Genomic DNA, 72,089 nt, shown 5'->3' on the forward strand with positions numbered 1-72,089 from the left:
ACTTTATTCCTTATTACGTTCCTCAAGGGGTCTAGTTTCCAAAATGGTATGCGATGTTTTCTTTTTTTGCTGTTCTGGCACCTTAGGGCGTTCCTAAATGCGACATGCCCCCCGAGCAAAATTTGCTCTCAAAAAGCCAAATATGACTCCTTCTCTTCTGAGCATTGTAGTTCGCCCGTAGTGTACTTCAGGTCAACTTATGGGGTACCTCCATACTCAGAAAAGAAGGGGTTACAAATATTGGGGGGTATTTCCTGCTATTAACCCTTGGAAAAATGTGAAATTTGGGGGGAAGCACACATTTTAGTGAAAATTTTTTTTTTTTTTTTACATATGCAAAAGTCATGAAACACCTGTGGGGTATTAAGGCTCACTTTATTCCTTGTTAAGTTCCTCAAGAGGTCTAGTTTCCAAAATGGTATGCCATGTGAGGGTTTTTTGCTGTTCTGGCACCATAGGGGCTTCTTAAATGCAACATGCCCCCCAAAAACCATTTCAGAAAAACGTACTCTCCAAAATCCCCTTGTCGCTCCTTCGTTTCTGAGCCCTCTACTGCGCCCGCCGAACACTTTACATAGACGTATGAGGTATGTGCTTACTCAAGAGAAATTGGGCTACAAATATAAGTATACATTTTCTCCTTTTACCCCTTGTAAAAATTCAAAAATTGGGTCTACAAGAACATGCGAGTGTAAAAAATGAAGATTGTGAATTTTCTCCTTCACTTTGCTTCTATTTCTGTGAAACACCTAAAGGGTTAAAATGCTGACTGAATGTCATTTTGAATACTTTGGGGGGTGCAGTTTTTATAATCGGGTGATTTGTGGGGTATTTCTAATATGAAGACCCTTCAAATCCACTTCAAACTTGAACTGATCCCTGAAAAATAGTGAGTTTGAAAATTTTGTGAAAAATTGGAAAATTGCTGCTGAACTTTGAAGCCCTCTGGTGTCTTCCAAGAATAAAAATTCGTCAATTTTATGATGCAAACATAAAGTAGACATATTGTATATGTGAATAAAAAAAATTGGAATTGTAATATACATTTTCCTTACAAGCAGAGAGCTTCAAAGTTAGAAAAATGCAAAATTTTCAAATTTTTCATCAAATGTTAGGATTTTTCACAAGGAAAGGATGCAAGTTACCACAAAATGTTACCACTATATTTAAGTAGAATATGTGAATGATAACTAAAAGCATTCCAGAGATATTAATGTTTAAAGTGACAGTGGTCAGATGTGCAAAAAACGCTCTGGTCCTTAAGACCAAAATGGGCTTGGTCCTTAAGGGGTTAAAGTCCCATACAAGTCTATGATAAATATTTGTTACTGCATAACTTCCAAATAGTTGGAGATATTTCGATAATACTTGGTCACATGTTACTTATATATCAACTATAAATATAGGATAGTTAATATAAACCTAACCTACCCCCATTTGTGAGGGTCAGGGTTTTTGTTTTAAGTCCAATGCAAATCTATGGGAAATGTATGTTCCAGCATAACTTTCCTACTGCTGAAGATATTTCAATAATACTTGGTACACATATTACTTATATGTCAAATAAAAATATAGGATAGTTAAATTAACCCTAACCTACCCCTTTATGTGAAGGATGACTTTTTTGTTTCAAGTGCCATGCAAGTACACCAGACATCTGGTACCCTACTCCACAAGCTCCACTCTGCATCTCCTGGGGAATGCTTCCGTCCGGCTTGCAAGCCACACCCTCCCCGCATGCCATGCCCCATCTTTTAGTGCCACACCCCTTCAATTTTTTACCCTTTGTGTGTGTCAGTCTGGCTTGCAAATCCCGCCCACTCCCACAAAGCCACACACCCTTCTATTTTCAGCTCACAACATCTTAGTCACAATTCAGCCCTACCTGAGGACAGGATATGAGGATTAGATATGAGGACGGGTTATAAGGATTAGATATGAGGATGGGATCTGAGGTCGGGACATTAGGTAGGAACATGAGGTCGGGATATGAGGACGGGATATGATGTCTGGATATGGGGTCGGGACATGAGGTTTGGATATGAGGACGGGATATGAGGTCAAGATATGTGGACGGCAAATGAGGACGGGATAAGAGGACAAAATATGAGTGCGGGATATGAGGACAAAATATGAGAACAGGATATGAGTTCAGGATACAAGGCCAGGATATGAGGTCGGAACATGAGGATGGGAATTTGGTGTAGGGATATGAAAAGGAGATTTGGGATCGAGATATGAGGAGGTGATTTGGGGTCAGGATATTAGGACGGGATATGAGGACCGAAGCTTCCTCCTTTGTTGCTCTTCTCCCCCACAAGGATTAGGTAGGGAAAACCGGGCAGTGCCGGGTACTCAGCTAGTATTAAATAAAGTGGAATACTGCAAGTCGGAAACAACATTTCACACTAATAAAAATCCAGCACTATCAGTAAATGAGGGCCACTGTGTCCAAGACAAGTCATCATGGCTGTCCGGACTGGATGAAAAAGGAAAGAGAATGTCTCCAATAAGCAAAGATGTCACTTGGGAGTTATTAGATTTATAGAAGAGCTGTTTCTGTCCTGTATGTCTGTTTTGCTAAAGCCTTGTTTCCTCAAAAAAGTATATGAACATATCTTAGTCCTTTTACAAGGGGAATGGCAAAACCAAGTAGTCAATTTATGAATACAAGCAGAAAAAAGGGCATTCTGGTTAACCAGAATGAAAAATGCTAAGACGGAAAGGTTGGAGCAATCTATAGACACTGCAAGGCAGGACAGTAATGGAAAAGGGGGAACGTTACATTTTGGCAATAGCCAAAGGCCTGTGGTTTACATGTTATTCACATAATAATGAAAATTATAGCTAAATTTTCTAATAGTATCTTCATCTTTACAGTTATAATTAAATAGTCCTGGTAGGTAATATTATTTTGTGCATCCAGGTTTTCATTTGCAACGAAAGCACTGGTTTGACGGCTTGTAATGTGGCTGCTTTGGGTGCAGCTGTGCCCTCTGGCACATGCATAGCGGAAGACTATTTTAAGTTAAGTGGGTTCTTATCTTTTTTCCATTACTTGGGCACATGCTGACAACATCAATTCCTGGAATTTGATTTCAAGTTCTGTGTTTGAGATAACAGACTACGGTATCCAGACAAAAAAAAGAGGCAGATTAGAAAGTACACTAAACTCTGAGAAGGTGTGAATATTAAAAATGAGGTTTAGAATGAACATGTAAATAATTTACATAATTACATAATAAGTAAGTGGCAAGTTTACTGATGTATAATGTACATAGACATAAATGATGAAACAAATGTGAAACATTATTGCATACTATGAACTCATTTAACAGTTGTTGTCCATATATAATATAGGAGGGACAAATAAGAACTAGGATATTAAAATCACTATTATTAACCTTGACAAAAAGTTTTAATAAAACAAATCTCAACCAAATCCTCCTATTCTGTGAATTGATGCTTTAATAAATGTATTATTGTTTTACTAGTATTGATTCTATTTATACTCACTACACTATATATAGTCTGAACACTGTTTATGACATCCAGCCAATAGGGAGCTCCATGATGTCTAAAATAGCCACTAGAGGATGACTTTCTATTTTTTACGCTGATGTTTATCTCACTCCTACTACATCTATATAAAGCACGCTAGAATAGATGTCAATCTCTATTGGATCTAAAAATAAGTATTAAGTGTTAAATAGCAAGGTCATACTTTGGCTGGAGTCAAGCAGTAAATGTTTAAATAGGTCAACGTTGGGTCATATGAAGGTTTCTAGCTATGAGAGAGGTTCCCGTCTAATAATAAATGGGAAAAGCATGCTGTAAAATACATTCCATAGTGGGGTGGTTCTCACTCAAAAGTACCGAGGGCAGAGACTTGCCAGAAATTTTAGAAGAGCATTTATTTGATGAGCTCATTCGGTCATGAGGGTACCAACAGACCTCTCAAAACACTGGCATTTTGCCAGCCACTTGGAGATGTGACTAAGTTATACAGAGTTTAAAACTGATATAAGCTTTAGTAAAGACACCAGCCATCTGCCTACATTCACGGTACTTCACACAAAATAATGTCCATTTTCTCTGGTAATTATGTACATTTTTTCTAGTAATGTTGTAATTATCTTTCTTCTGTATATTTTATTGAAACTATACCTATTTTTGTATCCATTTGTACTTATTGCACAATGGCTGGAAACTTAAATGTGTGGAAAAACATGAATTGATGGAGCACTACATAATACAAAATAGCGTATAAACACACAAAAGTTTATTTGAAATTAGAAATGTTTTACTTTTTTTTTTTTTTACTTATTTATACTTATCTTAGTGTGCAAATGCAAAAATGCAATTCTTAAACTTGAAATGTGGCCTTTTTAGCAATTCCAATTCTCCAAATTAAAAATTTTTCATCAATGTTTTTAGAATCACAAATGCATTAATCCTAATTTTCAGATTGTAAATGTATATTCACATGGTACTGATTTACCACAATATCCACAATATTTAGCATTCAACTTTAAAGTTTACGAATATACAGTGGTCCCTCAACATACGATGGTAATTCCTTCCAAACGAGCCATCGTTTGTCGAATCCATCGTATGTTGAGGGATTTGTGCAATGTAAAGTATAGGAAGCTGTACTCACCTGTCCCCGCCGCTCCCGATGGTGTCCCCGCCGCTCCCGATGGTGACCCCGGGCCTCCACTGGGCTCTCCTGGTCTTCTCCGGTCCTCCGCTGTCTTCTCCGGTCCTCTGCTGTCCTCTCTGGTCCTCTGCTGTCTTCCGCAAGGCCTTACTGGGCCTGCGTAGCGACGTCATTATGCTGCTGCTTACGCCATTTCTATTGGATGACTTGCACAGCAGCGTATTGACGTCATCAGAGAGGGCTAAGAAGACACCGGAAGACCAGCGCTGGACCCGACGGGCACCCCGGAGCATCGTGGAGGGGTAAGTAATACTTACCGCACCACACGGGGAACATTAAGCTGCTATCCAGCAGCAGCTTAAGCATTTTGCGCTGCCGGATAGCACTTAATGCGATGGCCCCGACATAAAAAAGCATCGTATGTCGATGCTGACATCGACATGCGAGGGCCTCTGAAAGGCCATTGTATGTCGATTTGATCATATGTCGGGGCCATCGTAGGTCGGGGGGGGTCACTGTAGTATAAAATACTCCCCTTTATGCTAGCAGATACTGGCAGGATCTTTGTTCTTTACCTGTAAATAAAATTCTGAATTAATACTCAATCCTCAGAAAACTACCCTGTTTAAAGGGGTATTCCAGGAGTTTTTTATTTGACTATGCTAAAGGGGCTGTAAAGTTAGTGTAGTACATAATACAGTGTCTGTACCTGTGTGCGACAGTTATCTTGCAATTCTTATGTGATTTTCACCCCAATATTTATTTTTAACAGCATACAAAATTACTCAAGTCTCTGGCTTTCCCAGTTTGCAGTATGGCCGAGACCTGACATCACTAGTCAGGTGTGCAAAGGGAGCCTGTCCTGCTTCAATGGGTGGAGCGACAGCTGGGTGGGCGAGAGATCATTTTGCAACAGCTGTAGGCACCTTGGTTAGAAAACACTGGTCTTTTGAATGGAATGTAACTCATGTTTTTCAATGGGTGGGGTGGCTGATGTGTGGGAGGGAGGAAAGTGAACTCACACTTACAAACAAGGAACTATGGGATAGCCATTTAGCCCCAAGACAAGCAAAGATCCTTCCTATGCATGTTCATTACTATCTGACAGGTGTGTACTAAAATCACCTTATGGTGGATAACTCCTTTAACCCCTTAAGGACTCAGGCTTTTTCCGTTTTTGCACTTTCGTTTTTTCCTCCTTACCTTTTAAAAATCATAACCCTTTCAATTTTCCACCTAAAAATCCATATTATGGCTTATTTTTTGCATCACCAATTCTAATTTGCAGTGACATCAGTCATTTTACCCCAAAATTCACGACGAAACGTAAAAAAAAATCATTGTGCGACAAAATCAAAGAAAAAACGCTATTTTGTAAGTTTTGGGGGCTTCCGTTTCTACGCAGTGCATATTTCGGTAAAAATGACACCTTATCATTATTCCGTAGGTCCATACGGTTAAAATGATACCCTACTTATATAGGTTTGATTTTGTCGTACTTCTGGAAAAAATCATAACTACATGCAGGAAAATGTATACGTTTAAAAATGTCCTCTTCTGACCCCTATAACTTTTTTATTTTTCCACGTACAGGGCGGTCTGAGGGCTCATTTTTTGCGCCGTGATCAGAAGTTTTTATTGGTATAATTTTTGTTTCGATCGGACTTTTTGATAACTTTTTATTCATTTTTTAGTGGTATAAAAAGTGACCAAAATACGCTTTTTTGGACTTTGGAATTTTTTTGCGCGTACGCCATTGACCGTGCGGTTTAATTAATGATATATTTTTATAGTTCGGACATTTACGCATGCGTCGATACCACATATGTTTATTTTTATTTACACTGTTATTTACACTTTAACCTTTTTTTTTTGCAGTGTTATAGGTCCCATAGGGACCTATAACACTGCACACACTTATCTCTCATGCTGATCACTGGCGTGTATTAACACACCTGTGATCAGTGTTATCGGCCTGGATCTCAGGCACGGAGCAGTCATTCGACGATCGGACACCAAGGAGGCAGGTAAGGGCCCTCCCGGTGTTGTGCAAGCTGTTCGGGACACCGCGATTTCACCACGGCGGTCCCGAACAGCCCGACTGACTAACCGGGATACTTTCACTTTCGCTTTAGAAGCGGCGGACACTTCTAAAGGGTTAATACCGCACATCGCCGCGATCGGCGATGTGTGGTATTAGCCGCAGGTCCCGGCCGTTGATGAGCGCCGGGACCGACGTGATGTGATGCGGGGTCGCGGGAGCCGGCGCAGGGCGTAAATATACGTCCTGCGTCGTTAAAGGGTTAAAAAGACCAGGTCCCATTATGACCAAGACAAATATGAGAGCTTGATATTTGAAACTAAATACTAGTAAAGATATTTAGTTTTATACCTTCCGTTTCTTCTACTACAAAGAAGCCATAGTTCATAGACAATTCTTATTTTTACAATAAAACTAGCTGAGTACCTGATCTCATATCCCAACCTCATATGCCGTCATCATATCCAGAACTCCAATCCTGTCCTCATATCATGTCTTAATATCCAGTCCTCATGTCCTTTCCTCATATCCCATCTTTATATCCAATACTCAGGTGGGGCTGACGAAGAGATTATAGGCCGAAAATAGGGCAATTGGCTTTGTGGGAGGGGGAGTTGCTTATAAACAGGACCAAAACCCAACCATAATAACCAAAAATGGCTAAAAATAGAACTGCATTACTTACAGGAAGGGTTTGGCCTGCAGGAGTCGCGTGGCTTGAAAGCTGGACCGACGCACTCACCCAGAGATGCTTGTGGAGTGAGGTACTTGTATAGGACTTTTGACAAAAAATGCCACCCTCGCAAAAGGGGGTGGGATAGGGATAAGGGAGAACTCCAGCGAATATTACTTTATCGACTATCCACAGGATAGGTGATAAGTAGCTGATCATGCCCCCCTCCTCTCACTGAGGAGCGCATGTCGTTTGTTGGAGTGCCAATAATGCCCAAGTTACATAGTTACATAGTTAGTATGGTTGAAAAAAGACATACGTCCATCAAGTCCAACCAGGGAATTGAAGGGAAGGGTGTAAGGGGATAAGGGAAAGGGATGCCGTTTTATAATTCTGCATACGCATTAATGTTATTTTGTTCCAGGAATGTATCTAACCCTGTTTTAAAGCTGTTAATTGTTCCTGCTGTGACCAGTTCCTGAGGTAGACCGTTCCATAAATCCTCACGGTAAAGAAGGCGTGTCGCCCCTTTAGACTAAACCTTTTCTTCTTCAGACGGAGGGAGTGCCCCCTCGTCCTTTGGAGGGGTTTATCCTGGAACAGTTTTTCTTCATATTTTTTGTATGGGCCATTTATATACTTATATACGTTTATCATATCCCACCTTAAATGGAGTGCGTGCCGCCTACAGAACGTGCTCCTTACTGAGTTCCGAAGCCTAATCAGGAGATCACACGGGGGCCCGGCAGTTGGACCCTTCGTGATCAGCTACTTATCCCCTATCCGCAGGAATTTTCAACGGATATCTCCTTTAGGGTCTATTCACATGTACAGCATCCTGTGCAGATTTCATACGTAGGATTTGAAGCTGTGCTCACTCATTTAGTTTACAATGAAATCTGCAGCATAAAATCCAGAGCATCAAATCCTGTGCATCAACTCTGTGCAGGGTACTGTTTGTGTGAATACACCCTTAATCTAACTCTGCTATATATTTAGTTGACATATAAGTAACATATGCACCAAGTTTCATCAAAATGTCTCCAACATACACACACATACAAATACATGGTCACACCATGAAAACCATGTTCTTCTCTCTAATTACTGTGGCTCAGTATAATACCTTGCCCTACAATGTAAGCATCTCACCCTCATTGTAAATGGTTTGATGTCCCTCAACAAACTTTCTTTCGACAATCTGTAGCTGCTCATTTTGTTGGTGCGTGCCCTTCTAATCTTCAACAGTCAGTTTCCCCTCAGGGTTCACAAATCCACATTCTAGATACATGTATTCCCAATGCCATCTAGGTCAGAAGGTAGTGCACAGGACATTATTAAGTACAAGCCACTGCTGCATTGCTTGAAATTTCAAGTCCATGGAATGTACTCCCTTCTCGGTCACATCTTGTCCCATCAACTTCAAACTGTATTGCTTAAGATGGACCCACACTAAATTTAGACTTTCCAGATATTTGGAGGAAGTGGGAAAATGATAATATAAGGGCTCTAGGTCTTTCCCAAGTAATGATAGACCGGTAAGCTTAACGTGCATTGTGGGAAAATAGTTTGAAGGACTCCTACATACAGGAATACTTAGGGGATATTAGTATTATAAGTGATAGCCAAGTAATGATAGACCGGTAAGCTTAACGTGCATTGTGGGAAAATAGTTTGAAGGACTCCTACATACAGGAATACTTAGGGGATATTAGTATTATAAGTGATAGCCATGCTGGGTTTACTAAGGATAGAAGTTGCCAAACCAACCTAATTTGCTTTTATGAAGATGTGGAAGCCTTGACAGAGGAATGAGTGTGGATATAGTGATAATGGATTTTGCAAAAGTGTTTGATACACCTTATAGGCGTCTGATCATTTAAACTGGCTTAAGGATCGTACCCAGTGAGTGGTGGTCAATGATTCCTACACTGATTGGTCCCAGGTTATTAGTGGTGTACCCCAAGGTTCAGTACTGGGCCTGCTCTTGTTTAATTTATTTATTAATGATATAGAGGATGGGATTCCCAGCTCTGTTTCTATTTTTGTAGAGGACACCAAGCTTTGTGGTATGGTACAGTCAATAAAGGATGTGCATAAGTTGCATGATGACTTGGATAGACTAAGTGTCTGGGCATCCATTTGGCAAATGAGGTTCAATGTGGATAAATGTGAAGTTATGCATCTGGGTACTCAAAATCTGCATGCAACATATGTCTTGGGGGGGGGAGTCACTGGTAGAGAAGGATCTGGGTGTACTTGTAGATCATAGACTACAGAATAGCATGCAATGTCAGGCAGCTGCTTTTAAGGCCAGCAGGATATTGTCAGGTATCAGAAGAGGCGTGGACTTGAGGGACAGAGGCATATTACTACCCCTTTATAAAGCATTGGTATGGCCTGTTCAGTTTTGGTCACCAGTTCATAAAAGGGACGTTGTGGAGCTGGAAAAGGTGAAGAGAAGCACGACTAAACTAATTTGGGGCATGGAACATATTAGTTATGAGGAAAGAGTAAAATAATTACATTTGTTTAGTCTTGAGAAGAAACATTTAAGGGGGATATGATCAACGTATATAAGTATATAAATGTCCCATACATAAAATATTGGAAAAAAATGTTCCAGGTTTAACCCCCCTCAAAGAACAAGGGGGCACTACCTCCATCTGGAGAAGAAAAGGTTTGGTCTCAAGGGGCGAAACGCCTTCTTTACCTTAAGAACTGTGAATTTATGGAACAGTCTACCTCAGGAACTGGTCACAGTAGAAACAGTTGAAAGCTTTAAAACAGGTGTAGATACATTGCTAGAACAAAATAACATTAATGCTTATGGAGAAATATAATCACATCCCTTCCCCTTCATCCCACCATACCCCTTCCCTTTAATTCCTTCATTGAACTTGATGCACATATGCCTTTGTTCAACTATAATAACAATGTAACTATGTAAGTCACATTACTAGTATTCACCTGAAATTCAGGTCTACCAGGTATAGCTCCATTAACCTTTGGACCATGGCAGAAGCATTGGTTAGACCAGAAGCCATTCAGAAGAAATCATGTGTTGTAAAAAATGTAAGAAAAGTTTTGTATAAGCAAATATGGTATTAATAAAAAGTACAGATCACGACGCAAAAAATGAGCCCTCATACCACCGCTTATACGGAAAAATGAAAAAGTTATAGGTCTTCAAAATACGGGGATTTTAAACGTACTAATTTGGTTAAAAAGTTTGCGATTTTTTTTAAGCGCAACAGTAATAGAAAAGTGTATAATCATGGGTATCATTTTAATTGTATTTACCCAGAAAATAAAAAACACATGGCATTTTTACCATAAATTGTACGGCGTGAAAACAAAACCTTCCAAAATTTGCAAAATTGCGGTTTTCTTTTTAATTTCCCCACACAAATAGTATTTTTTGGTTGCGCCATACATTTTATGGTAAAGTGAGTGATGGCATTACAACGGACAACTGGTCGTGCAAAAAACAATCCCTCATACTAGTCTGTGGATGAAAATATAAAAGAGTTATGATTTTTTGAAGGGGAGGAGGAAAAAACAAAAGCGTAAGGTCTAAATGGGCTGAGTCCTTAAGGGGTTAAAAGGGAAGGAGCGACATTGGGATTTTGGAGAGCGAATTTTGCTGAAATGGTTTTTGGGGGGCATGTCTCATTTAGGAAGCCACCCGTGGTGCCAGAAAAGCCAAAAAATAAATAAATGGCATGCTATTTGGGAAACTACACCCCTCAAGGAATGTAACAAAGGGTATAGTGAGCCTTAACACCCCACAGGTGATTGACAAATTTTCCCTATTTTGGAAACTACACCCCTCACAAAATGTAACAAGGGGTGCAGTAAGCATTTACACCCCACTGGCGTTTGACAGATCTTCTGTAACAGTGGGCGGTGGAAATGAAAAATTTTATTTTTCATTTTCATGGACCACTGTTTAAAAAATCTGTGAGACACCTGTGGGGTGTAAATGCTCACTGCACCCCTTGTTACATTCCATGAGGGATGTATTTTCCAAAAATGGGGTCACATGTGGGGGTCCACTGTTCTGGCAGCATGGGGGCTTAGTGAACGCACATGGACTTCAATTCCAGCCAAATTCTCTCTCCAAAAGCGCAATGGCACTCCTTCTCTTCTGAGCCCTGTAGTGCACCCACAGACCACTTAACATCCACATATGGGGTATTTTCTAACTCTTTTCTAACTTTTCTAAGAAGAAATGGTGTTGCAATTTATGGGGGCCTTATTCTCCTGTCACCCCTTGTGAAAATGAAACATTTGGGGTAACAACAGCATTTTAGTGAAAAATATAAAATTTTTCATTTTCACGTCCAACTTTAACGAAAATTCATTAAACACCTGTGGGGTTTTAAGGCTCACTATACCCCTTGTTAAGTTCTATGAGGGGTGTAGTTTCCAAAATTGGGTCACATGTGGGTGTTTTTTTGCGTTGCATTTATGTCAGAACCGTTGTAACTATCAGTCACCCCTTTGAAAATCACCAATTTAGACCTCAAATGTACATGAAGCGCTCTCACTCCTGAGCTCTGTTGTGCACCCGCAGAGCAATTTATGTCCACATATGGGGTATTTCCGTACTCAGGAGAAATTGCGTTACAAATTTTGGTGTCTTTTTTTCCTTTTACTTCTTGTGCAACACCAGCATGTTAGTGTAAAAAATGTAATTTATTTTACACTAACATACTGGTGTAGACCCAAACTTTACCTTTTCATAAAGGGTAAATGGAGAAAAAGCCCTCCCAAATTTGTAACGCAATTTCTTCCGAGTACAGAAATACCCCATATGTTGCCCTAAACTGTTGCCTTGAAATACGACAGGGCTCAGAAGTGAGAGGGAGCGCCATGTGCATTTGAGACCTAAATTAGGGATTTGCATACTCTACGGCAGTGTTTCCCAAACAGGGTGCCTCCAGCTATTGCAAACTCCCAGCATGCCTCGACAGTCAGTGGCTGTCCGACAATACTGGGAGTTTTTATTTTTCAAAAGCTGGAAGCTCCGTTTTGGAAACAGTGCCGTACAAGATGTTTTTTTTATTTTTATTGGGGGGGGGGAGGGGATAACTGTGTAATATGTAGGGTTTTACTTTTTATTTTGTGTAAGAGTAGTGTAGTGTAGTGTTTTTAAGGTACATTGACACAGGTGGGGGTTCACAGCGAGTTTCCCGCTGGGAGTTTGAGCTGCGGCGGAATATTTGCCGCATCTCAAACTTTCAGCGGGAAACTTACTGTAAACCCGGCCGTGTGAATGTACCCTGTACATTCACATGGGGGAAAGGGGTGTAAACCTCCAGCTGTTGCAAAGCTACAACTCCCAGCATGCACTGACAGACCATACATGCTGGGAGTTGTAGTTTTGGAACAGCTGGAGGCACATTGGTTGTGAAACACTGAGAGATTGTTACTTAACATAGTGTTTTGCAACCAGTGTGCTTCCAGCTGTTGGAAAACTAAAGCTCCCAGCATGTACGGTCTCTCTGCTGCTGACAATTGTATTTTTGCAACAGCTGGAGGCACACTGGTTGCGATACACTGACTTAGGTAACAAACTCTCAGTGTTTCACAACCAGTGTGCCTTCAGCTGTTGCAAAACTGTAACTCTCAGCATGCATTGACAGCCGAAGAGCATGCTGGGAGTTGTAGTTATGCAACAGCTGGAGGCACACTACTACAACTCCCACCATTCCCTTTGGCTGTCTGTGCATGCTGGGAGTTGTAGTTATGCAACATCTGTACGCATGATTTTTCATAGAAAAAATGTGCATCCAACTGTTGCATAACTATAACCCCCAGCATGCACAGACTACCAAAGGAAAAGCTGGGAGTTGTAGTTGTGCCTCCAGCTGTTGCATAGCTACAACTCCCAGCATGCCCTTTGGCTGTGCATGCTGGAAGTTGTTTCTAAGCAACAGCAGGTGGTGAACAGGCTTCACGTTCTGCTATATCCTGCACCCGCACCACCGTCGCTGCTGCTGTAGCCGCACCTGCCGTTCCAGTCTGCCGCCGCTCCTGAGGGGACCCCCGCCAAGCTCCAGAGAGGTAAGGGCCCTGATCACCGCAAAGCAGGGTAGTGATTGGTCGGTCGTTCCACCCGTGCCACCTCACTCCTGCTGTGTATGGGTGATTGGGACTGTCTCGGAAAGCCCGAATCACACTTTTTTTCTGGGCCAGTCTGAATTGACCTCCCCCCACCCCAGGGCTTTGCACGGAATGCCTGCTGAATGATTTTAGCAGGCATCCTGTTCCGTTCACCGCCCAGTTACCGGTGGTGAATGGAAATGGTCAGCAGGGCGTACAAGTACACCCTTGGTCCTTAAGTCTCAGGACGCGAGGGCATACTTGTACGCCCTTAGTCCTGGATGGGTTAAAGAAGAAATCCGGATGTGCTCCAAGATTATCAGCCACTCTTGTTCAATTCTGTGGTGATAATGTTGCCCTCTAAATCTGTTCTTTACTTGAGAGTTCTTGCAGCATAGAACTATGTTGACACACATAAATGTTCATATCAATATGTTTTATCTGCCAATGCAAGGTTTATATAATTGGGAATACCTCTGTCAGTAACTCTCTAGGTACCAGATTAACGCTGTGGTTGTTGATTTTTACTACCCTTAGCAATAGTTGTAATGCTTGATCAATGTACAGAGTCCTGGTCACATCTATACTCATCTCTGTACTGTTGGTTTCATGAGGACAGAAGCTGCTTTTTAGCCCTTGACTGGTGCCTGCTGGTAGCAGTAGCCACACTTCATGACTTAATGGAACCTTTATTGGTCTGGATATGAATAACCCTTACACAACCTGCTCTACTAGATAAATCCAGGTGCATTCTTTAAACCTGACCTTGCTTTAACTTCTTTGTAAGACAAGTAGGGGTGGCTTCTGGCTCAGAAAGTTCTTCCAATAATTTGGTCCTAACTCACAAACTATGAGGACATCTAACATACGCAGCACATTACTTCACAGAATAAGTGTAACTTGAGAGACAATAGCATAATCCACTACTACCACTACTTGTTTAATTCTTGGCTGCACAACAAGATGTTGACTTGCATCAGCACTACATTGGAGATAGGCATCCTTGATGTGCATGATACGGAGGGAAACTGCTTCTTAAAACTGAATTAGGCTATAGCTGTCACTTGAGACCCACTGTCCACCAAACAGGACATCCATATGTCTTGAGCCAAATATCCTTCATGACCACAAACCCAGCATTTTATCTTACTAAATCAGCCCTATCCTCTGGTTGTCCTCTCTGGGTCAGGTCTCTGGGGCACTGATTCTCCTTTCTTCACCCCTAAAGTCTCTTTCAGTTCCTTCACAAATCCATCCAGATATGTCATGCATTATTGTCTCTTGTGGCCACCACTTCAGCTGGTTGTATCACAGAAATAGTTACCACTTGTTTTTCTTTCTCTAGTAGAATTGCTTCCTTCAGCACCTTCTAAAAATCATAACGCTTTCAATTTTGCACCTACAGACTCATTTGAGGGTTTATTTTTGCTCCACCAATTGTATTTGTAATGACATCAATAATTTCATCACAAATTTACAGCAAACCCAGAAAAACAATAAATGTGGGGGAATATTTTGGAGGATTCCGATTCTACGCAGTGCATTTTTTGGCAAAAATGATACCAAATTTATTCTGTAGGTCCTTATGGTTACAATGCTACCCAATTTTTATAGTTTTTATTTTTATTTTACTACTTTAAAAAAAATTATAACTACATGCATTAAAATTAGTATGTTTAAAAATGTCCTCTTCTAACCCCTATAACTTTCTTTTTCAGTATACGGGGTGGTATGGGCTCATTTTGTGCACCGTGATCTGAAGTTTTGATCGGTACCATGATTGTTTTGATCAGACTTTTTGTTCACTTTTTATAAATGTTTTAAGGGTATACAAAGTGACCAAAAATATGCAATTTTGGATTTTTTTTACGTGTATGCCATTGACCATGTGGTTTAATTAACATTATATTATAGTTCGGACATTTACGCATGCGGCGATACCACATATGTTTATTAGGGAAGGGGTTAAATCACATTTATTCACCTTTTTTAAAACTATTTTTACACTTTTTTTTAGCCCCCATAGGGGACTAGTACTTGCGATACTTTGATTGCATACACTGAACAATGTTATGTCATAGCATAGCATTGATCAGTGTAATCTGCGCATGATTGCTGAAGCCTGGATCTCAGGCTTGGAGCAATCAAACGCCAATCACACAGCGTGGAGCATGGTAAGGCACCTCCCGCTGTCCTTCCAGCAGTTTTGGACAGTCCTCTCAACTATTCGGGTCCCAAACAGCTCCGCTGAGCTAACCAGCAGTGATTTCTCCAGGTTTAGATGCCGTGATCAACTTTGATCGCGGCATCTAAAAGGGTTAATACCGGACATTAAATTCCTATAGATCATCCAAAGATGAGCTAAAAAATACCCATTCTTCCCATATACCCTAAGGACGTGAGTTAAAAGTGCAATCTTTATTGTATTGTACGCACGCAATTTATATTAAAATACTAGGAGCCACTGTGATCCACTTTCCTAATAAATGTGAAAAGACCAACTGGTTCAGTATTGGATAATGATTACACCAGATAGCGGTGCCTGCCGAACATCACTAAACTGGATACTTGGACAGATGGCTACCTAAATTAAAATCTTTCACACTGCCCCCCTCGACATGTTTCGCTTTATCAAGAGGTAAGCGGGCACTGGTTAAAAAACGCCGATTCTAGGGGTTTTAAAACCTCCCCTGTGACATCACAGGAAGGGGATTGTATACACCAAGGGTTACTGAGCCAATCCACCGACCGGATTGATGATGGATTTTAGCAAGGACCAATCGGTGTGAGATACATCATTCGCAATACTATCCAATTATATCTATCCACCATCACTTGCCAATCAGGACAGCCTAGCCATGATTGACAGAATCGCTCACCTTTTGGAGGCCGCGATCCCCTTCTGACGCGCTGCGCGAAGAAGATCTGCGCGCACTGTTAGAAAAAGATTCCGTCTCAACATGCTACTGCGCCTGCGTGGTTGCTAGGCGCTTGTTAGTAAACATCCACTCACCCGTTCTTCATGGTCTCCGCCTCCGATGACATACTACCTAGCTCTAATTCGCACGAGCCGTGCGCTTGATTCATTGTGACTGTATAGCCACTATGTGTCTCTGGCTGCGCATAACTACATGCGCGGGCTGATAAGAATCAACAATAATGACTTGTATAATCACTACTGATACTGGGCAGAGAATCAACAGTTACCGATCATATGCATCTATCATTAGGTAAGTATTACGTCTTCAATATCCATATGGACATTCAGATGATGATCAAACTTCATGTGAACATCGATCAATCTGAGCCTCTATGGAAATGAATAAAAATGAATAAATAGGAGAGATATCGGACATTAGCCCGATCGGCGATGTCTGTTATTAGCCGAGGGTCCTGATTGACGATAGTAACCGGGACCCAGCAGAAACGAAGTGCGCTCAGCTTCTGAGCGCGCTTCACATTACAGGATTACTAGTAGCACCTACCTACAGTATAGGGAAATACTGTGCTGCTTTTTTCTTATGCCAAGATTAGCTGCTATGGACACAAGGTGGGTAGCTCCATGTTGTATCTCGGGTACAACGTGTGTACTGTACAGGACCCTAAAAAGCAACTGCCCTCTATGTATAAAGTGATTTATAGGTTCTAGCAGCTATTTCTGACTCTTAAATATAAGGATTTTCTTTATCTATATTAGTTATCTTATCATTTCTCTTTAATCTTAATTTTTTCTTATTTTTGGGTGACATTTTGGAGACTTTGAAACAGATTATCAGTTTTCCATAGGGTTATGGTCTAAAGATACAATGGTTTTAACATACAATGCTTGCCCTGGAACCAATCATTATTGTAATTTGAGGGACCATTGATTAGTCTATAAATGTAATGGTAGGTTTGATTGAACACCAAGATACAGAATAACAACAACAAAAAATCCAGAAAAAAACATTTCAAATAAGTAATAATTTGATTTACATTTTTTTCAGTGAAATAAGTATTTTGACTCCTTTGAAAAATATGACTTAGTACTTGGAGGCAAAAATTGTCAAACCTTAAAGCAGATGGGTTCCAGCAGCAGAACACCACACTGGAACACCCCTACTGCTAGCTAAGAACAGGAAACTGAGGCTACAATTCCCACAGGCTCACCAAAATCGCATGCTGGAAAACTGAAAGAATATTACCAGGTCTGATGAGTTTTGATTCTAGATGTGACATACAAATGGCAGGGTCATAATCAACTTGAAAGCATGAATGTATCGTTCCTCGATTTAACGGCTCAGGTTGCAGGTGGTGGTGCAATGGTGTGAGGAACCTTTTCTTGGCCCACTTTGGGCCCTTTTAGGACCAATTGAGCATCACATAAACATAACAGCCTATCTGAGTATTGCTGCCGACCATGTCCATTCCTTTATGACCAGTGTATCCATCTTCTGAAGGCTACATCCAGCAGGATAATGCACCATGTCACAAAGCTCAAATCATCTCAAACTAGTTTCTTGAACAGGACAATGAGTCACTGTACCCCAATGGCCTCCTCAGTCACCAGATCTCATTCAAATAAAGCACTTTTGGGATGTAGAGATTCACATTGGGAATGTGCAGACGACAAATCTGCAGCAATTGTGTGATGCCTTCATGTCTATTTAGACTAAAATCTCTGAAGAATGTTTCCAGCACCTTGTAGAAATTATTCCACAAGAAGTAAAGGCAGTTCTGAAGGCAAAAGGGGATCCAATTCACTACTAGTCAGATGCTGTATGTATTTATGGAGGTATACTTCCCTGTAAGCAATGCTCTGTATAGCAAACATATGACACCTGACAGTGTTTGTACAACAATACACAAAGGAAGTATGGCTCCATAATAGCGAGCTGCATAGCCCCAGTGCTCCTTCTTACAAATGTAGAATATAGATGGAGCCAATCAGCTCACTCACCACATAGCCCAATGTAGTCCTTTCACAGAGACGCCCAAGTGTGTAAATGAATAGCGCTGGAGCTCGGAGATGCGGGCCGCCTGCCCGTGGCACAAATTGTAGGAAAATGGAGAGGTTTCCGGCTTCTCAGCAGACTGTTAAAATTTCAAGCTTTAATTAAGTTAATTAAAACATAGATAGGGGTTATAACTGGCGTGCCAGTTTTAACCCCTATCTATGTTTTAATGGACTTAATTAAAACTTGAATTTTTAACAGTCTGCTGAGAAGCCGGAAACCTCTCCATTTTCCTACAATTTGCTCCTTCTTACAGATTGCCTGCACAGGGTTCTGCTGTTTTATATAGGGCCTTAAAGTTTATTTAGTACAGAATTAGAAAATACATATCATTATTATAATAATAATATTGAGCTTGGCAATATTATAGAGTGTGGAAAAATAGACTCTACAATGGAGACCTGCACTATTACCTCAATGATTCCCATAAAGGTAGCAATTCAGATAATAGACATAGCTGATGGAATAGCACATATTACAGTTCCTTAATGTAGTGTTAAAGTGCCTTAAAGGAGACTTTCATTCAATGTCTTAATCTTGCTTTCTGGCTGTCTCGTGTGTTTCTAAATCAAGCATTATTTGTTTGCTTTTATTTATCATGAAATTGTCCAATCGTTTTCCCTGCTGAAGTTCTATCAGTAGCATGCTTTCAGGATTGCACTGATATGTGGAAGGAAATGGAAACGATCTCAGTTATTGATATGCTGTTTTTCTGTCTTCACACTTCATTTACAAGCCTCGGCTGATTTTCATAGCTGACTTCTCCTGTAAAAACCATTTTAGCACTTCTACTAGGCTCTGTTAAAATATTGATAGATATAAATGCACCGTGTAGAAGATCAAGGATTTGTCTTCATTTATTTCCGGAAAGGCTTTAAACTTCTTGTATTTATACTAATGGAAACAAAGTTTGGTTCAGCATAAGTAACACATTCAACTTCGAATTGGGAAAATACAGTATAAAGAACAACAGAATATTCATATTGGAAATAACGTAGACTCTTACAATATATCTTATTTTATGCATTTGAGGTAAAGTTCGATAGACAGATAGATAGATAAAAGAAACAGAAGATTGCAGAATGAAATTCAATGTGGTTTATTCCATCCTTGGCAAGACAGATAAGGTGCAATGTTTCAGTGGTCTCTCACCACCATCCTCAAGCACAATGAAGTGAACAAAGATAGTGCTTTTCACATAGTGCTTTACATATAATCAGTGAATACCCTATAAAGTGCATAATGTGCAGAGAAGTGTATATCACTTTTTAAGAAACTGTATATAACTGAGTATAAAAGGGGCAGACATTCCCCAATAACAATTGTGGCCATAAATATACAAAATTAGCGTGGCTAAAGAACAAATGCGCTAGCAAAATGCCTATGTCTGTCAGGAGAAAGCTGGAACTACGAAAGTACCATGTCACCACTTGCAAGGCCTGTCACAGCCAATCAGGGAAACGCATTCCCATAGCTATGGTAACCTTCACACAGACACTCTGCACAGCCGCAGTGCAGCACAACTGTACCAGAGATTTTATATTATAAAAGGGCAACAGTAGACCCCATTTACCCATAGATGGTGTAATTCATGATCAGAGAAACATATTAGTATCCGGAGCACCTCTAATCCCAAATACAGGTTATGAACCAATCCATGATCCACACTGAAGCCTGAAAGGGAACCAACAGGGTCAGGATGAGCAATGGATACCAAATCAATATCACCAATCCTCCCAGCTCAAAAGTACCCACCACATAAGTCCCCAGTATGGGGAGATAAAAGTTCACTAGTATATACTGTAACACACACATTCTCAGGGGGTGTCTGCAAAAATAATATATAACTCTTAATGACATGTATAGCTCAGCCAATATCCTGAAAACAAAGTTAACATACAAAATACAAATAATTGCTGCAAGTTGGTGATGTGTCTGATTCCACTCATTTTTCCAGATCTGTAAATAAAAAAAATAAAAAAATATACAGTGTTTACCAATCCATAAGCATAAAAAGTATCAAACAGGCATGGGCTGTAGAAAGGACATTACCTTGTAAACAATTTATTATACGTTTATTATACGTGACATCGCGCTCCGCCCCCTCAATGTAGGCCTATGGGAGGGGGCGTGACAGCTGCCACGCCCCCTCCCACAGGGTTGCATTGAGGGGGCGGAGCGTGATGTCACACAGGGGCAGAGCCATGATGTCACAACGCTCCGTCCCCGTGATCACCAGTAATCAGACCCGGAGCGAACACACTCCAGGGACTGATTCTAACGGGGTGCTGCGTGCAAGATCACGGGGGTCCACAGCAGCGGGACCCCCGCGATCAGACATCTTATCCCCTATCCTTTGGATAGGGGATAAGATGTCTTAGCGCCAGAGTACCCTTTAAGAGAACCTAGCATATGTATCCGTTTCAATTGACATATTTTCAGCAACAGCACCATGTCACCTCCCCTTTTCAATGGTCATCACATGCAGATCCCTCTCAGTGTGGTTATATTCAGCAAAATGTTTAGATACCGGTAAATGGCATCTTTTCTTCCATATACTATATCTATGCTGATTGAGCCTGGTTTTCCAATAATTTGTGGCTTCTCCCACATAAATTAGATGACAAGGACACCATAAGATATAAATCATACATCAGAGTTAGGGTGCATTCACACCCCATTTTTGAGATTTGGCTCTTGTACCCGGCTGGGAAATTTCAAAACTGGGCGCTCCAGTATCCCAGCCGGACTGGCACAAAAATTCATTTAAATGAGCTGACCAGAGTCAGATAGTGACTCCAGTCGGCTAATTTTTGCCCCGTATCTGTTTTTGTGGCCAGACTAAAAACCGTAGCATACTTCAATATGCGAGTATCCATCACTAATAAGGTGTCAATGTTTATTGAGTATCTGCAAGATTCTCCAGAGCTATTGTTTAAAGTATTATCTGTCTTTTATCATCAGTCACTACAGTATTTCCAGTACTCTAATGTTTAATCCTCTCTCTATATCTAGTTACCAATTTTTCTGGATATCCTCGCTGTCTAAATGATTTAGTCATCTTATTTAAAGCCCTATTAAGTTTTTCTTCATTGTCTGTGATACATTTTGCAGAAAGCATTTGACTGTATGGTAGTGGGTGAAAACTCTAAAAGGGCAGTAAAGTATTGCAGTCAGTAGTCTTCGTATACAAATCTGTTGTCAAACACCCTCCGGTGATAGAGACTGAGACATCAAGAAATTGAACCATATCTTGTGAGTAAACCAGTGTGTATTGTACATCAGAATTAAAAGAATAAAAAAAAATCATGAAAAGAATGCAACTCTCCCTCCCCTGACCAAATGTGGAAGATGTCATCTATGTATCTCCACCACCCCAGAACATGTCTGAAGTGGTGGGATACATAGATGACAGTCTCCTCGAGGTGGCACTTGAAGATATTAGCATAAGTTGGGGCCACATTGCTCCCCATGGCAACACTGCAAAAAAATTAATCATAAGAAACAAAGTAATTAATTTCCAACACATTCTACAAAAGAGAAATCAATACAATCAGAATTTCTCCTATCACTGATCATACCTTGTTTAACTGCCTCTACACCACATTAATGTGATATTGACGTGTATAGGCTTATCACGTCGAACGAGGCAATGAAGGCTCCTTCTGGTAATGATACAGACCAAATTTTAGAATAAAAAATCCTAGTGTCTCTCACATAAGATTTATCCCCTGTTACATACGATCTTAAAATCTACCCCAGGTTAATGTGTTATTGACATGTATAGGCTTACCACGTCGAATAAGGCAATGAAGGCTTATTCTGGTAATGATACAGACCTAATTTTCAAATCAGTAGTGTCTCTCACATAAGATTTAGCCCTTGTTGCATGGGATTTTAAAATTTTATCTAGAAATGTTACAATATCTAAATAAAAGAGGGGCATCAGACACATTACCAACATGCTGCAATTATTTATAAATTGTATGTTAAATGGGCACTGTCACCAACTTTTTTTTTACATGTTGTAGTATTTATGTACTACAACATATCTCTAATATAGTTTCATAATTTTTTTTTTTTTTTATTAACAGTGTGAATTTTACATTTGAAAACCTGCCACTAGGGGTCTCCCTCCTAGTGGCCGGCTGCAGCCTGGCGTGATGTCACGCCTAGTGTTGCTCGCGAATATTCGCAATTCGAATATTATTCGCGAATATCGCATATTCGCGAATTCGCGAATTTCGCGAATATAGCGCTATATATTCGTAATTACGAATATTTGTGTTTTTTTTTGTTTTTTTTTTCTTCACAGTACACATCACAGTGATCACTCCTCTCTGCTTCCAGCTTGTGTGGTGTAAAGAAGGCTGTAATACTACTGTGAGAGACTGGCGTGCGAAAATTCGCATATGCGAAAATTAGCATATGCTAATTTTCGCATATGCGAAGTTTCACATATGTTAATTTTCGCATACGCGTTTTTTCGCATATGTGAAAATAAAACGAGAATATAACGAATATGCGAATATTCGCGAATATATGACGAATATTCGTCCATATATTCGCGAATATTCGCGAATTCGAATATGGCCTATGCCGCTCAACACTAGTCACGCCTGAATTCGGACTGATGCATTTTTTTTAATATATCACTCAGTACTTAATCCTGACCATGTACATTTTTATGTGTCAGCACCTTTATTTTTTTTATTACACTTTAATTTAGCTCAGTAGTCTGAATTCCTCTCAAAGGGAGGGGGCATGGCCTCACTGTGCAGGTCTAAGCCCCCTCCCTCAGTATGCTATCTGCTCACATCTCCCCTAACATTAGGGAAACTACAACTCTCAGCTTGTCCTCACTGACAGTAGCGGGACACAAGCTGACAATGTTAGGATTTTTCCTCCAGCTGTGAGCCCTGTGCTCACCGCTGTCAATCAAGGAAGTGTGTCCATGACATAGGTGATGATACATGGACACAGCAGGACTAGTATGTGTCCAAGCAGGCAGCGGGCAGCTGTTCTACAGTTTTTTTCAGTATAAAATACTGAAAATTTTCTAATGAAAGCAATTGCAAAACCTATTGGTTTTGCATGCTTTACAACGTATCAAATGTTTTTGTATCTGACAGTGCCCATTTCAGAGGTTAAAGGGGTATTTCAGGATTTTTTTTATTTGACTATGCTACAGGGGCTATATAGTTAGTGTGGTTCATAATATAGTATTTGTATCTATGTTTCATGGTGGTCTTGCAATTCTTCAGTGCCCCAAGGTTTATTTTTAACAGCATACAAAAGGAGTGTTGTCTCAGGTTTTCCCAGGTTGCAGTGCAGCCCGAGACATTACATCACTAAGCAGGCCCTTAAGGACCAAGCCCATTTTAACCTTAAGGACCAGGCCAATTTTATTTTTGCGTTTTTGTTTTTTCCTCCTCGCCTTCTAAAATCCATAACTCCCATATAAGGGCTTTTTTTTTTTTTTACGAAACCCATTGTACTTTGTAATGAATGAATTGTACTAATTTTACCATAAAATGTATGGCAAACCAAAAAAATTATTTTTTTAGGGAGGAAATTTAAATGAAAACCCAAATTTTGCACATTTTGGAGGGTTTCGTTTTCACAATGTACACTTAACGGTAAAAATGACGTGTTCTTTATTCTGTGGTTCAATAGATTAAAATGATACCCATGGCTAGATACTTTAATATATTTGTACCGCTTAAAAAAAATCTAAAACTTTTTGTACAAAATCAGTAATCTCACCAAATAACTTTTTCATTTTTCTGTATATAGGGCGGTATGAGGGCTAATTTTTTGTGCGGTCATCTGTAATTTTTATTGATACCACATTTGCATATATAACACTTTAGAAACATTTTTATACATTTTTTTGGGAATAAAATGTGACAAAAAAAAGCAGCATTTTTTTTACTTTTTTTTTATTTTTTATGTTTACGCTGTTCACCATATGGGATCATTAACATTATATTTTGATAGTTCGGACATTTACCCACACGGCGATACCAAATATGTTTATTAAGAAATTATCCTTTTTTGGGGTAAAATGGGAAAAACGGACAATTTTCATTTTTATTGGGGCAGGGGATTTTAACTTTTAAAAAAAAAAAATTCTCCTTTTTTTTTTACACTTTTTATGTCCCAATAGGGGACTAGCTATAGCAATCATTTGCTCGCTAATACTGTTCAGTGCTATGCATAGGGCATAGCACTGATCAGTATTATCGGCTATCTTCTGCTCTGGTCTGCTCGATCTCAAACCAGAGCAGGAGATGCCGGAAGACGGATGGAGGCAGGTGAGGGAACCTCTGTCCACCATTACAGATGATCGGATCGCCGATCATCTATTTTAACATGCGCATTGCTGCAGATGCTGTGATCTGTACTGATCACAGCATCTGAGGGGTTAATGGCAGGCTATCGCAGATGTCGGCCATTACTGGCGGGTCCCGGGTCAGCCATTACCGGTGGGCTGATAGCAACCAGAACCTGCCATGTATGATGCGAGCACCGCTCCGATGCTCATGGTCATGCACAGGACGTGAATGTATTTCCTGGTGCACGAAGTACCGCCAAATCAGGACGTACATTTAAGGACGTCGTTAAGGGGTTAATGGGTCATTTATTGCATTGAAGGGATTACAGGTGTGTTTCAATGGGTGGGGTGGCGGATGTGTGGGAGGGAGAAATGTGACCTCACACTTACAAACAAGGTATCATGTGATTTGTAGTTTAAGGGAGCAAACTCCAACAGGAAATATCCGGTTTACAAAAAGATTGCCTCATCTTTATGGTAATCTCACAACATAGCCATTTAGCCCCAATACAAGCGTGGATCCGTCCTAAGCATGTCCATTATGGTCTGGCAGGTATGTATTAAAAACTCATAATGGTGGTTATCCCTTTTAGTCGATTTGAAGCCATAGCCATAGCAAACCTCTCTTGCTCTGGACAGTTCCTGACATGGACAGAGGTGTCAGCAGTGAGCATTGTGGTCAGACAGAAAAGAAATTAAAAAAGAAAAGAACTTTCTCTGTAGTATAGAGCAGCTGATAAGTACTGAAAGGATTAAGATTTTTAAATAGTCATTTACAAATCTATTTAACTTTCTGGCACCAGTTGATTTAAAAAAAAATTCCACCGTAGTACATGTGTCACATTTTACTGGATATTTTCTGCTGTGCATTTTACTATTTATTGAAGTCAATGGGTAACAAAATCAGCTTCAGATTTTGCTACCTATTGATTTCAATGGGTAGGAAAATACTTAGCAGTGATAGGATAGGGGATAAAGGGTAGTACTTGGTATATCGGATATCTCCTCTAGAAAATGCATGGCAACCTACCCCTTCATGCAGCAAGGAGAATTGGGGCTCCATTATGGAGGTTTTGGGAGATTTCAGAGGTCATACTGTCCACGATCAGACACTTATTCCCTATCCCGTGGAAAGAACAAGAGAAAGTTCCCCTGGCTTCGGCACAAGTATCTCCTAGTCAGCCTTTACATCTTCACTAGCTGGACAGAGATGAACTGTGATCTGTAATATGGGTAGAAGTTGTAGTAGGATGGCAACCGAAGACAGGAGGCTCTTGATAAAGTCTGACACCACGAAACGCATGAAGCTGGAATCTGCTGCACTGGTACATGACTGTATGCTGACCTGGCTAGGCACAGGGGCAATAAAGACTCCAATGCCAAGTTACAGAATGATAGCTTTACTGAGGGTAGACAGTTGGTAAAGTCTATGCAGTGCAGCTGGGGCCCAAGGAGGTGACTCAGAGACCTTGCAGGGTCTCTGGGATTTGTGGTAGCACTGGGTATTTTAGCGCAGGCCAGGTTGACTAGACAGACGACTTGACTTGACTGGTGACTGACAATTATTGCAGGTTTAGCTTACCTGTACTTGACTGTGGCTGCAGACTGGGCTTGAGGGCTCCAATGCTCTTGACATCTGAGACAGCTTGACTGCACTGGACCTCAGCAACATGAGAGAGAAGCTATCTCCACCCAGGGCTTATCTGGGGGAGACTAGCAGGGAGCCCATAGGTCACTCTGGGGGTCAGCTGGTCACTGGTACCTCCTGGGTAACAATCACATGGTACAGTTAATTAAAGGTATAACACATCTTTTAATATCCAACATATATACAAATGGGGAAAAAACTACAGGGGGCCTGGGGACACTGAGGGACACAGCCTGACAGGGCAGGAAAGGTGCAGGGCAACACTGTCCCATACAGGGCCGGCACACAGTACTATTTTTTTCACTGCACTGTGGTTATCAGAGCACCTGGACTTCTTCCCAGTTAGAGGGTGAGACAATTTGTTGTGCATATTTTCATCATGGCAACAAAAGACAGGTATGTAGCTAAACCTTCTTTCCATTTTTCACACAATTGCACTTCCTTTCCATTACTTCTCTGGTCAATCTCTGGAAAATACCTGTCTGTACTATATGGCTTAAACAAATGAGACTTTGCACACATAGTTAGTGGTAAAGAAAGTGTGCTGGACTAAACAGGCTGGAACATTGTTGGGGAAGATTCACAAAACAGTACGATAGATGGCATGTAGTGGGGGGAGAAGGGAGTCCTATGGGAGCAGAAAGGAAACAAACAATAGCAAAATGAAACACTACAAGAAAGCAGTTATATCACAAAAGCAGACCTGGTGTAAGTAGAGAAATACCGACAATAATAATGACAAGCTGCTAGATTAAAGGGAGGAAAAGAAGATTACGTTTAGGAAGCAGCACAATATAAATATAAGGAACACAAATATTTACACAAGAGACAGATGCCCAGAATTTTATAGACTGTAAGGGATAAGAGGAAGAGGGAAGCCCACAGCATAGACTCTCTGGAGGAGGGAGACAGGCTCAGGATGCATACACTCAGTCCTGTCTCTACCTGTACATAACACTAGCTAAACCCCACCCTGCTTCCTGTGTTCCCTTTTGGTCTCTCTGCTGCTAGAGATGGAATTTCCCTCACAGGCAGTGGACAGTAAGAAGTGAGACACCTTGTGTTCAACACTTTAGATTTTTTTTATCTGCAGGAAGGAGTAATTTTTAATAAATAAAGTGATTTTAAAATTGTTCTTGCTATCACATTAAGTAAAGTTATTCCAAGGACAGGGATCATTTAAATATGTGAATTCAAAGGCCAACTTACTGTCACAGTGATGGCTATTCATGTAGGTTACTCTGTATAGATTTACATTACCTTCTATACATGCATTATGGAATTGTTCCTATTATTCAATGTAAAAAAAAAACGTTAATAAAATCGCATTGAATTAATCATGTTTAAAAATATGGAGCTTTCCAAAGAGGCAAATGCTTTTTATAGGAAAAGTTTCATTTTAGGAAAAGAAAAAAACACTACACGTTTTCTCAATAATCAACTTTCTGAAGAGTAATCCCTAAGTTTTGATCTTATTCCAAAGTTGTTGGTGTTATAATGATATTGGAGCTGGTCAAGGTCATGTTGTAGCATTAATACAAAAATATGTGTGTGATATTCCTGTTGTATTCCAGTGAAACAAATAATTGCAGCTGTTGAGAGACTGATTGTTATGCACAGCATATGAAGAATGTGTTTAATTAGGTCAAAATGCTGCTTCGACTATAGCTTTTTATTCTATCTCCCATTGACTGACTACTAGAATATGCTGGCATCTTATGAATAAATGATGGCAATAATAAACTACTAATAAAAATGCCACTACACACAATAACATGGCTCCATGATATCCTTCAGAGTAAAGTGATTTATCGCTTTCCTTTGGATCTTATCAGTTATTACATGTAGAAGCTAGATGTTCAATGAGGTCAAAGGAAAAACTGAAAGTTAATAAGTTTAGAGGTGAAATGAAAATCGTGATTTTAGCAGAGTAACGTATGTAATTTACTGTTACCGCTTCCTGCTTTCAGTAATTTAATTGTCTTTAATATTTTTCATCAGCATAATTTCCATGGTATTGAAATAATATAAAAAGACCAGGGATTTATTATTAATCTAGTAGTGAGGCAGCATGAAGTGACTTGCACGTGATATGTGGTCTGGTAAAACCAAGCCTAGAATCAGGTGAAAGAGTAGCAGAGTTTATAGTGATCAATGAGTAATATGATAAGGTGCTTCTAACAAAGGGAGAGGTTATTATTGTTAGTTGCAATTTTTATTTTTATCCACAAAAATTATAATACAGATAATGGCCCTGATTTATTATTGTAAGCACAACCTATTTTGTTGGGTTGTGCACCAAAATGAGGTGCAGAACGCAGAATCTAGTGCATTGCACCACAAATTGTGTTTGGACCTGAACAACACCCCTCCTATAGACTTGCATTGAGGGGATGTGGCTTGATGTCACAAGGGGGGCGTGGCCGACCCTCGCAGCACACATACAGCGTTCGGAACTAAATGTTCCGAATGCTGGCCAGTGGTGTACCCCTTTAACATTGCAAACTATCAGATCTGATGGCTTTATAGTGACAGTCCAGGGTCAAGGGCCGTCACCGACCCCTCCAATAAACTTGCATTGAGGGGGCCTGGTGTGACAACATGAGGGGGCGTGGCCAACCCCTGCAGCAGGTACACAGCATTCAGAACTAAATGTTCCGAACGCTGGCCAGTGGATTACCGCTTTAAGGCCGATGGATTTGCAATGCCAGGGCTGATAGTGAGTTGAGGGAACCCACTTTGTTGGCATCAGAGCCGATCCCCATCATTGCCATAGGGGAATGTTAGTCACAATATAGTTCGTAAGAACAGCTGCTGTGGTTGGAGATTACCATGTTGTAAATTTATAGAGTTGTATTTTATGGCACAGCCCCCAGCACCATGAAAGAAATTACCAAAACACTATTATAAAAAAAAGAACATAGTCTGAATAACACAAATAAAAATAAAACTTGTCCTGCAAAAAAAAAAAAGTAAATAAATAAAAATGTCATATATTTACATCCCTTTGTGTGATCCCAAAGAAAAATGGATGTCAGCTTGCAAAAATAACCCCCAAAATACCAAAGTTAAAGGAACAAATTGCCCCATAGATAAATTGAGAAATCAGTTGCTTCTGAGTATCAGTTGCGTCAAGTCAATGCTTTCTTTATTTGACATTTCACCAACTCCAGTTTCTGTCTATTTTGGCTGAGGTGGCTGTTTCTTTGCAGAACTCATCTTGCATATTTCTAATGCAGAAGAAGACAGCAACCTTTGCAAAGTGCAAAAGAATGGCAAGAGAGCATCTAATATAAGCATGACATCTTCTGAAGTGACACAATAAATAAGATCATGGCTTTCTACTGGATGAAAACAAATAAGAAGTAATAGGGGGTGTTCAATATTTATATAACCTTCGGAGTTACTGGGAAGCTGGCAGGCATGATCTTGCACTCTAGTTCAAGGCTGTTTTTTAAACTTGGATGATTACACTATTCAGATGATAATTTCATATGCAGATAAAAGAGTATTGGCATTTCTTTTACATTTTTCCTACATAGTTTTACTGTCAAAGCTCTTCTCTCGTAGGAGACTGTAATTCCCTGAAGTCCTCTCCTAACACAAACTCATTGACAAAAAAAATAATGTACCCAGAGAGAAATGTCAGATTGCTCCAAAACTTGGCATTCAGATGTGGAAATGATTACAGGTGTGGTCTAATTAAACATCGGGTCTTGCTAGAAGAGAGTGTAAAAGCTCTCACCCCACTGCTCTATAAAAAAAACAAAAAAAAAGGCGCTCAGAGGCTACTTTTAGTTCTTGGTGAGAGATGGTTCAATGCTAGACATGCCTCTACAACACACTCAAAAATGTTTTGTTCAATTGACAGACATTAAAAGTGAGCACATCATTGGTCTGAGAGAAGCAAAATGGTAATTTCATGAACTTCTTGCCATCTAAACTGTTTTGCTTGATTAGCTGCTTAGGAGGTGTTGGGAGCCGTGGTTAGGTGAGGGCACGCACACGGTAAACATGCTTCAGACAGCTTAGACAGTCCACCAGTAGAAAGGATAGTGTGATATGTTGGCATAAACAAACAGCTCCAACAGTTTTGTTTTGTACCTCCCAGACACAGTTACACATTCACTACACACCCCTGTCTCTGCCTGACCATTTCAGAAGGAAATTTGACATGATGCTCATTACGTGTCCTCCCATTGTTAGGCATCTACCATGGCCTTTATTTCCAGTAGTTTCATTAACAATCAACCTAGATTGCTTTGAACTGGAACTTTATAGTCTTTAGCAACAAATGCAGGTGCTGTTTGGGATCTGAGGGAAGACAGGCTCAAGTATGGAGGCCATGTGGTAAGCACTTCAATCATGACATATGACAGTCAGTCATGCCCAGTAGTGATATGAGTGACACAAATAGCTCAGTGCTATGTGCAAGATATTCTGTGGCAACTTGGCTAGGCTTCCAACCGGTATTTTCATCAGCATGTTTGCCCTAACCCAACAAAGGTTTCCCAGAAATGTCTATATGTATTTTTTTGGCAATCGAGCATTTATGGTGCCAGCATCTGCAAATTAAGAGTATGACCTAGAGTCACAGATGCCGCATGTCACACAGTATGCCAATGATATCTCAACTTGTATCCAGGCAAGAGGATGCCACACAGGTTTCTAGAGCCACCCTTCAATTGTACAGTTGTTCCCAATGTCACACTCTGTGCTCCGGCCGCAAGAACCATCCGTGAGCGCATTGTCCCTGTGTCCCCGACTGCCGGCGGGGCTGGGATTCGCATCTCGGGACACGCCCGCATGCGAATGCCAGCCTGTCACTCACCACGCTCCGCTGCCGCCTCCTCCTCTGTGTCTCAGCTTCGGTACGCCCATAATTAGTTGTTACACCTGACACTACATTATAAAGTCCCTGCACCGCCTACACTTTCCTGCCGGATCTTCAGTGCCCTTAGCCTGAGATTAAGCGTTCCATATTGCCGGTTTGCCTTACCCATGTAACCAGACCTTCCTGCTACATTATTTAACTTCGCACCTTTGTCGCCTTAACCTTCAGCTTCGTTTGACTATGCTACTGCCTCATCCTTTGGTACCTCGCCTAGCCCAACTGACTGTGTGGTCGATCCATGTTGCCGCAGAAAACCAATCTTGAGGCAGGCTCTGGTGAAGACCAGCGGCACCTTAGACTCCGCTCCCCGATACGGTCCGTGTCATCAGCCACACAGGTTAGAGGATCCACATCCTGCTCTGTAACAGCAAAATTGGGCCATGGATCCCGCTGGGGTTCTTCTGCCAGATAATCCGGATCTCACTTCAATCTTGGCACTCCAGTCACTCCTTGCTGCCCGCGAATTGCTATCTAACTTAAATGAACTTATACAGTTTGCATCTCGGATTGATATCGGTTTCTCTGAGCGACGTGAGGAACTTCAACAAGAAAGGGAGTCTGCACGATCTCTGCGCTTTCCTCGTCTGGCAGCCGTCTTCCAGCAACCACTGCAACCATCTACGTTGCCTCCCGCAGTGGAGGCTATGCAGGTGGATCGGTCTCGCCTGACCCTGAAGGAAAGAATCCACCGATGAACTTAGAATCTATGCCTATACTGTGCCAGTGCGGATCATTTCCTAAAAGATTGTCCTCTACGTCGACAGTCACAGGGAAATACTCGCACCTAGGGTTTGTGGGAGAGGCCTCCCTAGGTGTGAATACCACCTCTCCACGTTTAAATTTGACAGTCCAGCTTTTTCTACCCGCCAAAGAGATTGTCTCTGTTCTTGCCTTCCTGGACTCTGGTTCCGCGGGAAATTTTATTGATGCCTCCCTAGTACATAGGTATCATCTTACTGTATCTCGCTTGTTAAAGCCCTTGTACATCTCTACGGTCAATGGAAAAAGACTGGACTATACTGTGCTATACCGCACTGAACTGTTGTCTATGCAGGTCGGAGCCTTGCATAAGGAGAACTTGTCTTTCTATGCACTCCCTCATTGTACTTCTCTCCTGCTTGGCCTACCGTGGTTGCAACTCCATGCCCCGCAGCTGGATTGGAAAACTGGAGAAGTTCTTCGTTGATGACCGCATTACAAAAACTACTGTAGTCAAATACATTTGTCTAAGTTGAAACCATCTTCTTGTTTTCTGCCCGGTTTGCCTTCATTCCTTCAGGACTTTGCTGATGTCTTAAGTGAAAAACAAGCTGAAGTTTTAACACCACATCGTCCCTATGATTGTCCTATTGACTTACTTCCCGGCTCCACATCTCCCCGGGGCAGAATCTGCCCTCTGTCGGTCCCTGAAACTCAGGCTATGTCTAATTATATCCAGGAGAATCTTCAGAAGGGATTTATCAGGAAGTCTTCTTCCCCTACCGGAGCCGGGTTTGACTACCGAGGCTTGAAGAAAATTATAGTAAAGCGCTACCCACTTCCTTTAATGTCTGAATTATTTGATTGTCTGCGGGGTGCCAGGATCTTCTCTAAACTAGACCTTCGAGGGGCCTATAATTTGATTTGAAAACGAGAAGGGGACGAGTGGAAGACTGCGTTTAATACTCGTGACGGGCATTTCAAGGATCTTGTGATGCCATTCGGACTCTGTAATGCTCCAGCAGTCTTCCAGGAGTTTGTCAATTACATTTTTCGTGACCTCCTATACGCCTGTGTCATTGTCTTCTTTGGATGACAGTTTCATCTACTCTCCCAATCTCCATACTCATCGTTCACACCTCTGTCAAGTTTTACAGCGTCTCCGAGACAACCATCTTTATGCAAAACTTGAGAAGTGTACTTTTGTAAAGACCAGCCTTCCATTTCTGGGGTATATTGTTACCAGTCAAGGTCTACAAATGGATCCTAACAAGTTAACCGCTGTGCTGGAGTGGCCTCAACCTTCTGGCTTGAAAGCAATTCAACGCTTCCTCGGCTTTGCCACTTATTATCGGCAATTTATTCCTCACTACTCAACCCTGGTTGCCCCCATCAATTCTCTTACCAAGAAAACTGCTAATCCGAAGGTCTGGACTCCTGAGGCCGAAGAAGTGTTCACACAGTTAAAGTTTGCCTCCTCTTCTGCTCCTGTGTTGCCAAGACCTGATCCAGGCAAGCCATTTATTTTGGAAGTGGATGCTTCTTTAGTTGGTGCAGGTGCAGTTTTCACACAAAAAATCCTCCAAGGGAAGAACTGTAACCTGCGGATTTTTCTCTAAGACTTTCTCTCCTGCAAAGAGAAATTTTACCTTTGGAGATCGCAAGCTCTTGGCTATTAAGTTGGCCTTGGAAGAATGGCATCATCTCTTGAAAGGCTCTGTACATCCGTTTACTATTTATACTGACCACAAGAACTTGCCCTATCTGCAGACTGCCCATCGTCATAACCCTCGTCAGGCTCGCTGGTCTCTGTTCTTCTCCCGAGTTGACTTTTTTATTCACTTCCATCCAGCAGAGAAGAATCTTCGGGCTGACGCTCTATCTACATCTTCTGAAATACAAGATCAAGAATCTCACTTTCAACATATTGTTCCTCCTAATCGTCTCATTTCCGCAGCACCAGCAAGTCTTAAGCACCTGCCTCCTGGGAAGACTTACATAACTCCCCATCTAAGACTCCAAGTCTTGAAATGGGGTCATTCTTCTTTGTTGGCCTGTCATGCCAGTATTCGTAAGTCCTTGCAACTCATCTCCCAACAGTATTGGTGGGCAACTTTAAAACAGGATGTTATTGACTTTGTTCGTTCCTGCTCCGTCTTCGCCCGGGACAAGACCCCTCATGCTAAGCCTGCTGGTCTACCACATCCTTTGCCAGTTCCTGAGCTGCCCTGGACCGACATAGAAATGGATTTTATTACTTACCTTCCTTCTTCTGGCAGCATAACGCTCATCTGGGTTGTTGTGGACCGATTTTCCAAAAATGGCTAATTTTGTGCCCTTGCCAGGTTTACCATCTGCACCGCAGCTTGCCAAGCTATTCCTTTGTCATATCTTCTGTCTCCATGGATTTCTTACTGATATCGTCTCCAACCGGGGAGTCCAGTTTGTTTCTAAATTCTGGGGGCCCTCTGCTCACGTCTCCAAGTTAAATTGGACTTCTCCTCACCTTACCACACTCAATCCAATAGTCAGGTCGAAAGGGTGAACCAGATCCTCAGGGACTATCTTCACCATTTTGTCCCTGCTCGCCAAGACAACTGGGCTGATTTACAACTCTGGGCATAGTTTTCCTACAACCATAAGAATTCTGAATCCACTGGGACTTCACTCTTCTTTGTGGTTTATGGGCTTCATCCTCATCCTCCTCTTCCCTTGTCTTCTTCTTCTTCTTCCGGAGTTCCTATGGCTGACGAACTAGTGCGGAATTTTGTCTCCATCTGGCAGAAGACTCGTCACTCCCTTTTATATGCCAAGACCAGTATGAAGTCACAAGCGTATAAGAAAAGATGCTCTCCTCCCGAATTCTCTCCTGGGGACAAAGTGTGGTAGTCTTCCAGATATATCCGCTTTAAGGTACCCTCTTATAAACTGGGTCCATGCTATTTGGGTCCCTATAAAGTCAAAAAACGACTTAATCCCGTGGCTTATTCCCTCCATCTGCCCTCCTCTCTCCGGATCCTGAATTCCTTTCATGTCTCCCTCTTGAAGCCTGTCATCCACAATATTTATTTATATATTTTTGTTGTTAAAGGGGTACTCCGGTGAAAAACTTTTTTTTTAAATCAACTGGTGCCAGAAAGTTAAACAGATTTGTAAATTACTTCTATTAAAAAATCTTAATCCTTCCTGTACTTATTAGCTGCTGAATACTACAGCGGAAATTCTTTTCTTTTTGAAACACAGAACTGTCTGCTGACATCACGAGCACAGTGCTCTCTGCTGACATCTCTGTCCATTTTATGAACTGTCCAGAAGAGCATATTTTTGCTTTGGGGATTTCCTTTTACCCTGGACAGTTCCTAAAATGGACAGAGATGTCAGCAGATAGCACTGTGCTCATGATGTCAGCAGACAGCTCTGTGTTTCAAACAGAAAAGAATTTCCACTGTAGTATTCAGCAGCTAATAAGTACAGGAAGGATTAAGATTTTTTAATAGAAGTCATTTACAAATCTGTTTAACTTTCTGGCACCAGTTGATTTAAAAGAAAAAAAAAAAAGGTTTTCACCGGAGTACACCTTTAACCCCTTAAGGACGCAGGACGTAACTGTACGTCCTGGTGCGGTGGTAGTTAACGCACCAGGACGTACATTTACGTCCTAAACATAACCGCGGGCATCGGAGCGATGCCCGTGTCATGCGCGGCTGATCCCGGCTGCTGATCGCAGCCAGGGACCCACCGGCAATGGCCGCCATTAACCCCTCTGGTGCCGTGATCAATACAGATCCCGGAATCTGCGGCAGTGCGCGACTTTAATGAATGATCGGATCGCCCGCAGCGCTGCTGCGGGGATCCGATCATTCATAACTCCGCACGGAGGTCCCCTCTCCTTCCTCCCTGCGGCTCCCGGCATCTCCTGCTCTGGTCTGTGATCGAGCAGACCAGAGCAGAAGATGACCGAAAACACTGATCTGTTCTATGTCCTATACATAGAACAGATCAGTATTAGCAATCATGGTATTGCTATGAATAGTCCCCTATGGGGACTATTCAAGTGTAAAAAAAAATGTAAAAAAAATGTAAAAGTAAAAAAAAAGTGAAAAATCCCCTCCCCCAATAAAAAAGTAAAACGTCCGTTTTTTCCTATTTTACCCCCAAAAAGCGTAATTTTTTTTTTATAGACATATTTGGTATCGCCGTGTGCGTAAATGTCTGAAATATTAAAATAAAATGTTAATGATCCCGTACGGTTAACGGCGTGAACGAAAAAAAATTCCTACTTTTTTAATACATTTTATTAAAAAAAAATTATAAAAAATGTATTAAAAGTTTTTTATATGCAAATGTGGTATAAAAAAAAAGTACAGATCATGGCGCAAAAAATGAGCCCCCATATTGCCGCTTATACGGAAAAATAAAAAAGTTATAGGTCATCAAAATAAAGGGATTATAAACGTTCTAATTTGGTTAAAAAGTTTGTGATTTTTAACCAAACAATAATATAAAAGTATGTAATAATGGGTATCATTTTAATCGTATTGACCCTCAGAATAAAGAACACATGTCATTTTTACCATAATTTGTACGGCGTGAAAACGAAACCTTCCAAAATTAGCAAAATTGCGTTTTTCGTTTTAATTTACCCACAAAAATAGTGTGTTTTGGTTGCGCCATACATTTTATGACATAATGAGTTATGTCATTACAAAGGAAAACTGGTCGCGCAAAAAACAAGCCCTCATAATAGTCTGTGGATGAAAATATAAAAGAGTTATGATTTTTAGAAGGCGAGGAGGAAAAAATGAAAACGTAAAAATTAAATTGTCTGAGTCCTTAAGGCCAAAATGGGCTGAGTCCTTAAGGGGTTAAGGAAATCTTAGACTCCAAGCTGGTCAAAGGAAAACACTTCTTTCTTGTGGATTGGGAAGGATTCGGTATGGAGGAGAGGTCTTGGGAACCGCAGGACAATATCTTGGACCAAGACCTTCTCAAAAAATTTCTGAACCGCAATAGAAGGGGGAAGACCAAAGGGGGGGTACTGTCACACTCTGCGCTCTGGCCGCAAGCACCATGAGCGAATTGTCCCTGTGTCCCCGACTGCCGGCGGGCTGTGATTCACATCACTTGCCCGTCACTCACCACGCTCTGCTGCCACCTCCTCCTCTGTGTATTCGGCGTGCGCGTCCCCGTCTCCTAGGGCGCGCGCACATGCGGATCCCAGCCCGTCACTCACCACGCTCTGCTGCGGCCTCCTCCTCTGTGTCTCAGCTCCGGCGCACGCTTCCCCGTCTCCTAGGGCGCGCGTGCGCCGGAGCTCTGAAATTTAAAGGGCCAGTACGCCCATAATTAGTTGTTACACCTGACACTACATTATAAAGTCCCTGTCCCTCCCACACTTTCCTGTCACATCTTCAGTGCCCCTAGCCTGAGATTAAGTGTTCCATATTGCCTGTTTGCCTTACACGTGTATCCAGACCTTCCCGCTATGTTTTTTGACTTTGCACCTTTGCTGCCTGCCTTGACCTTCTGCTACATTTGACTATGCTACTGCCTCATCCTTTGGTACATAGAAACGTAGAATGTGTTGGCAGATAAGAAACATTTGGCCCATCTAGTCTGCCCAATAATCTGAATCCTATCAATAGTCCCTGGCCCTATTTTATATGAAGGATAGCCTTATGCTTATCGCATGCATGTTTAAACTTCTTCACTGTATTTGCAATGACCACTTCTGCAGGAAGGCTATTCCATGCATCCACTACTCTCTCAGTAAAGTAATACGTCCTGATATTACTTTTAAACCTTTTCCCCTCTAATTTAAAACTATGTCCTCTTGTGGTAGTTTTTCTTCTTTTAAATATGCTCTCCTCCTTTACCGTGTTGATTCCCTTTATGTATTTAAAAGTCTCTATTAGTGTTGCTCGCGAATATTCGCAATACGAATTTTATTCGCGAATATCGCATATTCGCGAATTCACAAATATTGGCGAATATACCACTATATATTCGTAATTACGAATATTCGTTTTATTTTTTTATTTTTTTTTACAGTACACATAACAGTGATCATCCCTCTCTGCTTCCAGCTTGTGTGGTGTAAAGAAGGCTCTAATACCACTGTGTGAAACTGCTGTGCGAATTTTCGCATATGCGGAAATTTGCATATGCTAATTTTCACATATGCTAATTTTTGCATATGCGAAAATAAAACGCGAATATTCGCAAATATATGACGAATATTCGTCCATATATTCGCGAATATTCGCGAATTCGAATATGGCCTATGCCGCTCAACACTAGTCTCTATCATATCCCCTCTGTCTCTTCGTTCTTCCAAGCTATACATGTTAAGGTCCTTTAACCTTTCCTGGTAAATTGACCTTTCCTAGCTCGCCTGGCCCAGCTACCTGTGTGGTTTAGCCGTGTCAGGGGTAGCGACCTGGGTGTCGCCTGCAGCAGCAAACCCATCCTGCCTTGCGGCGGGCTCTGGTGAAGACCAGTGGCACCTTACACTCCGCTCCCCGATACGGTCTGTGTCATCAGCCACACAGGTTAGAGGATCCACATTCTGCTCCGTAACACCCAATAACATTATCCTATCATTCTAATATTGTAATCTCTTACATATATCATTATTACATTCAAACTTACAAAGTTTCATTCGATTCCAACAACTCCTTCTCGGTGCATTTTTTTAAACCAATGAATGTATAAAAGGAAATCATGTTTAAAAAAGTTTTCAACCAATGTAGGTGATTCCAAATTCATAGAACAAGCCATCAGTGAATCTGTAATCTCTGGTTTTAAATTGCTGGAACATTCACTGCTCTAAATAACAAAGGGGCCACAGTGCTGGCTGTATAAATTGTAGGGATACTTACTTTCAGAAACAAAAACAAAAAAAGTTTTAAATAAAGGGAACTATCATTGAGTATTGATAGATATTGTATTAGAAAGACACAGATTAGAAAGACATATATGTCAGGGACTAATTAAAGTATATCTGTTACTATTTTTGGCAGCATAACCAGTATGACTTTGGGGATATGTAATTCACACATATTTTTTTGTGTTTATTGAGCGAATTATTAATAATGAGGGGAAATCTTCTGGTACTAATAAGAGGGAAATTCTGCTGGCACTATTAATAAAAGGACTCTCAACTTGCAATTCTATATTCCTTTTTTGTTAATAAAGAGGAAAGTGCTCATTGGTTAATTCCTTAAATTGTTAAGGACATCGGGCATTCGGGTACGCCCTTGATGTCCGGTACTTAAAGGGGTATTCCGTGAATTTTTTTTATTTGACTATGCTACAGGGGCTGTAAAGTTAGTGTAGTTCATAATATAATGTCTTTACCTGTGTGTGACGGTTTTCTCACAATTCTTCTTTGATTTTCATCACAATATTTATTTTTAACAGCATACAAAATGACTGCTGTCTCGGAATTTTCCCAGCTTGCAATGCGGTCGAGACCTGACTCACTAGTCAGCTGATGACAGGGAGCCTGTCTGCTTCAATGGGTGGAGAGAGCAATCTGCAAGTAATGCAACAGCTGGAGGCACCCTGATTGAAAACCACAGGCCTGGAGCTCATTTATGTTTCAATGGGTGGGGTGGCTGATGTGTGGGAAGGAGGAAAATGGTATCATGGGATTTGTAGGCAAACAAGAAAACTGAAAACAGGAAATACAAGTTCAGAGAAAGCTAGCCACAGTGTTCTGGTAATCTCATAGCATAGCCATTTAGCCCAAGACAAGCACAAATCCTTCCTAAGCATGCCCATTACTGTCTGCCAGGTACGTACTAAAATCACCTTATGCTGGATAAGCCCTTTAACCCCTTAACGATCACGGACGTAAATGTACGTCCTGGTTTGGCATCGGAAGGGTACTCGCGTCATAGACAGGATAAACATATTTGGTATCGCTGCGTGCGTAAATGTTCAAACTATCAAAATATAATGTTAATGATCCCATACAGTGAATGGCATAAACATAAAAAATTTAAAAAGTCCACAAATCCTGCTTTTTTGTCACATTTTATTCCAAAAAAAAAATGTATAAAAAATTATCTAAAAGTTTTATATATGCAAATGTGGTATCTAAAAAAAGTACAGATGATATCGCAAAAAATAAGCCCTCATACCGCCCTATATACAGAAAAATGAAAAAGTTATAGGTGGTCGATTTTAGATTACTGATTTTGTACAAAAAGTTTTAGATTTTTTTTTAAGCGGTACAAAAATATTAAAGTATCTAGCCATGGGTATCATTTTAATCGTATTGACCCACAGAATAAATAACACCTATCTTTTTTACCGTAAAGTGTACAGTGTGAAAACAAAACCCTCCAAATTGTGCAAAACTTTGGTTTTCATTTAAATTTCCTCCCTAAATATTTCTTTGGGGGTTCGCCGTACATTTTATGGTAAAATGAGAGGTTTCATTACAAAGTACAATGGGTTTCGCAAAAAACAAGCCCATATATGGGTCTGTACATGGAAATATAAAGGAGTTATGGATTTTAGAAGGCAAGGAGGAAAAAACGAAAATGCAAAAATAAAATTGGCCTGGTCCTTGAGGTGAAAATGGGCTTGGTCATTAAGGGGTTGATGCACCAGGACATACATTGATATCCTAAGCAGAATTTTGTCTATGAAGTGAGTGCAGGGGTTGTGTTCGCTTCATAGACTGTGCACTTACAGTCAATGGCGGACACCAGTGATCAATATGTGTCAATATGTCATAAGTAGTGTTGAGCGGCATAGGCCATATTCGAATTCGCGAATATTCGCGAATATATGGACGAATATTCGCCATATTCGCGAATATTCGCACATTCGTAATGTTCTCGTTTTATTTTTCGCATATGCGAATATTCACGTGTGCGAAAATTAACATATGCGAAAATTTGCATATACAAAAATTAACATATAGGCTAAAATTCGCATATGCGTAAATTATCAAATGCTAATTTTCACATATGCGAAAATTCGCACACCAGTCTCACACAGTAGTATTAGAGCCTTCTTACACCACATAAGCTGGAAGCAGAGAGGGATGATCACTGTGATGTGTACTGTGAAAAAAAAAAAAAAAAAAAAACGAATATTCGTAATTACGAATATATAGCGCTATATTCGCGAATATTCGCGAATTCGCGAATATGCGATATTCGCGAATAAAATTCGATTTGCGAATATTCGCGAGCAACACTAGTCATAAGTTAGATGGTCTCCAGGGGGCGTGGATATGCTGCAGTGAGTAGATAGCATTTCTTTAGTATATCCCTTCAATTCTGCTATCCAGCCACCCACTGACGCAAAGCCATGCCCCATGGAGACCATGTGATATTTGACTTTTTGTCTTTGATAATAAAAGCATGATACCTCTTTACACCAATTCATATTAATTATGATCACATAGATAATCTAGTACACAACCTGTACAACTTAGCATTGAGTCAGAATATATTACATCTACCAGTTTATTATCAAGACAAAATCAGTCTCAGCCGAGAAACCATTCATAATTTTACAAGCTTCACAGTAGCTAGCAGAATAGCATTCGATCTGACAAAGAAATTTAAGACGTTTTGTAAGCTTGCACTTTCAACCTTTCCAGGTAGCCAATAAAATATAATAAAGTATAATTTTCACTACAAACCTTCTACTTTCATTGATGGCTAACTCAGTACAAAACTCTTATACTCAAAGTCAAGTAAAGGTAGCCAGTTAGGATACATCCACATTATTAAGCCTTAGCTTTCATATCCGCTGAGTGCTCCAACAATGAATGATCTTTGCAAAGGTAAAGGCTGTTATCTGACAGCTACTTCCTTCTCTTTCTGCATTATAAATTTCACTATTTTTGCATTACATGTAAAATAAAATAGCACGTAGTTGAAAGGAGAGTGAAACAGGAAATAATAAACTATAAGCTATGTTTAATGTGAGACTCTGATTTGCCGTATTTACATTGTCCACTGCGGGAGATGTTGCCGCAATGAATTTTTTGTATTGTATATTTTGCGCTGCGTAAATTTGTTACTGTGATTTTCTTTGACAACATGGTGGCAGGGAAGTGTAGTCCTGGATGTCATGTAGCCATAGCTAGTTAGCAAGCGCTAGCATGAGGAACACCATGTGACTTTGTTCATTGTGGGTAAGACCACTAAGTAGTGGGGAGGTAGTGGAGCCTATTACTATAAATGATGCCATGCTGAGCCCTATAGAAAAGGTTACACCTGTTTAGAAATGTTTTTTATAATGTCATGTAGCATTTTCTGCCTGCTTCATTTAAGTGTGTGGTCATATTTCAGTAATGCACTTTATGACTTGTTGGCACTTTATGGTATACATGTATATATTGTATATTTAGTGACTACAGGAAGCTTAAAGAATTATAATGATGAGGGGAGTAGTCCCTGCTGTATATGTTACATAGCTAAGTGGTGTTAACCCAACATTCCTTTATGAGCACCACAAAAGTCTTATTAAAAATAATGCTGTTACTTCCTATAAAGTCCAAGACCTCTACAGATTAGGTCACTATTAGTGATGAGCGGCATTGTCTATATTCAAATGTGCGAAATTTTGCGAATATATATACAAATATTCATCCTATATTCGTGAATTTCGCATTATCGTTATATTTGCATATTCGCATATGCGAATATTCGCATATGTGAATATTTGCATATTCGCATATTCGAGGAAGAAAAAAGTGAGGGGTGGGCAACTTTACTATTGGTTGCTCGGGATGTTGTTGATAACCTCTGACAAGGGTATTTGCATCATTCTAATTGGCCCACAAGTGAAAAGAATGAATATGCAAATATTCACATATTCAAATATAAGTGGAAAATATGTGGAAAAAAAGTTAATATTGATAATTTCTAATCCATAGCGAATATTTGCTATATTGGCGAAAAAAAATTTGAAATGTGAATATTCGCTCCCAACACTAGTCACTATACCTTGAAACAATGTTTTTTAGCAGCTTAGCTGTATATGTGAAAATAATGTCTGCAGATTTGTACGTGCAGGATTTAAGGTTTTATAACTCTATATTTCTCATTAGAGATTGGTGAATTTATCAAAAATTTTATTCAGCCGATTCGCTGAATTTTCCCCCAAAATTTGTTTGGATCCGAATATATTCGCGGCCACTCACTATGTATTTTTCTGGGCTACAGAGAGCCTCTACAGGGGTGTAGAACACTTTGTCTTGTCATAACACGCATAGGGAGTGTGCTGGGGAAGTGAAATAATACTGTTATTCAGTATGACATGCAGAATAGAGGCGTCATTATTAGAATCACTGCCGCAGAGCGGCACAATGACAGAGTCTGAATGTGGCAGCAGGGTCGTGAGACCATATGGCATCACAATTGAAAAGGATAAAGAGATTTTTGAGATGCCAATTGAAGAGTTTAAAGAGATTAACAAGTTTAATGTGCCACCAGCAGCATGAGATCATATGGCGGTACAATGACACAGTCTGGGGGTGGCGGAAGCCTATGTATGTAGCAGAGCAGCACGATGACACAGTCTGGAGGTGGCGGCAGCCTATGTAGGCCACAGAGTGGCACAATGACAGACCCTGGAGGTGGCAGCAGCATGAGGAGACCATAGGGCGGCACAATGACAGAGCCTGGAAGTGGCAGCAGCAGCATGAGGAGATCCTATAGCAGCACAATGACAGAGCCTGAAGGTGGCAGCAGCATCAGAAGTCCTGAAAGTGACCCAGTGACAGAGTGGGGCGGTAGGTAGCAATACCAGTACCCACTGACAAAGGTGGGTGAAAGAAGGAGCACTTGGCATCAGATGTGTGGCATCAGGCGGGTGGCAGGATAAGAATAGTAGCTGAGGCAGGTAAGCAGAAGAAACCGGTCTCTTTTGTCAAAGTGTTGGTGTGGCACCATAATTATCTAGTCTGATGCATCAGGCATTGGTGGGGGAAAATCCTGGCTGATCCAAGCCTGATTAACCTTGACAAAGGTCAGTTCCTCCACATTTTTTGTTGAACAGGCGAGTTCTCCTGAGGGGTTACCATGGCCCCTGCTGCACTAAACACAAGCTCTGATGCCACACTACTGGCCAGGCAGGACAGCTTTTCCAGGGCAAACTCTGCTAGTTGTGTCCACAAATCCAGTTTGACTGCCCAGAAGTCCAGCGGATCTTCAATGTGGGTTGGCAGGGTCATGTCCAAGTATGCCACCACCTGCTGGTTCAGGTCTTGCTCAAGGTCTAACTGCTGCTGCTGATTAGTTGCTTCACTATGCGGGTGAAGAAAGCTACTCATCAGCAACTGTAGACTCAGGCTGCTGCTGATGGAGCTGGTACTGCTCCTGCCACCCAACCCCTCCCCAGCAGCCATGGCAGTGGAACGTGAGCACAGCGGGCCCATCCAGTCAGGCCTGCAAGAGGATGGACGATGGCGCAGATAGGCATCGGCCAACTGACTAAGTAGGATGTCTCTGTAGTAGGTCACTTTGTCCTCCCTCTCAGTGGGTGTAAAAAAGGCCCCCATTTTGTGCCGGTAGCGAGGGTCCAACAAGGTGGAGAGACAGACATCATCCCACTGCTGGATGGTGACAATTCAGCAGTCACTACACCAGCAAGTGAGCATGCATTGTACCATTTGTGCAAGGGACTAGGAGGGACTCCCTGCCTCCATCTCCACTGCATACTGCCACAGTGTGTCTGGGTCCCCCTCTCCTCCTCCTCTTTCAGTGCAGCCCCCACAGGGCACATGTGGCCATGAGATGTAGGCGCCACGTCTCCAGTGCCCTGACCAGCCATTGTTTCCACCATCTGTTGTAGGAAAGAAGCAGTGGAATGACATTGTTCAGCCCATAATCCTGGTGACTGACAAATAATGTGGCTTCCTCAAAGGGCCTGAGCAAACGGCAGGTGTTACGTATAAGCTGGTTGACATCGAAGTAAAACAGGGGAGTACCCCTATCTGCTTGGATCATCAAGTAATTGTTGATGGCCTTTCTCTGTTCGTATAGTCGGTCCAACTGGTGGAATTCCAAATGGTGGAAACTTTGCATATTAGACTATGTTGGGGGATGCCGTTCTGACGCTGCAACTCAAGGAGGGTGTGCTTTGCGGTGTATGAGTGGCTAAAGTGCATGCAAAGTTTCCTTCCCATTGTTAGAATGTCTTGTAGATGGGGGGAACACTTCAGGAACCACTTGACAACCAGATTAAACATGTGTGCCATGCAGGACGCATTGCTCAGGCTTCCTTGTCGCAGCGCTGACAAGATGTTCTTCTCTTTGTCGGTCACCATGGTTCCCATTTCCAGTTTTAGTGGAGTAAGAATGACTTTTAGCAGTTCCTCCCCTGTTTGACTCCGTTTGCCAAGGCAAACCCAGTGGGCACATACTGCTGTCTTTTGGAAATTGCTTCAATGATGGATTGCTGCCGGAATGACTGATGAGAAGTAGGAGAAGCAGGAACATCTGGACCAACAGAACATGGGAATGACAGACAGCTCCCTTCGGCTGAGATGGTGGAGCCTTAGCTGGCTGAAACAGGGAGCAGCGCGCCACTGAGTGATGCAGCGGTTGCTACAGCAGGCTGGACCACCACATCGGAGCCACGGTTCTCCCAGGCCGCTTTTTGGTGACGCTGCATATGTTGACGCAGGGCCGTGGTCATTGGGACCCTGGCCACGCTTCACCTTCTGCCAACATATCTTACATGTGGCCATGTTAACCTCCTCCAGATTCTTGACAAAAAACTGCCACACCTCCAAGTAGCTGATTTTACCCCCAACAGTCCACACTGACTGACTGCTACTGCTGCGGACTCCGGGAACCCCGGCTCAAGTACCTCCCAGGCAGGTAGGCTGCTGTGAAGCAGGTGGTCTACCCCAGGCTTGTTTGGCTCCAGGCTTCCCACTTCTGCCACCATGCTGACTCCCAACCATGTTACCACCTTGGTGGCTCAGCTGCTGCCTCACGGGCAACCTGCCACCCTCTTCTCCTGATGATGATGAAGCCCCTTCTACACCCAGCTCCCAAGTGTGATCCGCTTCATCATCGAGTTGTGTCTAAACGTCACTGATGTCATCCTCAAGTTCCTCAACGGTGTCTGTTTCAGGAGCTGAACGCTCGCAACACCACCTCCCACGCCACTCTCCTCATCACTATTTGCCCGCCTAGCAGAGGAAGCGGCGGATGTCTCCTCCACATCTTGGCTGGGCAGTAGCTGCTGACTGTCCTCTAGTTGATCATCCTCGCTGTATAGTGGAGCTGAACCCACAGCATACAGTACTTCTCTGCATGAGGGAACAGCATAGGACAAAGGCAGTTGTAGGACAGGGACTGCTCCCGGGCCATGCCAACTGAGGGTTGAGTCTGTGGAAGCCACCGACTGTTGACTGGGGTTGTCGTATGTCACTTGGGATGAAGTGGATGACCGAGTTAACCAATCAATGACGGCTGCTGGGTTGCTGGTGGAGACACCACGGCTAGCTGACACCGGGAGCACAGACCTCTTGCTGACTCCTGCTGCCACGCACCCCATCTCTGCTGGTGTGCATATATATTTTACTTTTTATAGAGCAATAAGCATATATATATATATATATATATATATATGTATATATATATATGTATATATATATATATATATATATATATATGGCTGCAACAGAAACTTGCGAAACACTCAATGTGTGTACAGTGGGGCAAATAAGTATTTAGTCACAAACCAATTGTGCAAGTTCTCCCACTTAAAAAGATGAGAGAGACCTGTAATTTTCATCATAGGTATACCTCAACTATGAGAGACATAATGAGAAAAACAAATCCATAAAATCATATTGTCTAATTTTTACAGAATTTATTTGCAAATTATGGTGGAAAATAAGTATTTGGTCAATAACAAAAGTTCATCTCAATACTTTGTTATATACCCTTTGTTGGCAATGACAGAGGTCAAACGTTTTCTGTAAGTCTTCACAAGGTTCTCACACACTGTTGCTGGTATTTTGGCCCATTTCTTCATGCAGATCTCCTCTAGAGCAGTGATGTTTTTGGGCTGTCGCTGGGCAACACGGACTTTCAACTCCCTCCAAAGGTTTTCTATGGGGTTGAGATCTGGAGACTGGCTAGGCCACTCCAGGACCTTGAAATGCTTCTTACTAAGCCATTCCTTCGTTGCCCAAGCTGCGTGTTTGGGATCATTGTCATGCTGAATGACCCAGCCACGTTTCATCTTCAATGCCCTTGCTGAAGGAAGGAGGTTTTCACTCAAAATCTCCTGATAAATGGCCCCATTCTTTCTTTCCTTTACACGGATCAGTCATCCTGGGCCCTTAGCAGAAAAACAGCCACCAAGCAGGATGTTTCCACCCCATGCTTGACAGTAGGTATGGTATTCTTTGGATGCAACTCAGCATGGATGCAACTCAGCATTGGACCGTACAGAGCTCTCTCCCATAATCTATTTATACCCAGGACTGAATTTATAACAAGGGGGCATCCTCTACGTCTCTTGAGGAAAGAAGGTTTCTACACCAGCACAGATGGGGGTTCTTTACTGTAAGAGCATAATAGATAAAACAGAAAGAGGCGGCGCTCAGATCCCAAAAGCAATTGAAAGTAGGAGAGGTTTGTACTCACCCGGTGTATGTGGGAGGTCACAGGACAGTGATCCCTCACTAACACCTGGAGTCCTCTTGTCACTTATATACTGAAACAATCTCCGTCATGTAGACATCCCTTAGGGAGGGCGCAGGGTGAGCCGGAATCACAGTGCCGTGGTCCGTGTATGAAAAAAGAACAAATGGAAAAACCAGCGCTCGGAGGCAGTATATAACATAATAACAATCAAACCAAAATATAGTAGATTGTCACTGAGATGGACTTACTTCACTAGGGGAGATGTGTAGGTACAGTAACCTTTCACATCATCCCCTTCCAGGAGAGTATGACAAAAAGGCCCGGAGGTCCGTGGATAGATAGGGTAGGTTTTATTGCGACGCGTTTCGGAGGGCTTACAGGATCGCCTCCTTCCTCAGGCATATATCAAAGCAAAGTAATAACAGCCCCCTTAAATACATACCATGTCCGGGGTAGAGGCGTGTTAATTGGTTCTTGTGTTCTAATGGAAGGATGGTTTGAGGACCTGCAGATCCGGTTCTGCAGGTCACATGTTCCAGAGTCACGTGATCATAGATCACGTGATACCTAGAGGTATAGTGATTACCTCCTAAGGGGAGGAAAGCCCGGAGTTCCGGCAATGTGACCCGCGACCACGTGACGAAAATCGCCACGTGATCGGGGATGACACGCCGGCCCTCCGGACAGATGCGTTCCACGCTGGAGCGCTCCCAATGCGCAAGCGGAGATGGATGGAACACTCGACGCCTGTGCACCAGGCGTGTCGGCGACCCGATGCGCTCCAGGGCGGAATGCACTAAGGTGACTATCGGTAAATTGTTAAAGAACCAAAAATGCCCATCCTACGGACATGTTTACAAAAAAGGGAGGCAAGTAATACATTAAGAGAAACATGTTCAATTAAAAACATACAATACTGATATAGTATAATATAAAAAGAATACAAATATAAAAATATATAAATATAGTGTACACATGTACACGCAGGTGCAAGGACATATGCACGCGCATGTACACATGCATAAAGCACTCAATCACACATATGCTAACATACACACCCATACTCTCATATGTATATATATATATACACACATACACATACATACATACACATTCACATATACTTAGAAATAAACATATACACATACACGTATTAACATACACCTACACACATAAATGTATACACACATAAAAAATACATATACCAGTGTATATACATACATGCATGCACATATAGTCACACATAGATATCACATTAAACACATAGAGCATATTCTAACATATCACATCTCAATCACAGGCATATAATTAATTTAACATTATAAAAAGAGAAAGAATAACACATTATATATATATATATACACATATACATGTATCCATGTGTATACGCACACACACGCGTAAAAGCACGTGTGTGCACATACACACACAGCCACATTCTTCCATATGAAAGGATAGCTAAAATACATACTCCACAATATATGCATGTCATATAAAATTTGCGTCAATTACTTGATGTATAGAGGAATCAATGCACTTGTTCTAAGGATTCGTTTAACCCCCGGGGCATTAAGGTGTTCAATTTGAAGATCCAAAACATCTCCTTATTACATAGTAGTTTGTAATTATTATTTGGAATCTTTTCAAGAGGTGTTATTCTTAATAGTGTTGGATCTCTATTGTGTTGGAGGTTAAAATGCCTAGATACACTATGGAGGTTGAAGCCATGGGGTATATTGAATCTATGGCCATTGATACGCTGTCTTAAACTCGTAGTGGTTCTACCAATATATCTAAGGTCACACGGACACTCCAGTAGGTATATGATATAGCCACTAGCACAGTTAAGGTAATCCTTGATGTAATAGGGTTTACAATCGGCTATGGGAATTTCGGTTCTCCTGTGCATAATAATGTCACAACATTTACAATTCTTAAGTCCACATTTGTAGGCCCCTGTAATAGCCTCACCTCCAAATAACGTACCCACCTCCCTCCGTGGGGTAAATTTCTTTTTTTGCTTAGTGGGTATTGATGGTGCAATGAGGTTTTTTAGGGTCTTTGATCTTCTAAAGATGCATCTAGGATTTTTAGGGACTATTTTCTCCATAATGGTTTGGTTTGATTGTTATTATGTTATATACTGCCTCCGAGCGCTGGTTTTTCCATTTGTTCTTTTTTTACTGTAAGAGCAGTGAGACTGTGGAACTCTCTGCCAGAGGAGATGGTCATGGTGAACTCTGTAAAAGAGTTCAAAAGGGGTCTGGATGCATTTTTGGAGAGTAATAACATTGATGGTTATGTACACTAGATTTATAGGGACAGAACTTTGATCCAGGGATTTGTTCTGACTGCCATATTTGGAGTCAGGAAGGAATTTTTACCTCTAGTATGAGGGTTTTTGCCTTCCTCTAAATCAACTCAATAGGGACTCATTAGGGATATATGTTGAACTTGGTGGACTCAACTATTTTACTATTTTACTATTTTTTCTCCTCCAAACACGATGAGTTGAGTTTTTACCAAAAAGTTCTACTTTGGTTTCATCTGATCATATGACATTCTCCCAGTATTCTTCTGGATCATCCAAATGCTCTCTATCAAACTTTAGATGGGCCCGGACATGTACTGGCTTAAGCAGGGGGACAGGTCTGGCACTGCATGATTTGAGTCCCTGGAGGCGTAGTGTGTTACTGATGGTAGCCTTTGTTACTTTGGTCCCAGCTCTCTGCAGGTCATTCACTAGGTCCCCCGTGTGGTTCTGGGATTTTTGCTCACAGTTCTTGTGATCATTTTGACACCACGTGGTGAGATGTTGCGTGGAGCCCCATATCTAATAATTGCTCCCACAGTTGATTTTTTCACACCAACAGGGATGTGGAAATCCTATCGCCCGATGCCCGGGACATGTAGTTCCAGACGCCGGGCAGTTGAATTTTTCATAGATTTAGCCCTGTATCGGGCAAGCAGGGACAGAGCAACTTCACCCTTATTTTTATTTAATGCTGCCGTGAGGCGCAGGAACGGATGAAGACTTGCATGGGATGCAAGTCTGCACCTCACACCGGCGCTCAGGGTGTATGGAGGGGGCAGCGGCCCCCAGCTGATTTCAGTAGCCGGGGATCGCTGCTCAGAGCCTGCATTTCTGTCATACAGGCCTGTCTACTTAATTGTTGCTGGGAGCAGGTTTGCAGACGTGCGCTGCACAGGCACGCACAAGTCTGCTCTTAGCCCCTGAGGTGTCGGCCAGCGGGTCTTTATTGTGGGTGAAAAGAGTTCATGCGGCCTAGCGGGAAGCGGCTGAACACCGACACCGACGCTGTTGCGCCGGGACTACAGTTCTGATGAACACTCATGGCCGGTTCAGGTGAGGAGGCCGAGCATGCAGGCGGCGGCAGGAAGGGTGGTTGTATATATATATATATATGTATATATATATGGTGTGAGTGTATGTGTGTATGTAATGTATGATGTATGATGTCTGTGTCTGTGCATGTGTGATGTGTGTATGTAATGTATGTAATGTATAATGTGGGAGGGGGCAGTGGCGGGTGTATGTATGATGTGTGCATATGTATGGTGTATATGTATGGTGTGATGTGTGTATGTGTATATATGTTGTGTGTATGATGTCTGTGTATGTGTGATGTGTGTATGTAATGTATGATGTGGGGTGGGCCGTGGCGGGTGTATGTATGATGTATGCATATGTATGGGGTATATGTATGGTGTGATGTGTATGTGTGTATGATGTATGTGTGATGTCTGTATGTAATGTATGATGTGGGGGGGGGCAGTGGCGGGTATGTATGCATAATTTGGGGGGGCAGTGGCGGTTGTGTATGTATGATGTGGGGTGGGCAGCGGCGGGTGTATGTATGATGTGTGCATATGTATGGTGTATATGTATGGTGTGATGTGTATGTGTGTATGATGTTTGTGTGATGTCTGTATGTAATGTATGATGTGGGGGGGGGCAGTGGCGGGTATGTATGCATGATGTGGGGGGGCAGTGGCGGTTGTGTATGTATGATGTGGGGTGGGAAGCGGCGGGTGTATGTATGATGTGTGCATATGTATGGTGTATATGTATGGTGTGATGTGTGTATGTGTATATATGATGTGTGTATGATGTATGTGTGATTTGTGTATGTAATGTATGATGTGGGGGGGCAGCGGCAGGTGTGTATGTATGATGTGGGGTGGGCAGCGGCGGATGTATGTTTTGATGTGTGTGGGGGGCCCGCTTCTGCTGCCAGTTGTGCTATATAATTTTTTATTTTATTTATTTTTAGTGGCTTCTGGCCACCCGCATTAAATTGCACCACCATAATCCCACCCCCTTCATACTCGCCCGCCGACCAAGAGCCCCACGGATGCACGCAAACATGCCCAAACCAAAACTACAACTTCCAGCATGTTGCACCATAATCTAAACTGTACAACTACAGTATAAAGTGCAACATGCTGTTGTAGTTTTGGTTCGGGTCAGCTGCAGAGCCATAGGCTGCATCAGGGCATGCTGGGTGTTGTAGTTACTAACTGCAATTCTCAGTATTCCTTGACACAGTCTATGGCTCTGCAGCTGACATGAACCAAAACTACAACTCCCAGCATGTTACACAATAACCTTAACTGTACTACTATACAGTGCAAAATGCTGCAACACCCACAGAACCATAGGCTGTATCAGGGCATCCTGGGAGTTGTAGTTATCTAGTAACTAAATGCAACTTCCAGCATTTTCTGACACATAAATTAGAGTAAATAAAATGCACTACATAAACTGGAGAAGCAGAACACACCCCAGAAACACGGCGTTGTTCAGTGTTTTCCAATCAAAATACTCCATATGTCCCTATGAAGACTAAAAAATAGTGATTCAAATGTTTTTAAAAGTGCGTATATGTGTGAATATGCCCCTTTCCTAATAAGTTTCCAATTTTCTTTAAAAAAAAATATTGTACAAAAATAAACAGAATTGCAAATTTTTGGTCACTTCATATGAGATTTTTTTTTCATATAAAGGTGATCAAAAAGTTACCTCTGAACATAAATGGTTCCGATAAAAACTACAGATCATGGCACCTAAGATTGCCCTCATACATCCCTGTATATGGAAAAATTGGAGTTATGGTGGGCTTGCCTCGGGCATAAAAGGAGCTGGCTACAGCTCTCCCACCGCAAATAACCTGGCATGTTGCTATCGCCGTGGCCGGCTATTACACCATTAGATCACCGCTGTCTAAGATGACAGTAGTGTCTAAAGGGATCTTATAACCATCCCTGGTGGTCTAGTGGGGTGGACCCTACTATTTTGGTTGAAATTATTTTATCTACCAGGACAAGTGGATTTTCTTGAGGGACAAGTAGATTGTGTTCCTCTTTAATCCCTTGGACAAGTATTTTTTTTTTATTTCCACACCCCTGCAGCAAGCTGCTTGACTATTGCAGATTCAGTCTTTCCAGCCTGGTGCTGTTTCTGGTGTCCTTTGACAGCTCTTTGGTCTTGGCCATAGTAGAGTTTGGAGTGTGACTGTTTGAGGTTGTGGATAGGTGTCTTTTATACTGATAACAAGTTCAAACAGGTGCCATTAATACAGGTAACAAGTGGAGGACAGAGGAGACTCTTAAAGAAGAAGTTACAGGTCTGTGAGAGACAGAAATCTTGCTTGTTTGTAGGTGACCAAATACTTATTTTCCACCATAATTTGGAAATAAATTCTTGAAAAATCAGACAATGTGATTTTATGGATTTTTTTCATAGTTTAAGTGTATACACACCAGTAAAGTTGCACCAGAAATAAGCGTAACAATCTAGTGCGGAAGTCTTTTAGTGCTTTTGCACTTACTGCCCCTATTAGCTTTAAACAGAAAAAATGTAGGACTGTGCAGTGCACATATATTTAACTTTTTTTTTTTTGAGTAATACGCCCCAGTACGGTTGCCCCAGAAATAAGCGTAATAATCTAGTTCGTAAGTATCTTGGTGCTTTTACACTTACTGGCTGCCTATTTGCTTTAACCAGAAAAAAATGTATAACTGCGGAGTGCGTTTATATTTCACTTTTTAGTTTCAGAGGAAGATATTAGGAGAACCAGAGCACGGAACAGGATCAGGTAAGTTTGGTTGTCCTCAGTGTCACCTGCACTACCTGTCTGTTCCAACAGGTTAGTGCAGGTGAAAATGACGACAAATTTTCTTTAACCGCTTAAGGACTCAGCCCTTTTTTCACCTTAAGGACTCAGCCCTTTTTTTGCTAATCTGACCACTGTCACTTTATGAATTAATAACTCTGGGATGCTTTTACCGTTTATTCATATTCCAAGATAGTTTTTTCGTGACATATTCTACTTTAACACAGTGGTAAATTTTCAACGTTACTTGCATCTTTTCTTGGTGAAAAATCCCCAAATTTCATGAAAATTTTGAAAATTTAGCATTATTCTAACTTTGAAACTGTCTGCTTGTAAGGAAAATGGATATTCCAAATAAATTTTATATTGATTCTCAAATACAATATGTCTACTTTATGTTGGCACCAGAAAGTTGACATGTTTTTACTTTTTGATGACATTACAGGGCGTCAAAGTATAGCAGCAATTTTCCAAATTTTCACGGAAATTTCAAAATCTGAATTTTTCAGGGACCAGTTAAGTTTGAAGGGGATTTGAGGGGCCTTTTGTTAACTCTTTAGGTGTTTCACAAGAAAAGCAGAAAAGTGGAGGAGAAAAATCAAAATCTGTATTTTTACACTAACATGTTCTTGTAGCCCTATTTTTTTCATTTTTAAAAATAAAAAATTGTAGCCCAATTTCTCTTGAGTATGGAAATGCCTCATATGTTGACTTAAAGTGCTCTGCGGGCTCACAACATGGCTCAAGAGGGAAAGAGCAACTGTGGGATTTTTTAAAACGAATTTTGCTGTCATGGTTTTTGGGGGCCATGTTGCATTTAGGAAGCCCCATGGTTCCAGAACAGAAAAATAACCCCCACATGGCACACTATTTTGGAAATTACACCCCTCAAGAAACGTAACAAGGGATATAGTGAACCTTAACACCTCACAGGTGTTTGACGACTTTCCGCTGAAGTTGGAAGTTAAAATGAAAAATAAGATTTTTAACACTAAAATGATGGTGTTACCCCAAAATTTTCTTTTTCACAAGGGGTAATAGGTGAAAATGGACCCCAAAATTTTAAGTACAATTTCACCCAATTAAGAAAATGCCCTACATGTGGATGTTAAGTGCTCTGCTGGTGCACTACAATGCTTAGAAGAGAAGGAGCAAAATTTGGCTTTTTGAAAGACAATTTTGCTGAAATGGTTTTTGGGGGGCATGTTGCATTTAGGAAGCCCCCATGGTGCCAGATAGGCAAAAAACAAAGCAAAAAAAAAAACACATGGCATACTATTTTGGAAACTACACCCCTCAAGGAATGTAACAAGGGCTATAGTGAGCCTTAGGACCCCACAGGTGTTTGACAACTTTGTGTTTAAGTTGGACGTAAAAATTAAAAATTAGATTTTTAACACTAAAATGATGGTGTTACCCCAAATTTTTCTTTTTCACAAGGGGTAATAAGAGAAAATTTCTTCCGATTAATAAAACACGCCATATGTGGACGTTAAGTGCTCTGCTGGTGCACTACAGGTCTCAGAACAGAAGGAGCGCCATTGGACTTTTGGAGACATAATTTTGATGAAATTGAAGTCGGGTGCCATGTGCATTTACAAACCCCTAATTACATTCTGTGAGGGGTGTAGTTTCCAAAATGGGGTCACGGGGGGCTTTATAAACTCACATGGCCTTCAATTCCAGACACATTCTCTCTCCAAAAGCCCATTGGTGCTCCTTCTCTTCTGAGCATTGTAGTTTGCCCGCAGAGCACTTTACATCCACATATGTGGCATTTTCATACTCAGAAGAAAAGGGGTTACAAATTTTGGGGTGCTTTTTTTCCTATTATCCCTTGTGAAAATAAAAAATTTGGGATAACACCAGCATTTCAGGGAAAGAAATTTTTTTTTATTTTCGTGTCCAAATTTAATGAAAATTCGTCAAACACCTGTGAGGTGTTAAGGCTCACTATACCCCTTGTTATGTTTCGTGAGGGGTCTAGTATCCAAAATGGGGTCACATTTTTTTTTCTTGCATTTGTGTTAGAACCACTGTAAAATCAGCCAACCCTGTGCAAATCCCCTCAAATGTATATGGTACTCTCACTCCCGAGCCTTGTTGTGCATCCGCAGAGCATTTTATGTCCACATATGGGGTATTTGCGTTACAACTTTTTTTCCTTTTCCTTCTTTTGAAAATGAAATGTATGGGGCAACACCAGCATGTTAGTGTAAAAAATTTTATTTTTTTACAATAACATGCTGGTTTAGAACCCAGCTTTACCTTTTTATAAGGGGTAAAAGGAGAAAAGGCCCCCCACAATTTGTTATGCAATTTCTCTCGAGTGCAGAAATACCCCATATGTGGCACTCAACTGTAGCCTTGAAATACCACAGGGTTCCGAAGTGAGAGAGCGCCATGTGCATTTGAGGCCTGAATTAGGGATTTGCATAGGGACTGACCCGGATGCAAGAATTACATTTGCTTCCGATTCCAAAATTACCTTACGGCAGTGCTTCCCAAACAGGGTGCCTCCAGCTGTTGCAAAACTCCCAGCATGCCTGGACAGTCAATGGCTGTCCCGCAACACTGGGAGTTGCTGTTTTGCAACAGCAGGAGGCTCCGTTTTAGAAACCGTGCCATACCAGACGTTTCTAATTTTTATTGGGGGAGAGGGGGGAAACTGTGTAGGGGTATGTGTATATATGTAGTGTTTAACCCTTTATTTTATGTAGGTGTTGTGCAGTGTTTTTAGGGTACAGTCACACGGGCGGGGGTTCACAGCGAGTTTTCCGCTGGGAGTTTTAGCTGCAGCGGAAAATTTGCTGCATCTCAAACTTGCAGCAAGAAACTCACTGTAAACCCGACCGTGTGAATGTACCCTGTACATTCACATGGGGGGGGGGGTAAACCTCCTGCTGTTGCAAAACTACACACTGGTTGCAAAACACTAAATCTGTTACTTAACTCAGTCTTTCCCAACCTGTGTGCCTCCAGCTGTTGCAAAACTACAACTCCCAGCATGCATGGTCTGTCAGAGCATGCTGGGAGTTATAGTTTTGCAACAGCTGGAGGCACACGGGTTGGGAAACACTGAGTTAGGAAACAGACAAAGTTTCCCAACCAGTGTGCCTCCAGTTGTTGCAAAACTACAGCTACAGCTAATGCCCAGATAGCCGAATGGCATTTTGGGAGTTGTAGTTATGCAACAACTGGAAGAGAACAGTTTGGAGACCACTGTAGATTTCAACTGCAAACAGTCAGGAACATGTTAAGGGGTTGATGTATAAACATGAATAACTTTTATATGTTGCTTTTTTGTTCCTGTCAATTCATTTTATTTAATTAAAAACAGGTTTGAAAAGAATAAGAGGCACAATGGTATGTACTTTATCTGGAAAAAGCAGAGGAGCTCTTTTGTTCTCTATGGCTGTTTAGTGCACATGGCTTATCATTTCCTTGTGAGAGTTGTACTACAGTATGTATATTGGCCACACTTCATACACATGACAGCCGTGTGTGTCCCTCTGGCCACTAGTTCAGTATCCCTGTATGAGAGTATCACAAAAAAAAAATGGTTAATTTATTAAATATGTGTGAAAATGGCTGTGTTACACAAAGTGGAGGCTAAAGATTAGTAAGTCACACTCAGTGGTCACTTTCTTGTACAGCTGATACGGTAAAACAGTAAAACATAAATGTAATGTAATATCTCATTGGAATAGTGCATGGTTACCATATGGTAAAACATATATGTGTATAGTGATTATAGAGAAGGGCGAGGCCTGAGGCCCAAGGACAGAGTGAAGGATGAAGTCTTATTTCATGGGTTTACATCAATCCGAAAGAAATTCTAGATTATTCAAAACAAGAAGATACAATATGTAGCTTATGGTTCTCATTTACCATAAACAGGAAAAAAACAGATCAACATCATGAATTATGTATGACTTCACATTCGCAGAGGTTACTTTCTCTATTAGTTTATTGGTTAACACAGCAGTAGAGCTGACAGCTTGCAGCGTGAATGCAGACACTCTTAAAGTTCATTTTCTTAATGTTCTCCCCATAGGGAAGGACAGCTTCATAAATTGACTATGCAGTAATTTCCCTCTCCCTTCTTAGCCAAACGGGAAGTCAATGGCACGTATTAACAGATATCCAATCAATGCGCGCACTGCTGAAGGATTCGCCATGTCAGCAATAAAACTGTCTGATTGTCATCTTTCTGGGTACACAGGCTGAATTTTATTTATTGCCGGCTGCTTTTCTTTTTTTTTTTCTCCATCCTTTAGTGCTGAATGCACAATTGAACGCTCAGAAGAGAAATGATCAGAGAACAGTATTTGCAAGGTTAAACTCTGCCTGTAAAAAAATAACATCCATCTTATACTAGCTAAATGAATTACAAGCTGTAGCTACAACCTAGTTGGCTTCCTCACAACTGTCAACGCTTTATGACGGGCTATTTTATATGTTGTTCCACTTCCCTTGAAGGTAAAAATGACCTTGGCTATTGGAACTAAGTGATATATTTCAGAGGTTAGAATCAACAGCGTTCCATTCCATTTAGCCGGCATGAAAATGATATGAAGGGGAAATAGATATTGCATTTATTTAGCCATATACAGAATTATTTGAACTTTTTACATTAGCGACCTAGGAAATCCCTCTTCTTCAATATAATCATATTGGTGGCATGTTAACAGAATTGCCTTGACATTACTGAAGTTGACTTAGCGAATCCCTACCAGCATTCGAAATGAGGACTCTGTATGCCCTATTAGTGCAGTTCAAGAGATCGTAATCTTCTGAAACTGCTGCTGCATTCAGCGTTCTGATAAGCAATAACTGAATATTTCAAATTACAAATTATAATACAAAATGCTACATATTCATAGCACCATCTGCTCTTTATTGGTATGCAACGGAAAAAATATATCATAGCAATTTACAAGCTCTCAGAAAAAGAAAAAAAATGCTGTGCAGTTTAAACTAGGCCATCCTAAATTGCTACCAATTAGCATATCCGCATCCACTGGAAATACCAAGCCTGGCATAGATTCTCACACGGATGTAAAGTATAACATCATTTTCCCCTATTTTGCAAAGGTAGAACATGTTCTATGATAGCGCTTTATTTAATACGTCTGCAGCTTCAGAAATAAAACATCTTTGAGAAGCGGCAGGATGATTCATAGCCAATTTATGCTAACCAACATGTCGTACAAAATTGCATAAGTACTCATAAAAATTATGCTTAGTTTGGAGTATGTGAAATGAGCCATAAAGTTGAAATTAATGTTTTTGTTCTGCAACGTAACAGTGTTAGTAGCAATATGGCTATATAATAGTATAACTTTTAGGTTAAACAAGGTAGGAAGGACAGGCTCACTTTACTTGTTATTACTCACACTGTGACGGCTTCTAAGACATTTTTTAAAGAAAAAACAAGTAAATAGCAGACGGTATCTCTGTTATTATTCATTAGTGGGTCTTTCAGAGCCAAATTGTTGATATTGTTGCTTAGTAACAACACACATGGTCTTTGTCTACAGCATGATATTGGTGGGGATGTAATTTCCAGGGAAGGCCCAATGACCCCTAGGACACAGAATAGCAGTACTATCAATAGGAAAAGAAATCTTCATGACAGTTCCCAGCAGAATTTTATTAAACTTTATTTATATGCAAAAAAAAAAAAAGAAATTATACTGCAAATGCATTACAAATATAATTGGTATCACCTACCTTTCTATTAAGTACAAATCCTGTTTGATTAGGATTTTATATAACTTATGGAAGAATGCTTGCTGGTGATGTTTTTATTTTTTTATTTTAATATTACATAAATGTTTGTCAAAAGAGGAAGATGCATAAATAATGAGGTACACTCATTGGTGGCTACTTACCCATGCCTAAGGACATAAAAATGATGGCCTAATGCATATCAGAGAGCACAAGCTTGAAACCCAACCCAGGCTTTCAATGCGGGAAAGTCTTAATTCGCTTCAGTGGTTGTAGGCGGTATTAGGAATGGGAAGTTCCAGGGACTCTACCGGGATGAGCATAGCAAGTCGAAGGAAATGGGATTCCCGTCTCACACATTGACTTGGTTTTGAGAGTGGCACACTAGATCATTCTAGACCAGCAGTGTAGCCATGAGGCACAAATAGGACATTTAAATGTTCAAGAAAGTAAACAATAATGATTTGAGAGAGCATTGTTAAAGTATACTCCATCCAAATTTCAGAAGTTTCCTTATTCTACAGCCAAACAAGTATCAAAAGCTGAGTGCCAACAACATCTTATCTGGTCAAGCAGGCAGGCATTGGCGTAGATAGGGAGGGATGGCAAGGCCATGACTCCCCTTAGCCTTATTATTTCATTTTTTAGGTAATAACTCAGACTGCCACAGGGGCCCTGTGACAGACCCTGTTTTATATTGCTGGATTTTTAAAAATAAATATTTGTAATACATCTATTTCCAGTCACCCCTTTTTCTCTTTTAAATTGTTACATTTTACTAACATTTATTTATTAAAACACTACACAACCATTTCAGTTCATTAACTTATTCCTAGTAAGACTAATTTCTTAATTACCAAATAAATAGGCCATCTCTTTGAAATATTTAAACAATACAGCAAGATAAAAGAGATTGAGAACCTAACATGTAGTGGCCTGTACTCGATTTACAACTGCCGCATGATGTCGCCGCAACATGGTCAACATTAGAGATAAGCGAATCGAAGCTTACCAAACCGAATTAGTTACGAACTTCATGAAATATGTGATTCGGAACGAATGTGAATATCGCCATGATTCTATTGCGCAAATCACTTAATTAAACTCCATTTACTGCAGTCCAGGCTCCAAGGCATTTAAAATGGCTAATCCACATGTCAGTACATGGGGCAAGGAATGCTGGGAAGACTGGAAGGCAAGGCAGGAAGGGAAGTAGGCAGGATGACCCTGAATCACATGCAGGATGCAGCCTATAAGCAGTTAGTCACCCCTGTGATGGCACAGCCCTATATATTCGGCAGCCATTTTTCGGCTCGTCATATCATTCATTACGCTGCATACAGATAGGACGAACATCGCTGTGTGTTACACAGAAAAGCTCATTCCAGCAGTGTTTCACATCCTAGTCACATCAGCGTTCTGATGGACTGAGAGCAGTGTTTTTTTCACTGAAAAGGATTTTTACTGCAGCCATTAACCTCCGAGTCACTTTCTTCAGCATTGTATTACAGAGAGAAGCAGATAGCTGTGTGTTGCCTCATACATTTCAACAAGCTGCCTCAACTTCATAAACCTTAGCAGAGGAGGCAGGAATAATTTTTCAGAACAATTCAGTGTCTTTGTTCCACAACAAATCATCTGCTGGTTATACTAGTCGGTGGATGGTATAATACCCAGCAGTCCATTCCTAATAGTCTTTGACAGAGTGAAATTTAGTGTTTAGTACACAGCTTTTTTGTGCTGCAGCACTGTTGTGTTCTGCTGGTGTTGTGCAAAATTAGTTTTTTTTAAGCATACTGTACCACATGTTTCTGCTCTCATAAGTGCCTACCACATATGTACATTAAGTAGTGTACTATTTTGTACCTGTTACTCTGTCAAGGGCCTACATACTGTGAAAGTCTAGACAAAAGTAATCACCAGCTGGTGTTTTACTAAAATATGTTTTTTAAGCATACTGTACCACATTATTCTGCCCTCATAAGTGCATGCCACATAACTATATCTAAGTGGTGTACTATTTTGTGCCTGTTAATCTGCCAAGGGCCTACATACTGTGAAAGGACAGCCAAAAGTAATCACAGGCTGGTGTTTTACTCAAATAATAGTTGAAGCTTACAGTAGCGTATTTTTCTGCCCTTATAAGTGCATACCACATACCTACATCTAAGTAGTGTACTATTTTGTACCTGTTAATCTGTGAAGGAGTTAGATACTGTGAAAGTCCAGGCAAAAGTAATCACCAGCTGGTGTTTTACTAAAGTGAGTTTTTTAATCGTACTGTACTGCATTTTTCTGCCCTCATAAGTGCATACCACATACCTACATCTAAGTAGTTTACTATTTTGTACCTGTATCCACCTTTTCCAGCCCACAGGAGCACCTGAAAGCTTGACTAATTTATGCAGGATAAGTCATCAACTGCTGAGCCGAGAAGTTCGTGACCAATCGAATTTACTGTAAGTTCGCTCATCTCTAGTAATCACCCGCTGGTGTTTTACTACAATATGTTTATTAAGTGTACTGTAGCAAATTTTTCTACCCTCATAAGTGCATACCAGATACCTACCTCTAAGTAGTATACTATTTTAAACCTGTTAATCTGCCAAGGGCCTAGATACTGTGAAAGTCCAGGCAAAAGTACTCACTGGCTGGTGTTGTAATCAGATACTTTTCTAAGTGTACTGTAGTGCATTTTTCTGCCCTCATAAATGCATAGCACATACCTACATCTAAGTAGTGTACTATTTTGTACCTGTTAATCTGTCAAGGGCCTACATACTGTAAAAGGGCAGCCAAAATAATTCACCGGCTAGTGTTTTACTCCAATACTTTTATTAAGTGTACTGTAGCACATTTTTCTGCTCTCATAAGTGCATACCACATATTTACATCTAAGTAGTGTACTATTTTGTACCTGATAATCTATAAAGGGCCTATATACTGGGAAAGTCCAGGCAAAAGTACACACCTGCTGCTGTTCTAGACAAATATTGTTTCAAGCGTAGTGAAGCGTATTGTACTCCCCTCATATACGCACTAAGTATGTCATGCAGAGAAGTGCCAGGACGTGCAAAGAGGAGTGGCAGAGGCCTAAATTCATTACGCAGAGGTCGCAGCAGACTAGGGGCGAGTGGCAGCAGGAGTTGCAGTGAGAAGCCCGAGCTCCCGGTATCTGCTAGCAGTCATGTCTCGACTAGCAACCCATCTGCCGTCTACTTCATCACAAGTGACATCTGATACCCCCAGTCAACAGTTGGTGGGTTCCTCAGACACAAACCTCAGCTGGCATGGCCTGGGAGCAGTCCCTGTCCTCCCTTTGCCTCTATCCCATGCTGTTCCCTCCCCTAATGAAGTATCTTATGCTGTGGGTTCAACTCCACTATTCAGTGAGGACGATCTAATAGAGGACAGTCAGTAGCTAATGCTCAGCCAATAAGTGGAGGAGACATCCACCGCTTCCTCCGCTAGGCGGGCAAGTAGTGATGAGGAGAGTTACAAGGGAGGCGGTGTTGCCAGGGTTCAGGGTCCTGAAGCAGACTCTGTTGAGGAACCTAAGGAGGACATCAGTGACGTGCAGACACTTGTTGATGATGATGAAGCCGATCGCAATTGGGAGCCGGGTGCAGAAGGGGCTTTATCATCATCAGGAGAATAGAGTTGCAGGTTGCCCATGAGGCAGCAGCTGAGCCAGCAAGGTGGTAGCATGGTTGGCAGTCAGCATGGTGGAAGAAGTGGAAATTCTGGAGCCAAAAGAGCCTGGGGGAGACCACATGCTTCGCGGCAGCCTTCCTTCCCAGGAGGTAGAGGAACAGGGGTGGCAGCAGTAGCAATCAATTAGTGCGAACTGTTGGTGGGAAAATCAGCTACTCGGCGGTGGGGCAGTTTTTCATCAAGCTTCAGGAGGAGGTTCACATAGCCTCATGCAAGATATCCCAGCAGAAGTTGAAGCGTGGCCAGGGTCCCAATGTTGGCACCACAGCCCTGCATCAACATATGCTTCGCCACCATAAAGTAGCCTGGGAGAACCATGGCGCCGATGTAGTGGTCCAGCTCCCTCTTTCAGCCAGCCAAGGCTCCACCACCTCAGCCGATGGGAGCTGTGTGTCATACCCTCCTTCAGTCGCTCAAGATGCTCCTGCTCTTCCTACTTTTAGTCAGCCATTCCACCAACAATCCATCGGCGAAGCCATGTCCAAGAGACAACAGTATGCGCCCACTCATCCAATGGCGCAAAAGCTGAATGTGCTCCTCTCCAAGTTGCTGGTGCTGCAGTCCCTCCCTTTTCAAGTGGTGGACTCTGCACCTTTCAGAGAACTGATGGCTTTTGCCGAGCCAAGGTGGAGAGTGCCAAGCCCTCATTTCTTTGCGAAGAAGGCAGTACCAGCCCTGCACAATTTTGTGGAAGACAAGGCAGTCCAGTCCTTGAGCCTGTCGGTGTGTACCAAAGTGCACAGCAGTGCCGACGTCTGGAGCTGTAACTACAATCAGGGACAATACATGTCCTTTACGGCTCACTGGGTGAATGTGGTTCCTGCACAGTCACCACACCAACTTGGACAGGTCATGCCACTTCCTCCTTCATGCTCTCAGGCCGTTGGTCCTGTGACAGTGTTCGACCCCGCCTCCTTATCCTCCACCGTGTCCTCAGCCTCCACTGCCCATACAAGTCTCAGTGGCCCTTCAGCATACCATATGTGCAGTTCACGGCCGTGTCACACTGTTCTTCACATGATTTGCCTTGGCAAAAAGAATCACACAGGGGAGGAACTGCTAAAAGTCATTTGTAAAGAAATCAGAGCATGGCTTACTCCACGAAAACTGGAAATGTGAACCATGGTGACTGACAATGGGAAGAACATCTTGTATGCGCTGCGACTGGGAAGGCTGAGCATGTACCCCGCATGGCACACATGTTCAATCTGGTTTTAAAGCAGTTCCTGAAGTGTTCCCCCATTTGCAAAACACCCTAAAAATGGGAAGAAAACTTTGCATGTACTTCAGCCACTTGTACACCGCAAAGCACACCCTTCTTCAGCTACAGCGTCAGAACGGTATCACCCAACATAGTCTGATTTGTGACGTTGCCACACATTGGAATTCCACCCTCCATATGTTGAACCAACTGTACGAACAGAGAAAAGCCATCACCGATTTCTTGAGGATCTAAGCGGCTAGGGGTACTCTCCTGTGTAAATTCAATATGAACCAGTGACAGCTCATACCTGACACCTGCCGTTTGCTCAGACCCTTTGAGGAAGCCACATTATTAGTAAATCCCCAGGATTACGGGATGAACAACGTCATTCCACTGCTTCATTTCTTACAACACGTGTTGGAAACGATGGCTGGTCAGGGCACTGGAGACGTGGCGCCTACATCTCACGGCCACATGAGCCCTTAGGGGGGCTGAACTGGAGAAGGAGGAGGAGGGGGAGGGGCACAGTGGAGCACAGTTTAGGTTTCGCCAAATGGGCAGTTTTTCTAGTAATCTGACAGGAGAGGAGGAGCAGGAGCAGCCAGAAGAGCTGGAGGGTTATGAGGAAGGCGTGATAGAGGACCCAGACACACCGTGGCAGTATGCAGTGGAGATGGAGGCAGGGAGTCCCTCCCAGTCACCTGCACAAATGGCACGATGCATCCTTACCTGTTTGCATAGTGACAGCCGAATTGTCACCATTCGGCAGCAAGATGACTTCTGGATCTCCACATTATTGAACACTCTCTACGCCACAAAATTGGGACCTTTTTTACACCCACTGAGAGGAAGGACAAAGTGACGTACTACAGAGGCATCCCATGTAGTCAGTTGGCTGATGCCTATCGGTGCCATCGTCCATCCTCTCACATGTCTGAATTGGGGGCCCCCCTGTGCTCACCTTCCACTTCCACGGCTGCTGGGAAGAAGTGGGGTGGCAGGAGCCGTACCAGCTCCATCAGCAGCAATCTGAGTCTAGAGTCGCTGATGAGTAGCTTTCTTCACCCGCATACTGAAGCAACTCATCAACAGCAGGTACACCTGGAGCAGGACCTGAACCAGCAGATGGTGGCATACCTTGACATGCCCATGCCAACACACCTTGAAGATGAATGTGGATGTTACGCCGAGCGCTCCGGGTCCCCGCTCCTCCCCGGAGCGCTCGCTTCACTCTCCCCGCGGCAGCGCTCCGGTCACGTCCTCTGACCCGGGGCGCTGCGATTCCGCTGCCAGCCGGGATGCGATTCGCGATGCGGGTAGCGCCCGCTCGCGATGCGCACCCCGGCTCCCCTACCTGACTCGCTCTCCGTCTGTTCTGTCCCGGCGCGCGCGGCCCCGCTCCCTAGGGCGCGCGCGCGCCGGGTCTCTGCGATTTAAAGGGCCACTGCGCCGCTGATTGGCGCAGTGGTTCCAATTAGTGTGTTCACCTGTGCACTTCCCTATATCACCTCACTTCCCCTGCACTCCCTTGCCGGATCTTGTTGCCTTAGTGCCAGTGAAAGCGTTCCTTGTGTGTTCCTTGCCTGTGTTTCCAGACCTTCTGCCGTTGCCCCTGACTACGATCCTTGCTGCCTGCCCCGACCTTCTGCTACGTCCGACCTTGCTTTTGCCTACTCCCTTGTACCGCGCCTATCTTCAGCAGCCAGAGAGGTGAGCCGTTGCTAGTGGATACGACCTGGTCACTACCGCCGCAGCAAGACCATCCCGCTTTGCGGCGGGCTCTGGTGAAAACCAGTAGTGGCTTAGAACCGGTCCACTAGCACGGTCCACGCCAATCCCTCTCTGGCACAGAGGATCCACTACCTGCCAGCCGGCATCGTGACAGTTCTTGGAACAAGAGGACCCCCAACTCTTGATCTCCCCAGTGGACCAATCCAGGGTAGGGGAATGAAGTTGAAGCCAGGGAAGTCCAAGGAGAATTTCCGAGGTGCAATTGGGGAGGACCAAAAGTTCAATCCTCTCATGATGAGATCCGATGCTCATAAGAAGGGGCTCCGTGCGGAAACGTATGGAACAGTCCAATCTTTCATTATTTACACAATTGATGTAGAGGGGTCTGGCGAGACTGGACACCGGGATGTTGAACCTGTTGACGAGAGAGGCCAAAATAAAATTTCCTGCAGATCCAGAGTCCAAGAAGGCCACTGTAGAGAAGGAGAAGGCAGAGGCAGACATCCGCACAGGCACAGTAAGACGTGGAGAAGCAGAGTAGACATCAAGGACTGTCTCATCTTTGTGCGGAGTCAGCGTACGTCTTTCCAGGCGGGGAGGACGGATAGGACAATCTCTCAGGAAGTGTTCGGTACTAGCACAGTACAGGCAGAGGTTCTCCATACGGCGTCGTGTCCTCTCTTGAGGTGTCAGGCGAGACCGGTCGACCTGCATAGCCTCCACGGCGGGAGGCACAGGAACAGATTGCAGGGGACCAGAGGAGAGAGGAGCCGAGGAGAAGAAACGCCTCGTGCGAACAGAGTCCATATCTTGGAGGAGTTCCTGACGCCTTTCGGAAAAACGCATGTCAATGCGAGTGGCTAGGTGAATAAGTTCATGTAGATTAGCAGGAATTTCTCGTGCGGCCAGAACATCTTTAATGTTGCTGGATAGGCCTTTTTTGAAGGTCGCGCAGAGGGCCTCATTATTCCAGGACAATTCTGAAGCAAGAGTACGGAATTGTACGGCATACTCGCCAACGGAAGAATTACCCTGGACCAGGTTCAACAGGGCAGTCTCAGCAGAAGAGGCTCGGGCAGGTTCCTCAAAGACACTTCGGATTTCCGAGAAGAAGGAGTGTACAGAGGCAGTGACGGGGTCATTGCGGTCCCAGAGCGGTGTGGCCCATGACAGGGCTTTTCCGGACAGAAGGCTGACTACGAAAGCCACCTTAGACCTTTCAGTGGGAAACAGGTCCGACATCATCTCCAGATGCAGGGAACATTGGGAAAGAAAGCCACGGCAAAACTTAGAGTCCCCATCAAATTTATCCGGCAAGGATAAGCGTATCCCAGGAGCGGCCACTCGCTGCGGAGGAGGTGCAGGAGCTGGCGGAGGAGATGACTGCTGAAGCTGTGGTAGTAACTGTTGTAGCATAACGGTCAGTTGAGACAGCTGTTGGCCTTGTTGCGCTATCTGTTGTGACTGCTGGGCGACCACCGTGGTGAGGTCAGCGACAACTGGCAGAGGAACTTCAGCGGGATCCATGGCCGGATCTACTGTCACGATGCCGGCTGGCAGGTAGTGGATCCTCTGTGCCAGAGAGGGATTGGCGTGGACCGTGCTAGTGGACCGGTTCTAAGCCACTACTGGTTTTCACCAGAGCCCGCCGCAAAGCGGGATGGTCTTGCTGCGGCGGTAGTGACCAGGTCGTATCCACTAGCAACGGCTCACCTCTCTGGCTGCTGAAGATAGGCGCGGTACAAGGGAGTAGGCAAAAGCAAGGTCGGACGTAGCAGAAGGTCGGGGCAGGCAGCAAGGATCGTAGTCAGGGGCAACGGCAGAAGGTCTGGAAACACAGGCAAGGAACACACAAGGAACGCTTTCACTGGCACTAAGGCAACAAGATCCGGCAAGGGAGTGCAGGGGAAGTGAGGTGATATAGGGAAGTGCACAGGTGAACACACTAATTGGAACCACTGCGCCAATCAGCGGCGCAGTGGCCCTTTAAATCGCAGAGACCCGGCGCGCGCGCGCCCTAGGGAGCGGGGCCGCGCGCGCCGGGACAGAACAGACGGAGAGCGAGTCAGGTAGGGGAGCCGGGGTGCGCATCGCGAGCGGGCGCTACCCGCATCGCGAATCGCATCCCGGCTGGCAGCGGAATCGCAGCGCCCCGGGTCAGAGGACGTGACCGGAGCGCTGCCGCGGGGAGAGTGAAGCGAGCGCTCCGGGGAGGAGCGGGGACCCGGAGCGCTCGGCGTAACAGTGGAGAGACTGACCTTTGTGAAGATGAATCAGGCATGAATCAGCCAGGATTTCCAAACACCAATGCCTGATGCATGAGAGTAGATGGACCATGGTGCCACACCAACACTTCACAAATATGGATAGTGTCAAACAGATTTAAGGCGTTGCTCCCCAGTTACAAACATTCCTCCGCATCAGACCTTTTTTCACCCACCTTCGTCACCGGGTACTGGTATTGCAACCCACCGCATCACTCTGTCACCGGTCACTTTCAGGACTCCTGATGCTGCTGATGCCACCTCCAGGCTGTCTCATTCAGCCACTATATGGTCTCTTCTCATGATTCAGCCAACTCCAGGCTGTGTCATTCAGCCAGTATATGGTCTCCCTATGCTGCCACAAACTCCAGGCAATCATTCAGCCATTATATAGTCTCCTCATACTGATGCCACCTCCAGGTTGTCTCATTCAGCCACTATATGGTCTCTTCTTATGCTTCAGCCAACTCCAGGCTGTACCATTCAGCCACTATATGGTTTCCTCATACTGATGCCACCTCCAGGCTCTGTCATTGTGCTGTCATGTGACATGGGACTCCTTGTTAGATTTGGTCCATTGTACACACATGTCGGGGCCCAGGACACTAAAACTTGGGAGTTAAAATTTCAATTTTAAAATGCTCAATTTCAATTTCAAAATCTTAAATCTCTATTTAAAAATCTAAAATTTCAATGGTCTCCTCATGCTTCTGCCAACTCCAGGCTGTGCCATTCAGACACTATATGGTCTCCTCATGCTTCAACCAACTCCTGGCTGTGTCATTCAGCCAATATATGGTTTACTGATGCTACTGGGCCTGGGTTTGGGCCTACAAATGTTTTATGGTAGCATTACCTACCTTAAATCTTCAATTTAAATTTCAAAATTTGTCTTTTAATGTTAAGGATTGTGAAGCCCTAGTGTCTACTCCGGCTGCTGCCAACTCCAGGCTGTGTCAGTCAGACACTCTATGGTCTCCTGATGCTTCAGCCAACTCCAGGTTGTGTCATTCAGCAAATATATGGTTTACTGATGCTGCTAGGCCTGCATCTGGGCCTAAATTTTTTTTATGGTAGCACTAGCTACCCTAAATCTTCATTTTCAATTTCAAAATTCGTCTTTTAATCTTAGGGATTGTGAAGCCCTAGTGTCTCCTCATGCTGCTGCCAACTCCAGGCTGTGCCATTCAGACACTATATGGTCTCCTGATGCTTCAGCCAACTCAGGGCTGTGTCATTCAGCCAATATATGTTTTACTGATGCTGCTGGACCTGGGTCTGGGCCTAAAGTTTTTTAATTGTAGCACTAGCTACCCTAAGTATTCAATTTAAATTTCAAAATTCGTCTTTTGTTTTTACGGATTGTGAAGCCCTAGTGTCTACTCATGCTGCTGCCAACTCCATGCTGTGCCATTCAGACACTATATGGTCTCCTGATGCTTCAGCCAACTCCAGGCTGTGTCATTCAGCCACTATATGGTCTCCTCATGCTGCCAACACCTCCACACTGTGTCATTCAGCCACTATATGATGTCCTCATGCTGCCAACACCTCCATGCTTTGTCATTCAGCCACTATATGGTGTCCTCATGCTTCAACCTCATCCAAGCTGTGTCATTCAGCAACTATATGGTCTCCTCATGCTGCCAACACCTCCACACTGTGTCATTCAGCCACTATATGGTTTCCTCATGCTTCAGCCACATCCACGCTGTGTCATTCAGCCACTATATCATGGTCTCCTCATGCTGCCAACACCTCCAAGCTGTGTCATTCAGCCACTATATGGTCTCCTAATACTGATGCCACCTCCAGGCTATGTCATTGTGCTGCTCTACGACAGTGATTCTAAAAGCGATGCCTGTAATCTCCATGTCATTCTGAATAACAGTATTATTTCACTACCCCAGCACACTCCATATGCATGTTAGAACAAAGCAAAGTGTTCTACACCCCTATTGAGGCTCTCTGTCATCCAGAAATAGCAAGTTTTAATATAGATTTGCCGCAAATAAATTGGGATCGAACAAAATTTTTTCACTAAATTTGGCAAATCGGCCAATTCGAATTTTTCAAAAGTTCGTCATATCTAGTCTAAATTGTGTAGCTTTAAACCTGTCCAGGAGGAAAGTCATACACGTACGCCCTTGTGTCCTGGTACTTAAAGGGGTACTCCGCTGGAAACGTTTATCCCCTATCCAACGGATAGGGGATAAGATGTTAGATTGCGGGGTCCCGCAGCTTTTGATCCCCACAATCTCCTGGCCGGCAGCAACGTTCGAAACTCCTATCTACACACATAAGAAAAAGAAATTGCGGAGCAGCTCACCAGTTCCAAGGGATCAGGTCTGTGACATTGCGGTCAGGCAACAGAAGGACGGGGAGGCTCTCTCTGTCCATTTTAGGAACTGTCCAGAACAGCATATGTTTGCTATGGGGATTTCCTTTTACTCTGGACAGTTCATAAAATGGACAGAGATGTCAGCAGAGAGCACTGTGCTCATGATGTCAGCAGAAAGCTCTGTGTTTCAAACGGAAAATAATTTCCGCTGTAGTATTCAGCAGCTAATAAGTACAAGAAGGATTACGATTTTTTAATAGAAGTCATTTACAAATCTGTTTAACTTTCTGGCACCAGTTGATTTAAAAAAAAAAAACGTTTTCACCGGAGTACCCCTTTAACTTTTGACATGTCTGTGACAAAAAAAAGTGCATGTCCTATATTTTTTTCTCCGCTCAACTTCAGGAAAATACAGGACCCCAGGCAAACCCTATTGAAGTCAATGGGATCCATAAGGACCCAGTGGTGTCAGTTGTGCTCTGTCCCATTTTGAGTCCATTTGGTACAAAGAATGGACCCAGAGTGGGATGGAGAACAACGGCAATGTGAACTTAGCCTAATAAAGCATTTTAACTGTCGAAAATGTGCTATTTCACTTTTTTTTCCTTCCCTTTTTGTATGTATTAAAAATTACTACTTATCCTTTTAAGACGTATTTGCTTGATCACTCATATAGTACACCGCAATAATGTATTATAGGGTATTTTGCATATCGGCATCTTATTGGGACATCATTTTATCAATTTATTTAATCCCAAAATCCTTAAAATCTTTTTGAATTAAATATCTCAAGATTCAATTTTGTCTAATAAACAATTTAAAAAGGATGTGTCGGTCCTCCTGAAATGAATGTTTTAGTACATACTTGTATTGTCCATGGAGTAACATAGAATGTCTTTTCTCAGAACTACAATGCATTCGGAAAACATTTTAACATAACATTTTGTATGGTAGCCTTGTGCTAAAATAAAAAAAAACAATTATTTTCCACATAATTGTGCACTCAGTACCCCATAATGAGAATGTGAAAATGGAATTTTACATATTTCTGCTAATTAACAATGAAAAACTAAATTTGTCATACACAGAAGTATTTAAAGGGGTATTCCAGGAAAAAAACTTTTTTATATATATATATCAACTGCCTCCAGAAAGTTAAACAGATTTGTAAATTACTTCTATTAAAAAATCTTAATCCTTTCAGTATTTATGAGCTTCTGAATTTAAGGTTGTTCTTTTCTGTCTAAGTGCTCTCTGATGACAC

Source organism: Hyla sarda, chromosome 5 (assembly GCF_029499605.1).
Source record: "Hyla sarda isolate aHylSar1 chromosome 5, aHylSar1.hap1, whole genome shotgun sequence".
Taxonomy (NCBI): Eukaryota; Metazoa; Chordata; class Amphibia; order Anura; family Hylidae; genus Hyla; species Hyla sarda.